General features: G+C 42.4%; 5 protein-coding genes across 8 annotated transcripts in view; 3 read left to right on the plus strand and 2 right to left on the minus strand.

Annotated features, from left to right (window-relative positions):
- ifi44g (interferon induced protein 44g) overlaps positions 1-2958 on the plus strand; it is a 5833-nt gene extending 2875 nt beyond the window's left edge. For both annotated transcript variants that reach the window (XM_070554228.1, XM_070554229.1), the window contains exons 6-8: positions 2163-2334; positions 2542-2642; positions 2725-2958. In XM_070554228.1, coding sequence (XP_070410329.1) covers positions 2163-2334; positions 2542-2642; positions 2725-2919 — 468 coding nt within the window. In that variant the 3' untranslated portion in view covers positions 2920-2958. The remainder of the gene's footprint in view (positions 1-2162; positions 2335-2541; positions 2643-2724) is intronic.
- A 7438-nt stretch (positions 2959-10396) lies between these two features.
- Positions 10397-23559, minus strand: LOC107392839 (interferon-induced protein 44-like). 2 transcript variants are annotated; one of them, XM_054752188.2, is made up of 9 exons: positions 23419-23559; positions 14334-14386; positions 13128-13625; positions 12997-13045; positions 12060-12255; positions 11810-11962; positions 11554-11725; positions 11209-11309; positions 10397-11135 (listed from the first exon to the last, which is right to left on the minus strand). In XM_054752188.2, exons 3-9 carry the CDS (start codon positions 13600-13602, stop codon positions 10941-10943), a joined length of 1341 nt encoding a protein of 446 aa, XP_054608163.1. In that variant the 5' UTR covers positions 13603-13625; positions 14334-14386; positions 23419-23559; the 3' UTR covers positions 10397-10940. The 2 variants fall into 2 exon arrangements, with proteins under 2 accessions (XP_054608163.1, XP_070410326.1); XM_070554225.1 differs by lacking the exon at positions 23419-23559 and adding an exon at positions 14456-14474.
- Positions 23560-25067: 1508 nt separating this feature from the next.
- On the plus strand, positions 25068-27216 carry ifi44f4 (interferon induced protein 44f4). Its single transcript, XM_015970529.3, is given in 6 exon segments — positions 25068-25441; positions 25522-25674; positions 26011-26032; positions 26035-26169; positions 26630-26730; positions 26863-27216. Coding segments are annotated over 6 exon segments (861 nt in total). The 5' UTR covers positions 25068-25180; the 3' UTR covers positions 27052-27216.
- Positions 27217-31195: 3979 nt separating this feature from the next.
- Positions 31196-53635, minus strand: nek7 (NIMA-related kinase 7). Of its 2 annotated transcripts, XM_015970874.3 has the most exons (10): positions 53413-53635; positions 46924-47005; positions 43517-43657; positions 41022-41084; positions 40616-40726; positions 38979-39087; positions 36516-36623; positions 33277-33371; positions 32651-32764; positions 31196-32043 (listed from the first exon to the last, which is right to left on the minus strand). In XM_015970874.3, the coding sequence occupies exons 2-10, from the start codon at positions 46975-46977 to the stop codon at positions 31933-31935; spliced, it is 906 nt and encodes a 301-aa protein (XP_015826360.1). In that variant the 5' UTR covers positions 46978-47005; positions 53413-53635; the 3' UTR covers positions 31196-31932. The 2 variants fall into 2 exon arrangements, with proteins under 2 accessions (XP_015826360.1, XP_070410331.1); XM_070554230.1 differs by lacking the exons at positions 46924-47005; positions 53413-53635 and adding an exon at positions 43818-43935.
- An 8434-nt stretch (positions 53636-62069) lies between these two features.
- Positions 62070-69917, plus strand: LOC107392842 (interferon-induced protein 44-like). Its single transcript, XM_015970877.3, has 8 exons — positions 62070-62186; positions 62371-62872; positions 66477-66525; positions 68244-68439; positions 68540-68692; positions 68771-68942; positions 69026-69126; positions 69199-69917. The coding sequence occupies exons 2-8, from the start codon at positions 62401-62403 to the stop codon at positions 69391-69393; spliced, it is 1338 nt and encodes a 445-aa protein (XP_015826363.3). The 5' UTR covers positions 62070-62186; positions 62371-62400; the 3' UTR covers positions 69394-69917.
- Positions 69918-70773: the final 856 nt, after the last annotated feature.

A 70773-nucleotide genomic window follows, 5' to 3' on the forward strand; every position in this document is an offset into this window, starting at 1 on the left:
CAAAACGGTTAAATGGCAGGTTACAGATATTTCCATTTGACTGTTTATTTTGACGGATAAACTCAAGGATTTTTTTTTAAGAATTACCCCGACGCACACTGATGCACACACAGATGAGCTGCTTTAATCGTTAACACACATCGCGGAGGTAACTAAATCAATCAAGAAAAGTTTCCCATCAGAACATCAGAGCTTTATACTGGACACTGTGCTCAGCGCGGATTGGAGCGCACACGGTGGACAGTGGGTTGAAGATCCGTAGAGGGTTTCGCAGCGCAGAACCACAGCGGTGCGGTAAGATTTCCTCCCACTGAAGCGGTCTGGAAACCTGGTCTCTCTGAGGGATGTGTCACTTGGAAAAATGATCGCTGATTATGAAACTTTGGCTGAACAGCGCTTGTTCCCGTCTCTAATATGGAGACGCATGACGCATCCAGTCTGAGGTAGAATAGCCTCTTCAGCTCAGAAAGATCCTGTAGAGACATTTGATCACGCACAAAGTTTATGTGGAGCAGAAGCGGTCGGGCCACGGCAGGGGAAATGTTCATAGCCTACATGAAGTGAAACTGTTTAATTGCAACATTAATATGTTACTGGACACGCTGGTCTGGTTGGTTAGACCAGTGTTTGAACTGGAAAACACACACACACACACGCAAACACAAACGCTAACACAAACGCTCACACACCAATTTAAAATAGTGCTGATGGCGTGGACTAGAAGACAGGTGATGGTTTATGTATTTAAATGATGATCAGGCTGATGTAAAATGTAATCTCCATCCACATCCAGACAGAATTATCTTCTATTCTGTCTCTATTTTCTCTGCTCTTGTCTGGGCTGACGTAGCTGATGGTGCGGTACCCTTATGAACGGTGAGAGGTACCTATAAGAAGTGCAGGTAGTTAGAAAAATCCACAGGGCCACAAACACATTAGGGAAGATGGACTGTAGACTATTTTTTAGCCCATAAACTATCATGGTTCTATTTATATTACATTATTCATGTGGACTCTGCTGGGATTATTTAGAGCTGAGAGGCGCAGAGCTCTGATGGTTGACGCGCTCCAGACAGATGCGTCCTGAGCACGGCTACAGTAACATTCTCAAAGTGTCGCCACCTCAAAACCAAATTTACCCACGCGATCGTTTGTGTCGGCTCATATCCTTTTATGTTTTCTGTCTTTTATTTGTGCCTGATGCGTTTTACTGCTGCGGAGCGCATAACCTGTTTTGTGCTCCGGTGATTTCACCTCACCAGTGCGGCCGGCGAGCAGCGCGCACTCTACTATTTTTGCGGTCGGTAGATCTTTTTTAACTGCAGTTCAAAGGTAACTCATGAGGTGAATATATATATGAACCATGTAACAGTTTTTCTTTAGGACTGAGAGGAGAGGCAGGAAGATGATGAACAGACAGGACAGAAGTAAAAAGTTTGTTTTTGTACCTGGTGGTTGCAACAGACACCGCTGAAGGTAATCAGAAGTGAGGAACAGAAAATTAAATGATTCTTTCAATATTTAGAGCAGCATGAACTCTGAGAGGCTGCAGGCGCATGGAGGAGTTTGTGGTGGCTGTGCAGGGGGAGAGGGCTGAAGCAAGAACAGTAAAGATGCAAAAACTACAGTTGTCAAAAGAAATGTGTATTAACTTAGAAAATGTGGGCGCAATTGTAATCACTTCTCAACATTTTTCTCCAACGTTAAGACTGCTGCACAAAAAAATAAAAAGACTGCTGCTTGCGTGGGCCCCCTTGTGGCTGTGGGCCCCTGGGCCTGTGCCCAGTTTGCCTATATTATAATCCGGCCTTGAAAACAAGCTACTGGTGTGAAACTGAAACCTAAAATCAGGGGCTAGATCAGGTTGGGAATCTGTCGAACTACAAAAAGCTGCAGAAGTATCTCATTGTGGGTTTATTGCTCAGTTTGTCCTGCAAGATGGATTTCGACTGGTTTCTGAATGGTTCTTCTTGGTTTCCACCTGATATTTTATATAGTCTATAATCTAATCTAATATTCACATCTTTAATGATCACTGTCCTTCATGTTTTATATGTTTCCATGTTCCAAGTTAAATACGTTGAGTTCTGCAGAGGCCAGAAAAGTCATTTTTACCAACACTCCAAATCAGCCACACCCATCTCTGCATTCCTCCTTCTCAGTTTAGCCCAGGTCAGCCTGTGGTCTCAGAAACTGATGGTTATGTGAAGAGTCCCAGCCTCAAGGAGAAAATCCACTGTGTGGCTTTTGTGGTGGACGCCTCCAGAATCACATCCTACTCCAAAGGGCTCGGCTCCACCTTCAAACAGCTCAGGGAGCACATCAGTGACCTCTGTGAGTAAACACAAACACATTCAGACAGGTCTGTGGTAACCAGAACCCTGTTTTGCAATTAGATTTAACTAACAAACACTCAGTGCTCCATTTTTAACTCTACAAGCTAAACCTGACTGGACCTGCTCTGTTTAGCAGCCTCGTTTGTAGATTTGATTTTTCCGTGTTTCCTTTTCTTACAACAAAAGAATAATTTTGCTCTTTCAGGTGTTCACCAGGTGGCTCTGCTGACCCACGTCGACAAAGTTTGTCCAAAAACGGCCAGAGATGTGAGTGAGGTCTACAGAAGTCTGAGCATTAAAGAGACGGTGGGTTGAAACGGGACACGTGTAGTTCTGTTCCTGAAACTTCTAACAGTTTTCTAAGAGACGCTCAGTTCTGTGTTTGCAGATGAGTAAAGCCGGAGCTCTGCTGGGAATGTCCACCTCCTACATCGTTCCAGTGAAGAACTACTCCTCAGAACTGGACCTGGATGTGAACACTGATGTTCTGCTGCTCAGTGCCGTCGACCACATCCTAAACTATGCTGACCTGTTTTTCCAGGATCACATGCCACAAAACACAGGACAGAAGTTTAAGCTGTAGGAATGTCTTCCTGGAAAATATTAAAAGTTTTCATTCAAACGTTCAGGGATTTCATCATTTCCGTGACACCAGTTGAAAAACGAGTACATTTACCATCTACTTTACCGTGATTGACTTTTATTAATTGGACTTTATTTTAGTGGCAGCAAATGTGGACAACTTTGCAGCTCTGTGGTCATGAGCTTTGGGTAATGATGAAAAACAAGATCGATGCAAGTGGCCAAAAACATTTTCCTTCATGTGGTGGCTGGGTTTAGCTTTAGAGATGGTGACTTGGAGTAGAGAAGAAGAAGAAAATATAATTTCTATAGCGCCTCTCAAGATAAAAATCACGAGGAGCAGCTGCTCCTGCACATCCAGTTGCAGTGGTTTGGGCATTTGGTCAGAATTCTTCCTGAAACAAGGTTTTTCAGGAATCCTTTGCCAGCAGGATGCCCCAGGGTTGATCCCTTGGGGTCCTACTAATCTGGTGGAGGTTTCTGGGGAGAGGATGGTTTGGGCCTTTCCACTGGAACTGCTACCATGGCAACCTGCATAAACAAATAAAGCAAAAATAATTCACTATATGATTGTTAGCTTTCAGTTTGTGACTGCAAGGTTCCGAATTCTGTGCAAACTTGATGGGAAAATGTGCACAACTTTAAGCATACTTGATCCTTGTGTAAGCACATTTTGAGGAAGGGAAACTTAAGCACAATAAGTGAGATTGTAACGTGGTGAATTTAAGCTACATTTACAGACTTGTAGACCCACACACACACGCACCTACGTCAATCACAAGCACCATGACTTCAGTCTCAGTGAAATTGCCTTTTCTAGATCTCTCAGTTGCCTTGGTTACCCATGACGTGCCACAGGTCAGTCGGGCTATTTAAATGCTGAATACTCATAAGGTGCTTTGCAATGACCATTAATGGCAGAAAGTGGGTGTGTAGGAGATGGGATGTGATCCAAAAACACCTGCATACTTTTCCACGAAGAGTGATTTATAAAGCAGGAATTGCGTTCAGCTGTACTTACACAATAGGTCAGAAAATGATTTGACATTGTTAATTATTTGAGCTTAAGTTGAGTTTTAGTTTAGTTGGGCCCCTGTTCTTTATGTGGACACTCGTCTTAGCAGGGGACCATTTATACACATTTTATTTTGAAGCTCTGGAGTTAAACAGTTTCTCTTTTGCCAGTCTGATTTCTGCTCATCATTCCTGAGTCTGCAAAGAGCAGAGAGAAGGTAAAACCACTTTGATAAGGAAGAATTATTTAAAGGTCATGTTTGCAGCTCTGTTAAAGCTTCTTTCCAGAGCATTTCTCTTATTCGATGGCACCATCTAGTGGCTGACGAGCATATCACACAAAAACTTTGTTGCTTTGTTCAAAGGGCATTATGGAAGTTTGACAGCCAAAACATGTATAGAAATAATAAATTTCTTCTTAATACATTCTCCTGAAATGCCCTGGTCCTGTAGAATGAGCCCTGGCATTTTTATTGTGATTGCCCATTTTTCTGTAAAATCACAGAAAAAGAGCTGCTCGGGTCGAGCGGGCTGCTTCATGCGCATTCACGCTCAGGCAAAGCCCTCCGAGCCGTTCTTTGAACGTTGTTTCAGCTGTGATCAAGGTTATAAATGTTACAGATACAGAAGACGTTGTTTTAGAGTTTCTTTTTTACATTAATGATATATTTTTTACAGTAAGATGCCCAAATTTTTATTTGAGACTCACCCAATGGCATTCAATTCACAGATAAAAAAGATGTGGGTTCAACTTTCATTTTGGAACAATTTTTTTAAGCAAGGGAAGGGAATTATCTGAGCATGCAGGAGAACTGACCCATCTTAAACCTTTGTCAGCTGTGCTGAAGAGAAAGGTACAGAACCAAATTACTGTCCTGTCCTCTGTCCTCCAGGCCACACACACAAACACAAGGAACTGTCAGCTTCACAGAGCTTCGTCTCAGCTGTTATTTTCGTTAAGGAGTGTGCACGTACAGCATGCGCGCCTTGTGCACGAGCCTCCTAATGAAGCTGCCGTTACGCTTTTGGCCTGAGGGGGCAATCGCGAACATAAAAATTCAAAACTCCGTAAAGTCCCTTTAAGATGGCAGCTACTGAAGTAGTTCAAGCCTTTTATTGTTTCTAATATTGATGATTTTGGCATACAGCTCATGAAAATCCAAAATTCTTATCTCAAAAAATTTGCATATTTCATCCGACCAATAAATGAAAAGTCTTTTTAATACAAAAAAGTCAACCTTCAAATAATTATGTTCAGTTATGCATTCGATACTTGGTCAGGAATCCTTTTGCAGAAATGATTGCTTCAGTGCGGCGTGGCATGGAGGCAATCAGCCTGTGGCACTGCTGAGGTGTTATGGAGGCCCAAGATGCTTCGATAGCGGCCTTAAGCTCATCCAGAGTGTTGGGTCTTGCTTCTCTCAACTTTCTCTTCACAATATCCCACAGATTCTCTCTGGGGTTCAGGTCAGGAGAGTTGGCAGGACAGTTGAGCACAGTAATACCATGGTCAGTGAACCATTTACCAGTGGTTTTGGCACTGTGAGCAGGTGCCAGGTCGTGCTGAAAAATGAAATCTTCATCTCCATAAAGCTTTTCAGCAGATGGAAGCATGAAGTGCTCCAAAATCTCCTGATAACTAGCTGCATTGACCCTGCCCTTGATAAAACATGGTGGACCAACACCAGCAGCTGACATGGCACCCCAGACCATCACTGACTGTGGGTATTTGACACTGGACTTCAGGCATTTTGGCATTTCCCTCTGCCCAGTCTTCCTCCAGACTCTGGCACCTTCATTTCCGAATGACATGCAACATTTGCTTTCATCCGAAAAAAGTACTTTGGACCACTGAGCAACAGTCCAGTGCTGCTCCTCTGTAGTTCAGGTCAGGCGCTTCTGCCGCTGTTTCTGGTTCAAAAGTGGCTTGACCTGGGGAATGTGGCACCTGTAGCCCATTTCCTGCACACGCCTGTACACGGTGGCTCTGGATGTCTCTGCTCCAGACTCGGTCCGCTGCTTCCGCAGGTCCCCCAAGGTCTGGAATCTGTCCTTCTCCACAATGTTCCTCGGGGTCCGGTCACCTCTTGTCGTTGTGCAGCGTTTTCTGCCACACTTTTTCCTTCCCACAGACTTCCCACTGAGGTGCCTTGATACAGCACTCTGGGAACAGCCTATTCGTTCAGAAATTTCTTTCTGTGTCTTACCCTCTTGCTTGAGGGTGTCAATGAAGGCCTTGTGGACAGCAGTCAGGTCGGCAGTCTTACCCATGATTGCGTTTTCGAGCAATGAACCAAGCTGGGAGTTTTTAAAAGCCTCAGGAATCTTTTGCAGGTGTTTAGAGTGAATTAGTTGATTCAAATGATTAGGCTAATAGCTCGTTTAGAGAACCATTTCATGATATGCAAATTTTTTGAGATAGGAATTTTGGGTTTTCATGAGCTGTATGCCAAAATCATCAATATTAGAAACAATAAATGGCTTGAACTACTTCAGCTGAGTGTAATGAATCTAATGTATATGAAAGTCTGATGTTTATTAGTACATTACAGACAATACTGAACTTTATAACAATATGCTAATTTTTTGAGAAGGACCTGTATAAAAATAAAATAAAATTAATTTTTATAAACTATATCCTTGACTCTTGTCTGAATTAATATGAAGTGTGTGTTCTCTGAATAGTCAAAGAATTTAAGGTGATATTAAATCGAATATTCAAAGACCAATCAGATTGATAATTCATATTTATATGGAATATCAAATCTTATTGATCATTTAATTTAATATGTAGCCACATTCAAAACGCTACACCGGGTTGCCTGGTGTTCATTTGAACCGTGATCTTATGTGCCTCGTCTCACTTATTAGGGCTTCATACCCAATCTCTGGATGGGGAAATTATGTTAAAGAGCATCTTTAATGTTCTCTAATATGGTAGAAAAACATAATCTAAGATCAGTACGTTACTTTGGTTGGAGTCATGAGACTCAGTCATTACAAACCTCAAGGAAAACTTAGAGGAAGATGTTCTTCTTTCTGATTATTTTTAGTTGCTGAGATCACACCGATTGAACTGGTTTAACAATAGTTAATGGGCTTGACACACGGGAGGCGACAAACAGCTGCAATCAGCAAAAATGTTTGCTGTTTCCTTGATAATCTGACAAACGTGAGGCGGCATGTGGCAGCAGCCAGCGGCAAAAGCCAGTGACGTTAGTTGTGCAATCCTCATTGAAAATGAATGGAGGTGGAGACAGTGACCTGTTCAGTAATTCAGTGGTTTTTCCTCCATCTAGTGTTGAAAAACAGTAACTACTACCTCGATTTTCAAGAAACTCCTGAAGACCCTGCTCTTCAGAGAGCATCTTCTAAACTAGCACCCTCCCTCCATCTGTCCCCCTCTCTACTGTCCACTCCTTGTTCCCTCCTCTCCAAGGGCGTCAGTTTGTTTTCAGAATTGCTGGGGACAATAACCATACACTTGAGTGGGGTTTAAAAATTGCTGGGGACAATAAAGTAGGCTAGCAAAGGGGTCGGCGGCTCTGGAGCCGCATGCGGCTCCAGAGCCGCATGCGGCTCTTCCATCCATCTGATGCAGCTCTCTGTGCTTGTAAAATAATGAATGGATGTTTAAATAAAAAGCTTTATATTTTACTGCATTAATTTTACATCTGTATGCCAATTCTAAATGTAAAGATTGTCTGCGTAAACCTGAACAGGTCCAACCCGGTCTTACTGTGAGACCGTGTTGACGCGTCACGCTTGTGCGTAATCATATCGGCGCATTCTGAGCTGGAGGATGTCAGATTCTGGGCTTCTCCTCAGACAGGTTCCTGGATGCGTCGCCACATTGGAGACAGGAACAAGCGCTATTCAGCCAAAGTTTCATAATCAGGTGTGGCAGTGTGAGTGTCCTGTCACAGTGTCCCGATAGATAATGCGCCCTGGCTACTTGGCCAAAGGGATGTCCCTTTGGCTGACTGGTTAGAGCGTATGACTCTCACCCGGGAATCTGGGGATCGAATCCCGCCCGGGCCCTCGTTTCTCCACCTTGCCACATATTGACGGATAAATGCGATAAGATTTCCTCCCACTGAAGCGTTCTGAAAACCCGGTCTCTCTGAGGGATGTGTCACTTGGAAAAATGTTCTTTTTATGAAATTATGAAACTTTGGCTGAACAGCGCTTGTTCCCGTCTCTAATATGGAGACGCATGACGCGTAGACATTTGATCACGCACAAAGTTTATGTGGAGCAGAAGCGGTCGGGCCACGGCAGGTGGAACGTTCCTAGCCTACATGAAGTGAAACTGTTTAACTGTAACATTAATGTGTTACTGGACACGCTAGTCTGGTTGGTTAGACCAGTGTTTGAAGTGGAAAACACACACACACACACCAATTAAAATAATGCTGATAGCGTGGACTAGAAGACAGGTGATGGTTTACGTATTTAAATGATGATCAGGCTTCTGTAAAATGTAATCTCCATCCACATCCAGACAGAATCATCCTCTATTCTTTCTCTAGTTGCTCTGCTCTTGTCTGGGCTGATGTAGCTGATGGTGCGCGCGGCGCGCCTAACTAGCGGCTGATGCACATTTTACGCATTTGGAGAGGTGGGCTGGATTCTTTGCGTTTACTGGAAGATGGTCCACTTAACGCACGGGTGTAGACTACATATTAATGACAAATGAATTAAAATTAAATTGTGAGTTTTTACTTCATATTTTATAAATAAAAATGATGGGGGAACACATTTATGATGCCTTTTTAAACTAAATTTTCTAGCTCGACCTGCCTGCTTCACTAAGTCACTGCTTATTAAGGTCCGTCCAGAATTACTGTGGGAAACGGGTAATAATGGCTCTTTGATGGGAACAGGTTGCCGACCCCTGTATAAGATCTGAGCTGGTAAAACAAAAATCCTCATCAGCAGGCTTTTTTGAAAGTGGGGAGGACACAGCTGCCAATCACAAATTTTGCCGGGGACATGTCCCCGGCGTCCCCGGTTAAAATGACACCTATGCTCCTCTCCATGATTCATCATGCTGCCTCACCGCCATCTACGACTGACCGGAAATTGTTTGTTGTTGTTATTGTTGTTAGCCTCAAGGGCAACATGCCGATTATCTTGTAAGTCGCTTTGGACAAAAGCGCCTGCTAAATACATAAACCTAAGTTAAAATGGCTCTCACGTACGATGTCGCCACCCGTGTGTCAAGCCCATTATGTTTGTGTATGATGGGGTTGTACAAACTCCTGTTTGGACATCGTGTTGATCGAGTTCCACAGCAGAAAATGAACATGAGAAGAATGGAGATCAGATCATATGAAGAACATATGCTGGTGTAACCGCAGGTCGCCATGTTGGAGGGGTCACCAGTCGCCCCCAGTGCATTCACTGGGCTAGAAAAGTCAATGGTATCTCACATAAACTGTTTTCACTAGTACGCCGGTTTTTTGAACCATTAACTGCACAAAAACAGGTATAGTTGTTCACTAAGTGTTGACTGACTCCAAATAGGTTTTGAAGAGTGAGGGACCCATCCAATATGGCAGCGAAGTGGTAACACTCCAGCGCTCAATATCACCTTTACATATTTTGTTTTTGTTTCATCTCGCTCCCACCTCTTGTGGCCACTAGTAGCTGTTTGTTTCATAAAAATAGTACATTCGTGCTGATTTCAAAATTAACTTTCATATGGCTGTGCATCTTCAGTATTTAACATAAATATATATTTGTATTCACAATCTGGAACTTTATGCTGCTTGAAATCCTTTTGTTGGAGTTGAGTCAGGAACATTTTCCTTGAGCGACGACACTTCCGGTTTCCAGCAAGAGGCGCGGTTTTAGAGCTAGGAGAGCCTAGTTGGAACAGTAATAGCACTTTTTTTTCTCTCAAATATCTTTTTTTTTTATAAAGAAAACACAAAAGTTTAGAGACCTGTTACAATATAAGGCCTTCAACATGTGTTTAACATGGAAGATGCCCTTCAAGTTGTGATAGTTTCCATTTATGGATGTTGGAGCAGGGCTGCGCAGTGGTTGGCATACGTGATAAAATCATTGACTCAAGTAGATTCATTTGATGTATTTAAGATCCAAAATAATGAATTTGAACAATAAAAAGCTGTTTTGATATATTACTGTCAAGCAATCAAGTCTTATTAAATTAACTTTAGATAAAACATTCATGGTTCTTTGTAATTAATCTGTAAAGGGAGAAAATAGAATAGAAAGAATAAGATTCTTTATTAAGATCAAGAGCACTGTCTTCTGAAGGAAGCATCTTGTGACTTGCAGCAGAGAGATAATGTAGCAGCAGAGGCATTTTGTTATGGCGGTTCCTCCAGATGGCACTAGAATGCAGGAAATAACATTATTTTCTAGGGGAGAATCCCCATTCTCTATACATGCTGATTAACAAACGGATGGACCAAGAACCAGAGAACACAGGATCAGTTTCACCGAAGAATAGTTTATTATACCATCCCAAAAGCCCAGTAACCATGAGAAAGCTATATAGTAACTGTAAACACCACAAAAAGAGGAAACCTCTACACAAACATCCACAGAAGACAACTATGATCAACCCCACTCCCTCGTGTGATGTCACAGTCCATGGTCCACTTCCTGCCAGGATCCAAGACTGCTTCACCCTCTTCCTCCTCTCTGATAAATGTGTCTATGTGTTGTGCTCAATTACACTGTGATATGTAAACCACTTTAAACAAATATGTTCAAAAAAATACATGAATTGATTAGAAAGTTAAAAATATGACAGAAAAGTCAAACGTGTCTTTGAGACACTTGTAACACATGTAATAACAGGTCTGGCTGAATAATCCAACAAAATATGTAAACTTACTAAAAATGTAAAAGTGAATAAATGGCCCATTTTATAATGTAAACTTTGTAATAACTTGAAAAAAACTGTATAATAGGAACCCATCAGCAATTAGAAAAGAACAGTGGTTTATTAGTTGGATCTACCCTTGAAACTCATTCTTTGGTTTGAAGGTTTCCCAGTTTGTCACTGATGTCATCAAAGTAGTTATCAGCAAAGCGAAGCATCTGGTTGACGGCGCTGAGCAGCAGGATGTCACAGTTCAAGTCCAGCTCCCACTCTTCGGTGTAGTTCTTCACCGGAGCAACGCAGGACAGCGGCACACCGAGCTGAGAGCAGATTTTCTGCATCTGGATTACAGAGAGCAAAGTGTTTAATAAACAAAATAAAACCAACGGTAATTTTTCGTAGTAAATTCCTAACCGTTTCCTTAATGTAGATGCTCCTATAAATGTTCATCAAATCCTCTTCCACCAGGGGGCAGGCTTCATCTATTTTAGTGAGTAAAATCAGCTGAGGGATTCCTGGAGACACAAGCATAAATCATCTTGTAATAAAAGCAGATGTGTGATGTTCAGCTGCTGGATACCCCACAGGATCACCACTGAGCCATAAATAATGTTAAGGGCTGCCAAAACTCAATCACGAGGGCTTTTCTGCAAATAATTGAAAATAAATAAAACATACTGGGTCTGCACCATTGTATTTTCCACATAATAGACATGTTTCTAGACTGTGATATCATTACATTGCAGCTGTTCTACTGACCCAGCAGGTTGGCCTTGTTGCGGATAGCTTTCAGCTTCTCTTCCATCTTTGTGGGTAAAATGGAGATCTTACAGGCATCAAGGACATAAACCACACAGTGGATCTTGTCTTTGAGCTCTGGAGACTTGCGATAGCCATGGGCTTCTGAATCCAGAGGAGCAGCTGAGTTGAACTGTATCAAAGTTTGAGAGAAAGAAGGTTTGATTGACACGAACCTGGTGAAACTCTTGTTCCATCCTGAAATAAAATATCATACCTGGTGACGGTCAGGCATGTGACCTTTGAGGATGCTGCTGATGTCGTCTACATTAAGCCCCGCCCCATTTCCTTCTTCCAGTCCCATGGTGTCACACAAGATGATTGGCAGAGGTTTGCCTTCTCGTCCAGCCTTCAGAGTGTAGGTTCGAAACTGTAGAAAAAGATGCAGTAACATGAAGATGGTGGTGAAGGTTGGTATTTTTGGGTTGAACGTTCTAACCTGAAGTAGTAGTGAGGCAGAGACAGACCTGTGTGGTGAGGCTGGTGGAGGCACAGCCAGATATGGCCTGGTTGGTGACGTGGCCTCTGAATACAGAGTTGATGGAGTTAAAGAAGCTGGACTTTCCAGCTCCGACCGGTCCGATCATCAGAACCCGAGCCTGGGGCACAGAACTGACTGTGGGTTTGTAGGTTTTAATGCTCTCCATCAGCTCCTTCTTAGTCCTGTATAGAAGAAAAGTTTTAATTAGTAAAACAAGTTTTTGGGGAGGAGGGTGGGGGTGTTGAGAAGGAAGGTTCAGTAAAATGCATAAAAGCCTTTAAGAAGTAGCCATGATAGTCAGTCAAAAATGGAAGAAAATTATGGTTTTTCCTTCATTATCTGAGCATCCTTCACATTATAAATGACACTTTTACTCCCACCTATCCTTCTGGCCAGATGTTCAACCAAGTCATTTCCACTTGTTCTTGTTTCTTTTGTGTCAAAAGCAACCAATGATAATCTAAGGCCCGGTTCACACAGCAGGATTTTTACATTGGAAATTTTTCCAAAGTAAGAGACCACACATGTGGCAATGAAAAAAATCATGGATTTACCAGATTGTTGTAGCGTTAAGGAGTGGCTACATTTGTAACAAATGATCAACAAGATGTGGAATTGTAGTCATTTTCAGACAGTTCAAATGTCAAATTATAACATATTGCACCTTTAAAAGCCAATAATGGACAATGAAGGGAATTCTACTGGCCCATCAGCCCCACCCATGTTCTTTTTAACCAGCATACCAAAATAGTTTTGAAATATTTAATGGATTCAATGCTGTGGCCTCATGACTGTGGTACTGACAATGCTGACCTCATATTTACACTATTGATACAATTATTATTTTTTTTAAATTTTCCAACAGTACAGAGTTAATTTCTCAGCAGTTGTTAATATATATTAGCAGGTTTGGGTCGTCTTACTGTGGTTGCCAGGTCATCATTCTCCATGGCTTCTCAAATAGTGTAGCATCTGTGGATGAGAAAATATCATTAGCACACAAAATGCAAACATTTATATATCAGAAACCTTCAACTATTCACAGATAACATACCCTCCACCTGGTAGACCTCACACTCAATCAGATTAAGGTCATTTCCATGCATTTCTGCAGCATTAAAGTTGTAATGTTGTCCTGGATTAGTGTGAACCACTGGTTGGTTTCCATTGAGAAGAATCAGTGCTCCATTTCCAAAATGAGGACCACAGTTATTGACCATTTTCACTGCTTGTGCAGCATTTGTGACTGGATATTTAATTAGTTTTTCTCCACTGAAGGTGAACAGAAAGGCCTTGTTATCATTCACAAACTGTCCACTCTGAGTGAAAGGTTGTTGGGTGAATCCTCCAAACACAAAGCCAGAAGCGTTGTAGCCCACAGACACGGTGGGGGAGTGGCTGCTACACCGCTGCAAGAAGGCCGGACCAGTGAAACCATAGACAGTAGCTTTAAACAGCAGCTTGAGTTTAACAGTTCCCAGCTGGGAGCAGATGGTTTTCTGCTGGTTGCTGGTTAGTCTGGAGTTCATGTTGGGTATCTTGACTTTTCTTCCTGTAGGAAATGGAAATAGTTTCACTTTCAGTACCAAACAGGGAATTTTCAGCATTTCTACACTCGTGAAAATACTAAAGGGATTTTCATTGAAGACCTTTGTACCGAATAGCTTTTAACGGTCATGGAAAACAGTCAGGATGAGACTTTACTTAGGTTGTTACTGCTCAAACATTAACCACATTAGCTGCTCTTTCAGTTTCACTCAGTTGGCAGGATGAAGGTTCGCTCTTGATGTTGTGAATGAACATTTTGAGGTTTCTGGCTTGGCAGCCAAAAATTATCTGATTAGTTCTTCCATAACAAATGGATTTTGGGTATAACAAACATTACTGTATTGATTTGTTTTTAAAATCTCAATTAATGCCACATCCATCAGTTTACAGGCTAAACATTATTTACAACAGGCTAAACCATAATTTTACGATAGATCAGCCCATGAACAATGTTCTAGTCTTAGAAGGAAAATAACTTAAAAATATATAAAAGTAAAGTAAAAAGAAATCTAATTACACTATTATATATGATAAAAAAGAAACCAATTTAAATGATGTCGTGTTTCAAACAGAACATATCAGTTAAGTCCACATGGTCCTGTGGTCATTTTTCATATTTATTACAATTTGGCTGTAATTCAGGTTTATTGTTATTTTTTATATGTTCTTAAACAGATTGAATCTTGAGCAGTTTGTCCAGTTATAGTCTTACCTTGCTACTTGCAGACAGCTCAGGAATAATGAGAGGAAATCAGATGATGGTCACTAGGCAAATAAAGAGAAAAAGGAAAATGTCTCCAGAGCTTTCAAAATAAAATGTGTATAAATGGTCACCTGCTCAGGGTGAGGAGTTACTCCAAGTGTCTGATACAGAACTGACAGTAGACCAAGGCTGGGGAAACCGTTATCTCTAACAGAAAGGGGAATTTGATACCCACCCTCCAAGTCAAAACGAAACTGAAAGCAAGCAGTTGTGAGTCAGCTTTCCATTCCAGAAAGAGCCTCTGAGCCTTTCATCATGGTTAGGGTTTGGTCTATTGTGATTAATAAATGAGCACTTCACTGTTAAAAGCTCATTTTAAATTCAAGCATGTTTAAATATTTATGGACAAGAACAAAAACATGAAATATATAAACTGAGATTTATTTAATTACCGTATTTTCCGGATTATAAGTCGCACATTTTTTTTCATTGTCTGGCTGGTCCTGCGACTTATATACCAAAGTGACTTATATACCAAATTATGTATACCGCGCAACTGCGGGCTGGCTCCGGACCAGGAATGAGCTACCTTGCCCAGCCATCACCTGCTGGAGACCATTGCACGCTGCTGCGGGCCGGCTCCGGTAGGGCTGTCACGGTTGAGGAATTCCCCCTGCGGTGATTCAGGGTGGCTTAATATTGCGGTGTGCGATATTATTGCAGCATTTTCTTTTTATTGCAGTACTATCTAAATATAATGTTTACACATTTAAAAAAGGTTAAAAATTGCCGTGCCTTCTTTTATAACACTTTACTGAATGCAGATCAAAGGGCAGTAACAACACAGATCGCAGTAACGTTTGTTTCTCCGACAGTCGGAGTCCGACTGAACTTAAAAACAACAAAGTTCAGGAGAAGGTTAAACTTTTAAATGCAAATTTGGCTGCAGCATCTAACAAATAAGAAACAAGTCCCCATTGTGTTTAGTTGTTTAAAATCAAGCATAAAAAATTACATGTGCTGGGCGCGGGGCACTATCATTTCACTTTCACACACACGAATGACGGTGCTTTATAGCTCGGTCACATCTTTGTTACCCACAAGGAAAACCAGCATGTTACCATATACGGTTTGAGAGAGGATCTGAGAGGAAACATTTGCAGCAACACTGAAAACCCTCTCGGATGGTGCGCTCGTTGCACTAAAAGCTGCGAGTTGTGAAGCTCGTTCCATCCGCGAGCCGCATCACCGAGCGGAAAGTGAATGCGTCAAGCATAAACCAAGCTTAAATCAGGCTTTACACACACGTACTTGCGTGCGACTGGCGAGCAAAGGGAATCTCTCCCGGTTGTTGCTCCACCATGACAGGGGGGTTTCTTTGGGTGGATGCATTCCTCCTGCAGGTAGCGAGTGAGCTCCAGCTCGGCTCAAACTCTCTTCGGGACGGTTGCAGAAGCAGTGCTTGTCCGGGACTTCAGCAGGTCTCCGAGCGTTTATTTATTTTTGCCGCTGCAGCTCTTTCTCGGCCAAGGACTCTGGCTGCGCTGCAGCTGACGTACTGAAAACCAAAGTGCTCCCAAAGGAGCGAAGTAACGTTTCGTTTTGATACCAGTGCAGCCATCCTTCTCAACATGCATCTTTGAGTTGAATCAAGTTCAGTAATCGCGGTGGCCCATGATGCAGCGCGGTGGGTTTCTTCATATTGCGATATTTCATTTTTGCGGTTACCGTGACAGCCCTAGGCTCCGGTCCAGGTTTCAGATCCTCTGCCCCGCTAGGAGGGTTTCCAACACTGCCAGCACCTGCTGCAGCCTGTGGCGGGGTGCTGCGGGCGCTCTCCCCGCCCGCTGGGAGGGTTTGAAACACTGCCATCCTCTGTTGGAGACCGTGGCGAGCTGCTGCGCCCTGGTTGTTTATTCGGTTATTGTTACTGGTACTTGGTCTCAGACTTTGTAAGAAAAATAATAAATTCCCCCCCCAAATGCAACTTATGGGCCATTCCCACCTGTACCGGGTCGGCCCGGGCCGGGTAGCCCCAGTCGGCCCCAGCCTGGCCCGGTTGATTCCACACTTCCTTGTCTTAAGCCCATGTGGGCTGATTCTACCCACCAATCAGAGGCTTGCTCTAATGGAAGGTGTGAATTTGCTGTCAGCAGTGGGTGTGTTGGCCCTGGTTGGCCTGAAGCAGACCCCCTCCAGAAGAGGGCTGAGAATGAGCCTCGGTTGGCCCGGAAAAACACCAGGCCACCCAGATATGTAAACAACCTACGCTACCCGGCCCGGGCCGACCCGGTACAGATGGGAATGGCCCATTATAGTTCAGTGCAACTTATGTTTTTTTCTTCTTCATTATACATTTTATGGCTGGTGCGACTTATACTCCGAAAAATACGGTAATATGTAATTGCAAAACAATAAGCTAAAAGAAATCACAAATCAAGTCTATCAGCTGGTTTAACCACTCTGCCTCGCCTGGTCACGTACTGCACTGCAACCTTGGTTTGACTGGTACCCTCTTGTGACAAAGAGACAGACTCAAGGGGTGTTGTACGATAATCCAACACTGCTAGATGCTTGTCCGGAGCTTTGTTCCATAATCTTTTTACTATCTGCACACCAAGTTCAGCCTCTCCGTTGGAGTGAGGAGTGTGAGGTGATGATGTGCAGTGTGAAATACCATAACTCTCACAAAAACCTTTAAACTCCTCTGCTGTGTACTGTGAGCCATTGTCAGTCCGAAGGATGGATGGAATACCATGTCTGCTAAGTTGAGCTTTCAGCGTCTCAGTGACAGTTTGACTGAGCAGCTCTTTGAGTTCATCCACTTCAATGAATTTGGAGCAGTAATCCACTAGCACCAAATATTGTTTTGACTCAGACTCAAATATGTCTGAACCTACTTGCTCAAAAGGAAGATCTGGAGTTTCTGTTGGACTGAGTGGAAGTCTTGTAGCTTGTCAAAGGCCTTTTGTTGAGCTGGTTGCCAAACAAACTCCACGTCAATCTTTAACAGTTGACGCAGAGGTGCATCAACTATGCGCTGAAATATTTCTGGTGCGCACGCTAGTCCAAATGGTAGCCTATGGTTGTGATGAATGAAGACTGCTCATCCAGTTCTATCTGAAGGAATTCAGATTTTGCATCCAAAACTGAGAAAATCTTTGCACCAGGTATGGCAGATACTACCTCAACAGTGTGCATGGGGTAATGTTCTCTTTTGATGACTTTGTTCAAATCACTGGGGTCAATACAGATACTCACTTTGCCCCCCCAGGTGACTGCCACCATTGAACTGACCCAGTCTGTGGGCTGTTCGACCTTGGTTATATGGCCATTCACCTCCAGCTCACTCAGTTTCTGTACTATTTTGTCTTTTGGTGCAGCAGGTTGTCTTCGTGCTGGGTGTACACCTTGCGCCCCAGGGACAAGTTTGATTGTGTACTTGCCTGGTAGCGTGCATCAGTTCTGGATAATCCTTTAAGCATGGCGGTATGGATTGAAAAAATGTGTTAATACCATTAGTAGGGTTGGGCATCGAGCATCGATTGGAACCGGTTCCAACTGTTCATTTTTCCCGGAATCGTTCAAAGTTTTATTTTCGATTCCTTGAATGCAGACGGAAGAGGAATCCATGGCCGATCTCCATGAAAAATAAACGTGATCTGCAAACTGTGATCAACGCCTTTCAGAGCTGATCACACCACCTGTCTGTGTGCAGATTAATCCTGGTGGCTGCCTGGTGGGATTTGGGTTCCTGGGCTATGCTGGGTCCCCGGCGGGGGTGGTCGCCCCTGGGTCGCTAGGTTTCGGGCTCGGCTGACTAGGGGGTGGGAGGCTGCGGGCGGGCCTGTGGGCTTGCCGCTGATATCTCCCGGTACTCTGCGGGCTGCTGGTTGTGGTCCCCCATGGCAATCCTCTGTGTCTCTCAAGGGGGGCAGGGGCTTATCTGGTCGCAGTCTCCCTGGGGTCCCTGTGCTCTGGGACAGCTCCTGGATCTCTGGGACTTGGAGCTCCCTCCATCTCCTACAAATCTTTGGGGGGCAAATCTGTGGCAGACCAAGAAACCTTACATATACAAGCGCATGTACACACACAGGTGCTCACATGGTGCTCTCATAAATATGGACTTGGGCATGCTCAACACATGTCTTAAGGCTGTGGTTGGCACTTAATGCACTGTGATTTATTATCGTGTGATTGTTCAGTAAAACAATGTTATTTTATATTTCTTCACCAAGTTGACGCAGTGATAGCTTGCCCCTGTTGTATTGTTGTGTGTCCCTTTTCTGCAGGTCTAGAAGCAGACCCCTGGTCATCATTGGCTGTGTCTCAATTCAGGGTCTGCATCCTACGTCGGCCGGATTCGTCGGCCGGTTACGTCACAGCGCCGCGACTAGGCCTGTCCCAATTCGAAGACTCTTTCAAATGCGGTCGACGAATGCGGCCATCTTTTCGCCTGAATGAAGGATGGGTCCGGTGTATCCATCAACAGGTAGCATTTCCCAAGATGCCTTGCGGGCCGGCCAGCAGAAAAACTAAAAACAATGGCGGACAGTGAAGCGGGAGCTGTCGGAGAGGATTGTGCATATAAATGTCAGTATAAACTTGAAAACTGTTAGGTTAAGGACTTTTTGTGATACATGAACGTTATTTTGGTTAGAAATGTTACAGTAAAAGTGCTTGTATTGCGGTCTCGGCTCGTATGTTCGGCCGCGCTCGGTGTCGTATTTCTCCCGCTACGTTTTCCCCCTGATTTTAATAGAAGTTTGTATTTTAGGAACAAAAGAGAAAACCAGGGAATTTATTAAGCTTAGGGTGGAGATGGACCACATGATCACTGGAGCAAAGTATTCGGCGGCTGTGGCATGGAGGTACAATAACATCTCATATTTTAAAAACTCGTTTGAGTTTATTTTTTCTGCAAAAACATGAAAGGAATAACCCGTTGTCCTCTTTTCTCTTCCTGTTTCTTTTCTTACATGTTTGTTAAGACTATTCTGGAGAAAATGGGCATCCAGGGGAAGGTGACAGCGATGACCAGCTTCTGGATCTGATCAGGGAGGACATGAGGCTGCAGAGGAAGGCAGAGCAGCAGAGGGCCCAGGAGAGAAGGAAGAACTTTGACAGCTCCCTTTTCTGCAGGTCTAGAAGCAGACCCCTGGTCATCATTGGCTGTGTCTCAATTTTTGCTAGAAAAAATGGTTAATAAAGATTAAACATGTACATATAAAAGAAATATCTAAATAAAATCAGTTCTGCATTAAACTCTTGAATTTTATTTTTGTTTACAAATGAGAATTGTTCAATATTACAGGGTATCTGCTGGGTCTTAAAGTCTTAAAAGGTGATAAATCGGTTTTGGTCAAATTAAGACCCTTAGAAAGTATTAAAAACTATTATCACATCTTTGCTCAGGCTCAGCTTGTCTAAAGTATTTTCTCTGAATTAGCTCTCCAACAGTCAAGGAAATGATTAACCCCCAGAGACCCACGGTTGTAACATTACAACATCAGATTTAAGTCTACAAGAATAAACCTTCCCCATTTTTTTCTTTTTAAAACTACATTTACATTGCTAATAGGTCCTATTGTTCAGTTCTGCAACACTATTGACTGTTAAAATGTGTAAATAGGCCCGTTTATCTGGCCTAGAACAACATGTGAAAGGTTAAAAAAGATTTTGCAGTTGTTTTCTAAATTTGGGTCTCTGGGGGTTAAAAAGCTAAATAAAACGTCGAGCTCCATCGTTTAAAGTTCCTTCTCCCTTCTGCCCAGCGGTTCCACGGTTGCTAGGCGACGGAACGTTCGCGGAGGGAGTTCATGAAGGCTAGGCCTGTCCAAATTCACAGCCATTAACATCCGGTCTACCCGGCCGACGGAGGACGCAGCCCACGTCGGCCGAATGGGCTGGGTCCTTCGAAGGATGCAGACCCTGAATTGAGACACAGCCATTGATTGTTTATTTTTGTGGATTAAGTTGGAACTGCAGCACTGATCACAGCACAGACCAGTCTCCTGCAGCATCCTTACCACAAGGACCATCTATCGCGCCACAAATAACCATCCCAAGGTGCTACACCCCTGCAAACATGGATGACCCCCAAGTGACCCATGAGGTATATATATTCTTGGATGCATCAGAGAGAGCATAAGGGTCTGTAGCTTACCTCCGCTCTGTGAGACCCGATGGATATTTTAACATTTCATTCTTACTAGCAAGATCCTGTGTGGCACCACGGAAGCAGCAATCCATACCCAGACTGGAGCTGTGAGCTGCCCTACAAACTACTACAGTCCTCCACTGGTTACGTTCTGAGTCCTGCCATTTCAAGGTGTTTGTCGGCACACAGGTGGCCGAGAATCAGGAACTGACCAAGGCGGAGGCACGGCGGTATGTAGGATCACAACAGAATCCTGCAGATGACCTAACTCGAGGCCAGAAGTTGAAAGACCTATTTGGACCAAACCATTGGTTCCAGGGACCTCCTTTCCTGCTGCAGCCCAGCAGAGAATGGCCTTTGAACCCATGTGCACCTGTGCCTCATGATGACAATAAACGAAAGAAGGAATGAATGAAAGAAGGACTGGACTGCTTTGGCCCCCTCACCATCAAGATTGGGTGTCATATTGAGAAACGATGGGGCTTGATATTCAAGTGCCTCACCACTAGAGCCATTCACTTGGAGGTGCTCACGTCCATTGACAGTGATGCATTCCTTTTGGACTTAAGAAAGTTTATTGCCCGCCGTGGCACTCCACTCGAACTGTATTCGGACCATGGCACCAACTTCCACGGGGGACAGAAGGAACTGGAGAACAGCTTTAACCAGCTCAACCCACAGCTGCAAGACATTCTAGCTAAAAAGCAGATCCACTTTAACTACAATCCCCCTGCTGCCCCGCATTTCGGAGGAGTATGGGAAAGGGAGATCCAATCCGTTAAGGTAGCACTATGCGCTAACCTGGAAGCAGAGACCATTACGGAAGAGGTTATGACTACTGTCATAGTCGAAATAGAAGCCATCTTAAACTCCAAACCCCTCGGATATGTTTCATCAGACCAGTCAGATCTTGACCCGGTGACCCCAAATTGCCTCTTGATGGGGCGGCCAGACACCTCCCTTCCCCATGTTGTTTACCCCACATCTGAGCTCTTAAGCAAAAGATGATGGCGACATGTGCAGGTACTGGCTGAGCGATTCTGGTCATTCTTTACAAAATACTACCTGCTCGGCCAACAGACCCGAGGGAAGTGGCAGGGTTTGGCACCAAACATCAAAGCAGGGACCGTTGTCATGATAGTGGACATCCAGCTTCCCCGATCTGCCTGGCAAATTGGAAGTGTCCAAGGTTTTCCACGGCGCCGATGGTAAAGTAAGCAACGCCGAAGTACAGATCCAAGACCGTACCTACACAAGACCCATCGCCCGCCTAGTTGTGCTACCTGAGGTTCCGGATTAAAGATTGACTCCTAGACTAACCCACTGCTGTATGTTGGCCTTTCCAGGGGCAAATTAACTCGAAATTTGGGGGCGGCTGTGTTGGAAAGGCCACCAAGTGGCACACTCGCGGACTCACACTCTCACCCTCTCAGAGCAGAGCTGACGACAGTGCAGAGGAGACCACCGAGCAGAGCAGGTGGAGAAGCACATAAGACGGCAGAATGGAGGAAAGTTTTACTTAGCTAGTTCCCAGGTTAAATCAGCTTTGAATGACTGCTAAGTAAGTAATCCTTTGTTTACTGGACCTGCTTACATAATGTGTTAGGAATAAGTGTTTGCCTCGTGGTGTTCTGGCATATTCCCATGTCATAGTTATGCTTGATAGTTCTGTCATTAATCTGCACTGCCTTATTGTATGAGTGTAGGTCCCTGTTGCCCATTTTGTGCATGTGTGTAGGTTACAGTTTTGGATGTGAGGCGGTTTATAGCTGTAAAAGTGGGTAATTTGGTCTAGAATCTCAGAATATTTGAGCATTGGTAAATCCCTGAAATGGCCACAAGATTTCCTCCTTGTAGCATGTCTACCCTGGCAGTTTACCTAGAGGGGTTTTAGCTGGTGTGGCCATGTAGACTGGGTTGTCCAGACCACAGTGATCTGATTAGGGTTTTTTCTCCTACTATGTTGTTGTGTTAGTTTGAACAACTGCGGCAGAATATATTTTATGTTAATCTGTTCTTCCTGTATTATTCTTTCTTTGCCTTTTGACCACACACACATTTATCCACATCCCAGTTAACTCAGGGAAATTCTTAGTGGGCCGAATACTCATTGCTCAGCCCTGCATCATTGTTCTCTGTGCCCTGTGCATTGCTGTATTGCTACTACTGTTCACCTGAGAATGAAGAGGTCAAGTTGAAATGAAGCCTAAACTTGTGTTCTTACCAACACCCCAGGAAGACACCCTTTAACTCCCTCCCTGATACAGTCCGTCTACCTACTAACAACAGGCAGTCTTACAAATATGTTACTGGACATGCTGGTCTGGTTGGTTAGACCAGTGTTTGGAGCGGAAAACACACACACACACACACACACACACACACACACACACACACACACACACACACACACCAATTAAAAATAATGCTGATAGCGTGGACTAGAAGACAGGTGATGGTTTATGTATTTAAATGATGATCTGGCTGCTGTAAGGGTTAACCCTAACACACTTAACACAAGGGTGTAAATATTAATGAAAAATCAATGACAATTAAATTTTTTATTTTTACTTTATATTTTAGGGAAAAAATGATGGGGACATCTTTTTAAAACGAAATTTTCTAGCGCGACCTGCCTGCTTCACTTACGTCACTGCCAGTCCAAAATTGCCGTGGCCCACCCAAAAATGAAAACCTGGCGCCGCGCCTGCCATGCCGTTTCCTTTGTTTGAAGCGATGACAAGCGATCCTCTTGTTTTTTTTCAGCAAACTTATCAAGTACCTTAGTATGGTCCTCTTTTTCCCCCTTCACCCCGGTCTATCTTGTAGATTTATCTGCCTTGAAGCAGATAAACCTCTCAAACATGCTTGATAATAGCTCTCTAAGGCCATGGAGTCGAGCACTGCCTAATGCTATGGCTAACGGCTACCTACCAAAGCTGGTTCTGTTGGGTCGGCTCCGGTGGTTTCAGGCAACTCACAAGCTCAAAACAATTAGGCTCAGGTCCGCTTGTCTCCTCCAAATAGGCCCCTTTCTTCTCGATTGTCTGGGTAAGGAAGGGGAGAGAAGTCCTCTAATCACTGGCAGCTCAGAGTGAAAAAAAGCTAGCTTCGACGCATCTGTCTTCCTCATTGCCGCAGCTCCGCCCTCTAGGTCCGCCAGGCAACACCTACTAAAAGGGCTCGACACACGGGAGTCGACATCGCCTCTCCTCCATTCATTTTCAATGAGACATGCGCGACAAAGCGATAATCGCGGGTCTCCCTCCTACCAAGCGAAAGGCGAAAAACGTGCGTGTGAAAGTTTGCACTCGTGCACGTGCGACCCAGCGACGCGATCCCAGAAAGTTGAAACATTCAACTTTTCATCGCTGTCGCTCGGACGAGGACCAATCAACGGAGGTTTCATTCACTGACCAATGATCGGACATTATGCTCCGCACATCTCCGAGCAAACATGAAGGAGAAGTTGATTATTATTATGTTGTATATAGTAAAATCAGAAGTAAGATTTCACATACTCTAGCAGCACCTTGTGAAACATCATATCTACCACTTTATTAACTCTGAACCGCTTAAATAACCTTAATTCCCTCCAACGTGACACAGCCAAACAAAACAACGGAAGTTTCGATTTCGCCATGGAACAGAACGCGTAGACGGCTTTGCCGCTGGCCGCTGCCGCGGATCGCCTCCCGTGTGACAGGTAATAAAAGTGACAGCGACAAATTTCGCTGATCGCGGTCGTTTGTCGCCTCCCGTGTGTCGAGCCCATAATGTTGCAACTTGCATTTGGTATACGAGTGGAGAAGGACTCTGGGGCTGCTTCACGAGCTGTACTGTTCTCTAAAAGGGTGAGTTAGTGACTCAGCTCAGCTCTCATTTCGTTAATATCTGAATTTTTCCTGAGTTCATTTGTGTTGGAGAAAATGAACCTAAGGTTGGCAGCCATCTTGAACTGGATTTACTCCAAAAAGAACCAGCTGTGGAAATAAATCCCCGTAAAGCTGGGCGGACACTGCGACTTTTTCACTCGTAGCATTCAGCTTCAGCTCAAACTGTACGACTTCCTCGCAGGGCAGATCTCACGAGTCATGCGCTCACACTGCATGACCCAGTTCTCGGATGCGACCCGACTGCTCACACTGTACGTCTGGTAGCAACACGTCGGACCTAAACGTATGCTAAAAATAGCAGTTTTTACAAAACACGTCGGACTTTTTTGTCTTGTTTTGCCAGTTGTTGGAGTGCTGCAGGAGGACACACAGGGATTTATGGGGGTTGGATGAGGAAAACGAAATAAAGAAAATAAATCTGTGTTTTGTGATCAGTTTAATTTGACATTAACTCGCTTTCTTGACAATCTTTGTGAGTAAAAAAAAAAAAACGTGTAGAAATAAATATGAACAACGGTTCTGGTATATGGTCGCAGTTTTACCTTCTTTTTAGCATACTTCCAAATAAATCTGCAGCAAAAACTGGAACAGTGTGAAATCATTTTTGGTATAGGGACGATGATGTCCCTGAAAATTAGCAAAATAAATCTACAGAGGGGGCTGTATAGAGCTATGCTGAGGGAGAAAATGAAAACTTTCTTAGGATTTTAAAATAAAACACTTCTCGTGGCTGCCACTTTTGTTCTAAGAGGTCATTTGTCAATTTGGAGTTTTCTGAAATATAAAATAGAGAACAATACATGCTTGTAGCAGATCAAAGTCTAAACATCCAACAAAATGAAACTAAAAGTCGTTTTCTCTTTTCTGCAGGGAGAATGGAGATGGAGCGCATCAGAACCTACAAACCCACAGTCAGTTCTGTGTCTCAGGCTCGAGTTCTGATGATCGGACCGCTCGGAGCTGGAAAGTCCAGCTTCTTTAACTCCATCAACTCTGTATTCAGAGGCCACATCACCAACCAGGCCATGTCTAGCAGTTCCTCCACCAGCCTCACCACACAGGTCTGTCTCTGCCTCACTTCTTCTGCTTCAGGTTCTCAACAATAAAATCCCTTCCACCATCTCTGTGTCTCTTTCTGCAGTTTAGAGCCTACTCTCTAAAAGATGGACGAGAAGGCAAACTTCTGCCAATCGCCTTGTGTGACACCATGGGACTGGATGAGAGCAAAGGGGCGGGGCTTAATGTAGATGACATCAGCAGCATCCTTCAGAGTCACCTGCCCGACTCTTACCAGGTATTTAACTACATCCTGGATGTTGCATCAAACAGGAATGTGTCTGGTGTTAAAAGGAGCCTTTGTAGTTTTGGATGGTTTTTAGCACCACCTAGTGTCCAGGTAGTAAATCCAAATATGAAACACTTGCTCTGCATTTGTCCTTTTAACACCTTAATCTAACTGCTCCTGTGTCTACAGCAGTAGTCCATCACGAAATCAAACAAATTAATTCAATTCAGTTTATTTATACAAGGACGCGTGGGGTTGGCTGACCAGCCTATCAAGAAAATGATTTAATAATGAAAAGTTGCAAAGTATCTCTTGAAATCTCTTTCTCCTCACACGTTGTTGCAGTTCAACCCTGCTGCTCCTCTGCTTTCAGAAGGTCACGGCTAGAGCTCAAGGACAAGATCCACTGTGTGGTTTATGTCTTCGACACCTGTAAGGTCTCCATTATGTCCAATAAGCTGGAGGAGAAGCTGGAAGCTATCCGCAGCAAGGTTAACCTGCAGGGTCAGTACAACAGAGGTCTGCTGTTTTGTAAAGCTGATTGCTGCATTTTTGTGAAGCATCACTGAAAGTAAAATTTCTCTTAAAGAAGAAACAAACACAGACGGGACCCATGGACCGGACGTAGATCGTGTGACTTGGACTAGCTGTTTTCATAGTCCTGGAGGGCCACTGTCCAGCATGTTTTAGTCATTTCCTTTTTCCATCACACCTGATTATTATCAGGTGAGGTTCCTGCAAAGCATGATGACTTGCTGAACAGGTGATTTAACTATTTAATCAAATGTGTTTGAGCAGGGAAACAACTACAACATGCTGGATAGTGGTCCTCCACGACCATGATTGGGCACCCCTGCCCTGTTTTAACTTTAAAGGCCATAAACATTAAGTTAATGTTCCTTTAGGGCTGCGTTTCTGAAAATCTACAGGATACTTAAAAATGTAATTGTGTTCATGTCTCCAGGGATTCCTCGTATGGTTTTACTCACTTAAGTAGATGAGGCCTGCCCGTTGGTGGAAGACGATCTAAGAAACGTTTATAGAAGTGAATACATTGAAGAAAAGGTGAGATTTTTACACACACACACACACACACACACACACACACACACACACACACACACACACACACACACACACACACACACACACACACAATTAGACTTGGTTTTTAAATGACAATGTTTTCTACTCCAGATGGAGGTGGTTAGCACCAAACTGGGCGTGCCCCTCTCTTGCATCGTTCCAGTAAAGAACTACACCAGAGATCTGGAGCTGGACCTGAACTGTGACGTCCTGCTGCTCAGCGCCGTCATCCAGATGCTGCACTTTGCTGATAACTACTTTGATGAAGTCAGCGACAGAGTGAGCAAGATTCAAATTTAAGGAGAATCGAAATGTTCAGCAGGACAGATGCAGCAGCTGGATCGTCTATAGGTTAAAAATGTTGCTATTGGTTCTCTCACCTGCATTTCATCATAAAGGGCATTTAGGGGTGTTTGTGGAATTAGAGATTTGTTATAAACATGGTCATGTTACTGTGACCAGTTATAATTTGCATGTTGGAAACAGCAGATTAACTAAATATGTTTTGATCACAAAAATTTAAAATGCTCTTTATTCTGTAATTGTTTCAAGTTTGATGCATTAGGAGACGTGCTGCTAAATGATGGATTTGACCTTTTGTGTTATAAAAACACTTTCATTGGAACTAGAGCAACAAAGTATATTTTGTAATTTTGACATAAGAAGAGGAAGAAGAAAATATTTCTATAGCGTCTCTCAAGATAAAAATCACGAGGTGCTTCACAAAAAACAAAAAATGTAAAAACACAAAAAAATTTTTTGAAAATGGTTAAAAATATATTTAAAATGAGCAAAAAATAGACAATTGTGATAAAAAATGTTAAGAAAGAGAGAGTGAATAGGAAAGAGGAAAATCAGTGGATCCTGAGGAGGGTGGAATAGGTAGGGAGGGCAGAATAAAGAGAGAGTGGTTGAAGAAGGTCATACAAAAGCCATCTTGAACAAGTGAGTCTTCAGCTGCTTTTTAAAGGAGAGCACTGAGTCCACTGATCTCAGGCTCTGGGGGAGAGAGTTCCAGAGTCTGGGGGCCACAGCAGCAGATTATCTGTCACCTTTGGTCTTTAGCCTGGTGCTGCACAACCAGTAGGCTTTGATCACTGGACCTCAGGGACCTGCTGGGGGTGTAGGGACTAAGAAGATCACCAATGTAAGATGGTGCTTGTCCATGTAAGGCCCTATAGACCAGAACCAGGATCTTGAAATGAACCCTGAAGTTGACAGGCAGCCAGTGAAGCTGGAGGAGAAGCGGGGTGATGTGAGTGTGTTTGGAGGACTTGGTCAGAAGCCGAGCACAGGTGTTCTGAACCACCTGTAGACGGTTCAGGGAGGTTCTGCTCAGACACGTGAAAAGAGAGTTACAGTAGTCTAAGCGTGAGGAGATGAAGGTGTGGATAACTGTCTCAAGTTCAGAGTGAGACAGAATGGGACTCAGCAACGTTCCTGAGATGGAAGAAGGAAGAGCGAACAAGAGAACTGACATGAGAATCCAGGGTGAGAGCTGGGTCAAAGGTCACACCAAGATTCCTAACAGAAGGTTTGGTGTGAGAAGCAAGCTGACCAAGAGAATCTCTGACTTTGGGAACCAGCTTGTCTGGGGCACAGATGAGGATCTCAGTCTCATCTTCATTCAGCTGTAGAAAGCTCCCAGCCATCCAGGTTTTGATAGAGTCTAAGCAGGTGTGTAACAGCTGCAGCTTAGACATCTCGTGGGGCTTAAAGGAGATGTACAGTTGGATGTCATCTGCATAAAGATTGTAGGAGATTACTTTGAAGGAGCTCAGGATGTGCTGAAGAGGAAGCAGATAGAGGAGGAAGAGCAGAAGCCAAAGCACAGAACCTTGTGGGACACCATGGGTAAGAGAGGTGGTGGAGGACCTAAACTTGGAGACGGCCACAGAAAAGGAGCACTCAGAAAGATAAGAGGAGAACCACTCCAGAGCAGTTCCTGATAAGCCTACCCAGTCTCTCAGCCTCTCCAGTAGCAGGTGATGGTCAAGTGTCAAAGGCTGCAGTCAGGTCCAACAGGACCAGAACAGAACAGTCCCCTGCATCACTGTGAGTCAGAAGGTCATTAGAGACCCTAAGAAGAGCTGTCACGAAAACCTGACTCGAAGCTATCATAGATGTTATGTTCATCAAGAGCAGCTGTGAGTTGTTAAGCTACAACCTTTTCCAAGATCTTGGAGATGAACGGAAGTTTAGAGATGGGTCTGAAGCTGCTAGAGAGAGGGGTCGAGACTCGGTTTTTTAAGAAGCGGGTGGATTACAGCATTCTTAAAGTAAGCAGGGACCTGACCAGAGACCAGAGAAGCATTAATTATAGAGAGCACGCTGGGACCGATGGACTGAAAAGCACTTTTAAACAAAGATGAGGGTAAGATGTCGACGGGGCATACAGAGATCTTCATAGAGTTAACTCGTTTGGTTAACTCAGGCAAAGAAACAGGAGCAAAGCTATCTAGGATGATGGGCCTGGTTGGAGTCGGGAGAGGCAGCGATAAGGCTGAAGGAGAGATGCTAGATCTAACCTTATTGACTTTGTCCACAAAGAAAGACCTGTCTGTAACAGAGTGGATGGAGGCTGTAGGAGAGACGATGCTGCTGATGGTGTTAAACAGCACCTTGGGGTTCCCTTTGCTCTGGGACACCAGGTTGGAAAAATAGGAAAGCGTAGCGTCTCTGACTGCAGAGCTCAAGGGTGTCAAAAGATCCTTCAGGTGCAGCAGATGGACGTGGAGATGGGTTTTCATCCACAAACGCTCAATTTTTCTGCATTGGCGCTTTAGGCTGTCAGTAAACCAGGGAGTAGGGTTCACTGCAGGAACTGATCTGGTTCTGACAGGACAGATGTTGTCCAGAATGGAGAGGCAGTGCTCATCTGCTATGCAAGCTCTGTAATCTGCTATGACTGCTTGTCATAGCAGACTTTTTTTTTGTATTACTATGAATGTCAGATTTGTAATTTGCTGAGCCAAATAAAAGCACGAGTACAGAAACCCACATCTGATGGTGAGGGATGAGGTGGATCCAGAGCACAGTCTGGGTTGGAGGAAGAAAATAATCAAGTCACTCTAGAACTCAGGTGTGAATCCAACTGATGTCTGGATAAACCTTCAGTCAGTCCAATATACAAAAAGACGTTTTTAAAGCTTTAATAAATTCACTTTACATACAAGGCGTTTGTAATACAGGCATTTCAATGTTGAAAGAGCAACTAAAACTACCAAGACAATAAATATTGTCAATATTTTATCGTTTCTGGACAGTTTCACACAAACATCAGTGGACATGCAGAAGTAAACTCGGTACGTCAGACACATGCAGACACAAATCAAACAAGAAAAAGCCTAAATCATTAAAGTGACTGAGCTCTGTGTGAAACGCCCCCTTTGGAAGGAGGAAAAATACATTTTAGTACATAAACAACTATTTCAGCACAAATGGTTTTTGATATGATTTTCTTTGGTTTATTTAAAAAACAAAGTAAATTCACTTTCTGGGTGACTAAACGAAACAGTAAATTTGATGAAAGAAAACTAGTAAAGTCTGTTTCCGGAAGCCTTTTGGAGCATCTGCTTTAGTTTAGACTGCTGCACCAGTTTGGAAAATCTACCAAAATCTGTAAAAAGTGCTTTAAAAGCAACGGCGTTTCAACAAATAAAACCGAATACTGAAATGTTTTGGTGTGATCCAGATGTTCTCCTTTCAAGAACATGAATGAAACTGAAGAAGAAAGGTGATGCTTAAAGAATTAAAACATGAAAGGAGCAAAATCCTGAGAAATGTCTAAACTTAAGAGAAAACAGTTTTTGCTGAAAATGTCTTTAAATCTACAACAATAAACGTGTTTTCAAAATATTTTTGGCCATAAAAGGTTAGTTTTTAGTCCTATATATTTATAATTGCTTTTATAATACAGGTGCACATTGTTAGACGTTAACAGAAAAACATTTCAAAACCATTCTGTAGTTTTAATGAAGGTCACCAGGTTGTTTGATAACGTGAAGATGAAACATTAACTCTGATCGTTTGCCTTCACCGTGTCTCGCTATAAAACGGTGCCAGTCGGCGCTGCTCGTTCAGAAACTTGCTGCAAACCTTTATTACTGTAAAAAAACATGTTTACAGGAATAAGTTCATCCTGGCGGGATTCTTTTCCTTGTCTTTGCCATTTACAGTAGAACAAACTCATCCCACTGATGCTTTATTTTCTATATTCTGATCAAAATAAACAGTACTTTTACATATGTACTGCTGAATGTGAGTAACTTTCCTCTTAGCCCCTCGGTGGATCACTCCCAACATGCACAGCTGGACAAGTAAATGTTTCATTACCTTTCGTTTTGCATGAAAGAAAATCTGCAACACTTAACACTCAACCCACTTCTGTGGGGGTTTATATGCATCCACTGGATGAAATATGAAGTGATTTTGTTTTATGCTCGTCTTCTTCGCGACTCCACAAAACCTTAGAATATTTACTTTAAATGTAAACGCTTATGCACGTTCCCCTTGAGCACGTCTCCAGTCTATCATTTAAATGTTTTCTGTTCTGACATAACCTTACCAGCCTTCCAGTACCAGTATAACATGTGCAACACAACATTTCAACCATCAATAACTCTGTTTTGTCTCAGATGTGCTGTTGATGAAGATAAAATGCAAGATAAAACTTTATTCTCAATAAAGTTTGGGTTTCCTTTAGGATTCGTCTAGACGGTAAAATTGTATTCATGACTATTAGTGAAAGTTCAAATACCAAATAGTGCCAGGGCAGTGGTGTAGGGTGTAACTGCTATAGTACTGTTGAAAGCTCAAAAAGATGGGATTTTATTTTTTAAATGTCTGAAGGCCACTGACTGAGGTAAACCGAACAAGTGTGATGTTCACAGCCGTGGGTGAGACGGACATCACCTACCGAAGCTGAAACTCCCAAACTGTTCTAAAAGATTTATATTTTAAATGTTAAAAGTGAAAAATAAAAATATCTGGAAGGCTGCATCCTGGCTTCAGACTGAACATAAACTGTAAATTTCTGTTTATTGTACCAGTTTTCACAAGGAGCTAAATTAAGGAGAAGGTTTTGTGTAAGAAGGGACATCTGTATTCTGAGTCCAGCAGGAGAAGCAGGAGTGGATGTGAGCAGGAGTTCCGCAGGGCTTAGTGTGAGGAGCTCTGGGTTTAACAGCCCAGCGTCACGTTCTGCATGTGTTTGGCGATGCCGTAAACGTAGGCGATGTCCGGCCTCTTCTCTGGGTCGGGGTTGATGCACATATCTACCAGGTTCCTCAGCTGGTGAGAGGGACAGGGGTGGGGGTGGGATGATTAAGAGCGAGAAACAGAAGTCATTTAGTTAATAGGTCCGTTTGTGTGTGATTTTACACCTTCGCATGCTTCCCAGTATACGCGTGTATACGTTTCATCGAGCCATTCCAAAAGGACCGTTTTCCAGGTCACTTCAGGGACCAACAGAGATATTGAACTGGGATATGCACTTCTAAATGGCTCGGTAGAGTCGGTGGGTGGGACTTGTGGCACTGATCAGTGACATCACCCAGTGCCGAAATGGCGGTGATATGCTGACATCTTAGCAAAGTTGTGAAAGGGATGATTCTGTATAGACACAATGGCTGCGAGGACCGAGTCATCATGTTTTCCCTGTCCCCCCTCTGTGGTAACACGGCTAAACACACCGTTAAACCATACTTTAGTGATTTTAAATAGCAAATTCTCATAAACAAACACACCATAAACGATGCTTGTTAGGACCTTTGAAAGTTAGTAGAAGAGGCTAAAGTTAAAATTACAACTGACTCACAGCCCTTTAGTGAACTCAGGTCCGAGTCAACATGCAATGTGTGGCAAAATAAATAAAAAGACAACAGATGACGAAACTTGCCTCTTCTGAGTAGTGATCCGAGGGAAGAGGGGGGTAGTCGCACTGTTCTATCTTCTTGCAGAGGGAGTAGAGGTTCATCTTGTCCCCGTAGAAGGGACTCTGTAAGGCGGCCATCTGAAGACGTGAAGAAACAAAGACAAGACGACACGGTGAGAGACTAAATGTTAAAGTCCCACACTGGTGAAATTACATCTCCACATCTGACCCATCTCCACGTAGAGCGGTGAGCTGCAGCTGTGGCCGCGCTCGGGGAACTATTTGGTGGTTTAACCCCCAATCCAACCGCTTAAAGCTGAGTGTTGAGCAGGGAGGCGTTGGGTCCCATTTACAGTATAAAGTCTTTGCTATGACCCGACCGGGATTTGAACCCTGATCTCCCAGTCCCAGAGCTGACACTCTACCACTAGGTCACTGAACTGGTAGTGTAACATTAAAATACTGTATTCTGTGTTTGTTAATCCAAACATTATTTTCTGGACATGTCAGAGCAGTCTAACAACAATACGGTACACAAATGCATCCGAGACGTAATGACACAACTCCAAAGAGTATTTATGTATTTCAGATAAGCATCACAAGCTTTACTCAGCGTTAAAAGCCATGAATAACCGAGGACAGCAACTGACCTCATAGAGAAGGCATCCTAGCGACCAGATGTCCGATTTGAAGTTGTAGCCGTTTTCATGTATCCTCTCTGGTGACATGTAGTAAGGAGTACCCACTGGAACACCGGGATGAGGAGGGAAACAAGAGGAAAAATAGAAACATTTCAATATTTCTTTTCTTTTTAGAGTCTTATAAAAACGATACACATGAAGCGCTTTTATTAGTGCAGCTTCGTAATGATCTGAAACAATAGTCAAGAGAATAAGCCCAGTGAGCATTTCTGATTCGGTCTGCCACGGCGAATGAGAAATTGAGAAGTCAGAATGGTTAATGGTAATAACAGTTTCTCATAAAGATGGTGATGAGAACAGCTTTGCTTATATTTGCCTGCAGATTGTTTTCTTAAATTTCTAATCTATGTAATGTCCAGAAATGGTCAGTTTTCAAGTGCAGTTTGACCCTTCAATGTCTGGTCGACATGGAGACAGGAGTCTGCACGTGTTTCCTTTAATCTGTCGGATTCTGCATCCCATCAGCTGGAGTTCAGAGCCTCTCTGAAGCTCTGAACACATGATAACGTATTGTCAACAATCATGTTCCCTCCTCAAAGCCTCAAGCTTCTCTCATCGTTCTACAGGACTCTGAATAAAGTGAACACTCTCAGCTCGGATGAGTTGCTTAATCAAAGAATGAACTCTTAAATATAATGTGAACATTTAAAACTTACAGGTTAATTAATCATTAAAGAATAATTTGGTTGATGAACAAATGTTATATGAACACTAAATGGAAGGTTTTGATTAATCTATGAAATGAAGTATTACATTGATTTATATATGGATCAGTAATGTTTGATATGACAAGGCCATCATCATCTACACTCACACAAGGTTCATAAGGACAAATTAAAGTTAAGTCAAACGCGTGACACGTAGATATTTCTTTACCCCCAGATCGGAGCATCCGGTATCTGAGAAAGCGTGTTTTCTGAGGCTGTCTTGGTAATATTCCTCAACATGTCAACCTCCAATTGGCCATACAAATCATAACATGAGAATATTAAAACAGAATCACTCTGGTGATTCAGCAGTCAGAGTCGCATTCCAGCTCTCATCGTTCAGTTCGAGTTCTAGAGGAAGCTACGGAAACGGCCGTCCGTAATGAAGTCCAGAAGCAACCTTTGACACGCCGTCAAGGTTTTTGCAAAGCTGACACAGCAAACGGCTCCTGCAGAACAAAGCTGATATTGTTCTGACTCCTTAAAAGTCCATCTGACGCACGGTTCCATCCATCTGTCGTGACCCGAGACATCTCTGGATTGAAGAGTCGGTGCTATGGGTACTCTACAGCCCTCGGTGCCAGAGGTCATCCGACCTCTCTGACCTTCGGATGCACGAAGAGGGTCTCCGAGAACGGGTGAAGTAGACACACAGATAGCGTCTGATGTTTTTGATAATCAACTTCATATCTTAATGCAAACCGAATTCTTTCCCTTTTACACCCAGAACTCAGCCTTCCTAGATACAGAAGTTCTGATAACATCATATTCACACATAGGCACCATGTACTACATCTCCTCCATATAGATCCACCTATCACAGTGAATATTAGTTAACTTGTCATGTTTTAATTGCTTGGAAAATAAATTCTTACTTTTACAAACCTGACTATCTTGAATCAAGACGAATTGTTTACAATCCCTGCATAAACAATGAATCCTAGAATCTTCTGATTAAACCCCAAGACCAAGCAGGTTGATATTCTATATTTAGATAGAGTATCACAGCTTATTGGTCATAAGAAGTAATATATTACGATCTTAAAGCACTCAATTTACCACTTCTACATATATAACATTTAGCTGAACAGCCTTTGCAACCACAGACGGTCATCCAGAGTATTAGTTACTGCTATTATGGCTGTTCCCTTTTTTCTCTGTGCAGCCAATTTTTGTTTTGTTTTTTAACACAGCATTCAGCATCAGTTGGCTCTGTGTTTCTGTCCGAGTTGCTGCAGTGAACTCTAAGCAGGGTGTTTGTTTTTATCTGTATCATGAAAATTTACATCTACAGGCATATTGTGCATTTACAGGCACAATACATGAGACAATATTAACACTGGCACTTTAGTGATGCCATTTTTTTCCAAAATAGATGTTATTTTTGTGGGCCATTACTTCAACCCTGAAAGACGCTTAGATTCGATGAAACACAAGTCTCCAACCGGAGACTGCAGACTCATGCTTGCTTTAGATTCACGTGGGCGTTTACCATTCAGCCATTGCCACCTTGAGGGTGTTTTAAAAAGGAAATAACCACAAAACACAGTTAAAAGCTCCAAAAAGGGGATTTTGATCAGCTCTTGTGTAGCGCCCTTTCAGAGTCAGAACTCCAAAGCGCTTTACAGTACGGTGCATCAGGTGCATCATTCACCCATTCACACACACATTCACACACTGATGATGATGAACTACGGTGTAGCCACAGCTGCCCTGGGGCGCACTGACAGAGGTGCCACCGGTCCCTCCGACCACCACCAGCAGGTAAGGCAGGTAAAGTGTCTTGCCCAAGGACACAACAGCAGCATTCTCTGTCCGAAGTCGGGATCGAACCTGCAACCTTCCGATTACTGGACAACCTGCTCAACCTCTTGAGCTACTGCTGCCCTGTGTGATATAGTCTCTTTTTAGTGGCAGACTAGGTCTAAATGGAGACAGCTCTGGTGACTTCTGAAGGGAAAAGCCGAGTTTGTTTTTAAGGCTTCGTATCACGCAGCTCTGTCTTTTCCCACCATGTGAAATACCCAGTATGCACACATTTCAAGTTTGTTGCTCTGGCTTCGCTGTCCGGTTTAAAATACATCCAAACTGCAGACATTTTTGCTCTTGAGTCAGCACATTAGCTCTGCTTTAGCGTACTAGCTAAGAGCTCAATGTTATGGTATCTGAATTTCCTGCCTGCCACTGATTGAAGTTATGTTGTCGTCATCCAAGAAACAAAACAATACTGATGTAGTGTAGGGTCTCTGCAGGTTTAAGGGAGCCCAATTTAAGGTTTTTAAGGACCTGCGGGTACCCTGTGTAGTGGAACTTGTTAAATTCACAACCAAGTTACATTAGAAATATTAGCATGAACTGCTTGTTGTTTTATATGGTTTTATCCTGTCTTTTCCACCTGATTACGATCTTTTGAAAACCATTTGATTGGGGTTGATTTTCTATCATATGAATTAAACAGAATTGAATATTTTTGTAAAATACCTAAAGAGTGAGCAGCGGTTGTTTTGGAGCTGAAAAATCTTCCCAATCCCAAGTCTCCCAGTTTCACTACTCCAGTAGCTGTGATGAATACATTTGCAGGCTTTATATCTGAGGAAAGGAAAGAAGGAAAGAAAACAGGGAAAACAGAAAAGATGTCACAGTTTGCAGACTTTTTTCCTAATTGATCTGGCAAAAGTTCTGTTTAAAGCCAGCAAACAAAATATTATCTGGATTACAGACGCCAAAATATAATTCAGCTAATGTGGGCGTTAGCAAGCTGTTTTCTAAAGTACCGTATTTTCCGGACTATAAGCCGCTACTTTTTTTCCCACGCTTTGAACAATGTGGCTTATTGCGGCTTTAGTCAACCAGAAAGGATGGATGCTGGAAAGTCTAATGAAGGAATGGTTAAAGGAGCGCTACGGAAAGCGCCCAGGAGGATTTTTTTCACAGTGAAACGGCGCTGCTTGTTTTCCCAGTTTCACCGTGGGATGATGACAGCAACACGGAGAGCGACACTGACATCGCCACAGAAAAGGTATGTGACGAAGCTCTGCTGAGGCTGTTCAACTCTGACACTGAAGATGACTTCAGTGGTTTCAGTGCGCAGGAGGACGATGAATAAACTAATCAATAACTTCTGTTTTGTTTTGATACTGATCAGTTCAGTTACGTTGAGTTAAACTACGTTTTCAATTCAGTAGATATCTGCGGCTTTTAGCCTGGTGCGGCTTATATTGAGGTGCGCTCTATAGTCCGGAAATTACGGTAATGCTAATGTGACCCGTGTAGTAATTATTTCACATTTACAGCTATAAAGTTATATAGCGACTCTCGAATAAGGGCTTCCTGCTACGTGGATGTTAAAGCTCAGGGTTCATCAGTGTCCCTGTATCCTAATAAAAGAACATCAGCTGTAACAAAGTGAGTCTGAATGAACAGAAGTTTGTTCTAATAAACCAGGACTAATCAACAAGGCTCCATTACATTCTAGACTTTAGTAGTTTCTTCTGTCAAAAATAAAAACTACCTGGGAAAGTTTACTCCAGGGCAGGAGTTCTGAACCCTGGTCCTGGAGGGCCAGTATCCAACATGTTTTAGTGGGTTACCCTTCAACACACCTGATATTAATCAGCAGGTGATTAACAGGCTTCTGCAGAGCCTGATGATCTGCTGAACAGGAAAATCAACCACTGAATTAAGTGTGTTGGAGCAGAGAAACAACTAAGACATGCTGGATACTGGCCCTCCAGATGAAGAACCAGGACCAGGACTGAGAACCCCTACTCTAGGGTCTTGGAAAGGAGGTTCTGACTGTCCAGGTTTGGATCAAAGAGGACCCGTGGAGCAGCTCTTTAACCCTGCAGAGTTGGTGAGTTTGTCATGGGAGTTTCAGTGTCCATTCCACATGTGTTTTGTGGACCTGGACAAGGCTCAACACCGTCCCCTCAGTTACTCTGTGGGGGTGTTCTGAATGAGTAAGATGCAGAAGCAGCTTGTAAGGACCATCCTGTTCCTGTACGACCAAAGCAAGAGCAGAGACGTATTCTTGGCACTAGGAGAACACTTGCTCCCCGTGAGGGTTGACCTCCGCCAGGGCTGCCCTTGGTCCTAGATCCTGATTGTAGTTTAGGAACCTCAGGAGGTCATATTTGCTTTTTGCAGATGGTTTTGTTGCCGTCTTCAAGCCTGGAACTTCCATGTGCATTGGGATGATTTGCAGTCACACTGATGTAGTCCGTCAGCGATGCTGATGGGATGAGACGGTCAATCTAAGGCTAAGTCCTTGGATGGAAAATGGTGGGATGTTCCTTTCATCCTCAGTAAGGAGGGCTTTGAGCCAGTCTCATTTGGTGAACATTCCAACCCTCGCCTACGGTCAAGAGATGTGGATCATGATAACAAAAGAAATCCTGGATACAAGCAGCTGAAATGAGCACAGATAAGGTGAGGAGATCATCCACTGCTGCACTGGAGTTAATTGAAGTGGCTCGAGCATCTGATTAAGATGCCACCTTCCTCTAGGGGGTTTCCAGGGATGTTCTACTGGGAGGAGACCCTAAGCAAGACCCAGAGCTCACTGGAGAACTGATATATCCTCTCCTGCCTTGGAATGCTTTGAGATCTCTGAGACGGTGCAGGGGAATGTTGCTGGGTCGATGGACGCCTGGGCTTCCCTCTTGAACCGGTTACCCAAACTCAGATATGAGGAAAAAAATAAATGGATGAATGGATGACCTTTAGTTTACTAAAGGGTTTTTGAGCTATTTCTGTTTTCTTTATTTTGAAGTTAACAGAATGAACCATATTAAAACATCTCCTCCATAAAATACAACTTCATCAGACGAAGAGACAATCCATTGGCTTAAGAGTACTGATTACATTTTTAGCACAAATGATGAAATCCTTAACGGTTTACTCATATTTATTGACATTGAGCATGTGTGTGTACCACAACATTACCTCGGTGCATGACTCGTCGGGAGTGCATATGTTCAAGTGCACTGCAGAGCTGGACAAAATACTTCCACACGGTTCTCTCTGGGATGAGCCTCCTCTGCTTCTTAAAGTGCTGTAGCAAGTAAATACAGGAGCACAAACACACACACACGCACGCACACACACACACCAAATTATAGAATCAGGGTTAACATCTCATGCAGCAGAAAGACAGCACTTTAAGAGAAATAGGAAAAAAAAAGTTTAAAAATAAATCAGTTTTAAAGTTTATACTGTGTGTTTATAACCTCCCATCTGGCAGACAGGACTCCAGTTACGCACATGTTACAGTGGCACAGAGGTTAGGGTTAGGACTGTGGTCCTTCACCAAAAAGCCACGAGCGATGGCAGACTCAGTTTAGGACTAAAAGCTTATTGATCAACACTGAGAATCAGTAGCCGGTAGTGATGGGTTCAGCAACACTGACACACCGGTGCACATATCTGGCTCATTAGAGCGACACCCGTGTCGGTGTGCGCATCGTTTAGGAAGTAGTCATGTGACCGATACAGCTGCTGTTTCGCTCGTCAGCGAAGCGTTGAACTGTGTTTACATACAGGAGCGTCTCCTTCTGTCAGCGGGATGAGTTTCTGCCACCACAAGTACATCTTTTGAAGCAGAATTATTCCACTGTTAGATCGGGGGGGGGGGGGATCATGGGAAATAGAGTCTCAGTCCTCAGTCAATGAAAACAGTGCACTTAACATTAAAAACATTCTAAATCAGCTCAAAAGGAGAGAGACTTCTACACTGCAAACATCAAGCTAAAAAAGGCTATCATAAAGCAAGGCAATGACGTATATACAAATACAGCAGTATATGCTTTCGTTAAAGAAACACAGACATCTCAAAATCCTCATTTAAACCTAGTGGTTGAAGTGTTTTCAACATGTAGATCCAGAACAGTTCCCTTTGGCAGAGTTTTTTTTTCTACATCACCTCCTCTATGTAATGAAATATGTTCAATCCCCTGGAATCTGAGTGAAGACACAGGGTGTGAAAAGTCATTCAAATGGCGTGCTACTGGATAGGTCAAGTCTTTTCTCCTAATTGAACTCTCATGTTCCCCGATCCTCTGTTTGAGCGGCCTTGTTGTTTTTCCAATAGAGACTTTATCACGTGTTTTTTTCATGTTTTTAATGTGAAGTGCACTGTTTTCATTGACTGAGACTCTATTTCCCATGATGCTCAGCTGTATTCAGCCACACAGGTGTCTGACATCAACTGTCCTGTTTAACTAAGGACTGTTTTGTGTGAACCTTCACAACTCCTGATGAAGGTCTTTGACCGAAAGCTCGACTAATAAAGGTCTCACATCGCAGATTGAAGTGTGCCGATTCCTATCTTGTTCATTATATTTTCATTTTTTAAAATACAACAACGTAATTCTAGCAGGAAGATTACGGCCATAAATAATCACGTGATTTAAAATCATGTTTGGAGCTCAGGTTTGTTTAGAAGTTGATTTTTATTTTCTATTTAAAAAAGTTTTTTTTTAAGTAGCAGATTTACTTGAAAACGTGGACCAAGTGAAGTACATAAATAAGAAAAACTAAACACCAAACCCGACCACATTTATCAAACGCTAGAAGTTTCTGACCTTGATCATACGAGAGAGGTCCCCAGCATCCGCTAACTCTAGGACTATGTTGAGCTCGTTGTCCTCGATAAAAGACGCGTGGTACTTTATCACGTTGGGGTGGTTCAGTTGCTGTTGGAATGAAAACAGATCCCAGAAGAGTCAAAACTAATGAGGAAACAGATGAACAGGCATCTGTTGAATGGCAACGACTGAGTATGGCTGCATGTAAGAATACGTGTGTGTGATCCCAGATGACTATCAACTATTGACAAAATTATAAATGTCAAAAAGTTACACAAATAAACCAAGATCAATAGATAAGAACAGAATAGGAGTTGCTGTTTTCCTGTGGTGGTGGTGGGTCTCAGCTTAAGAGAACAGAGCACAGCGTACGCGGCCGTCTCCCTCCTCTCTGCTTCTTTACCTTAAGGAGATCTATCTCTTTGATGCAATCTTGCCGAGCTTTGGCATCCATCAAGTCGAATATCTATCAAGAGATCAAAAGAGCAGAAAGTAAGGGAGGACACTGAGAGATCCTTAAACCCAGTGGTTTTTCTCATGGGCATATGGAGATGTTCATATTGTGTGGCTTTTTAAATGTAAACAACACATTAGTGTTGTGACAGCAGCCAGCCGGATGCACCTGATTAGTTGTTACATAACTGTTTTAAGCCAGTACTGATTAACTGAATTAGCCATCAGTCAGTGTTTCTCATCTCAAGTAAACAAATCATCACTGCTGCATTTGCAGCAAAGGCTCATGGGAAATATTCTAGCCAAAGACAGCCAACAAAACCATTATTTTAGCAACTGGCAGCTTTTAAAATAAGTGAAAACTCTTCACTTATATTGTTGTACATGATGATACTTCAGTAGCTACATCAGCCTTTCTAGGACAACCTAATGGAGGCAAATGTAATGACTGAATATTGACTAAACAGATGCAGACCTGCCAACCTTGTGAACAGTTTTTGAGTACCACAGGTTTTTGCAACTCCATTGCTTTCCATACTGTAATGTCCCCATTCACTGGCTGGAAACTTCTTGAATAGTCCAAAGTATCGTGTATTTTAATATTAAACAGTAAAACCCAACAGTTGCACTTGTCTTCCTTATATAATGTGTGTTTATAAAAGCTGATTGCCACAAGTTACTTGCCTTGAATTATTTTAATACCTAATTAATCAAAAACAATAAAAACAATTTAATAAGTATTTACTGGTAAGGATTTATTTAGTATATTGCAATAGATGTTTCTGTTTTTAAGAATGTAATATTAAATTGGCTTAAAGCACAAATGCACACACCATCGAGGCTAATTTATACATAACCCTGGTGGCTTATGTCCACATCGTAATTGCAGATTGTGCAAAATGCACGGTGAGGTAGTTTGGAGGGTCGCAAGCATGGCCACAGTTTTTAAATTAGATTATTTTTTCTCAATTATTTGGCTAAAATGTAATTATTCATTCTTCCCATTATATTTTATTTATTTATTGTTGTTTGTTTTGTACAAAGCTGAATTGGTTCCCTTTTTAGTTTCTAATGTGGAAAGGTTACTTCCAACTAAGTTTTCCACTTTCTGCATCTTTAATCTACTCTAATTGTAAAAGGTTTTATTTCGTGGGTGACTAATATAAACTCTTGAAATAAACGTAGCCTACTGTTAATAAACCTGTCGTACTGAAAAACATGTTGCGAACAGGATAATCCAAACTCACAACACATAAGTGAAGAAAGCTGCCGTCTTTGGACGTTCACTAATCTACTAAAGGTTTCCCATTTTACCAACTCGTTTAGAGATTTGCTGTTATTGTAGAATAATCTAGTCCAGTTTGTAGTTATGAGCTGGACCAAATCTAAGGCAGACCAGATGAAACGTGTGTATTTTTTTCTACTGTAACAAACCAAATAAAGGTTTAAAAAAATCACAAACTATGTTTTAAGGACTCGCTATTAGTTTTAAACCATCTAGTTAAGGTTTGAAGAGTCCAGGTAGATTTTGAGCTCAGCCAGTTCTAATGGACAAGCCGTCTCTGAGGTGATCCATTAGCAGGGTTGGTACACGTGACTTCAACAAATGAATTAGCTCCAGTATCAAAAGTTGCTTAGCACAAACCGGATGTTTTAATGCACGGAGGTTGCGGTTCTGCCGTGTGTGTGTGCAGAGCGCACCGCAGGAGCGAGCGCGTTTTTGCCGCTTGCTCTGTGAGTGTGGAGCGGTAGGAGAAACGGGTTTCAACAAAAGAACCAACCAGAATACTGACGTAACATTGGTGCAAAAATGTGCGGGTTTTGATTGGCAGCAGGAGAGGGAGGGAGAGCGGGCAAACGCAGCGAGAAACATGGAGGGAGCAGACTGATGGTAACGTTTTTGATCGTAAAGAGTCGACGTTTTTAACCTCCTCATTAGAAAAGATGTGGGTGCTAAAACATTTACATCCGCCATGGGTGCGGCGCCCATGCCGGGTCTGCTCCACTGACTGACAGACAGACAGGCAGGCAGACAGTTTACCTTTTTAAATGCCAGAGCAGCAGCGAGTGGGAACCGGAGGATGCAAAGACAGGCAGTGGGCAGTACGTAGGATGGAGCAGAGAGGCGGGGGTGTTACGCTATAGGTTAGGCAGAACTGTGTCTACAATGATTGGCTTAAACGTCTTCCCACGCTGCTGAGTCGTGTTGTCAGACATGAGTACCACACGTGCATATTTGCTACAGAAGTCACGTGTCCGCAGCTTTTTGCGTAGTTTAGAGGGGTGAGTCGTACCAGCGTAATTAGATGCAGAATGCGTACAGGTCAGCAGGTCTGCAGATGCTCTACTGACCAAATTCTCACAAATACTGTTGACATAAATCTGAACTTTGGATAAATCTTTTAACCGTGCCTGATACTGAAACTTGTATTTACAGCACCTCACCTGGACTTTCTTCAAGGCCACTGGTGTGTTGTCCAGCAGGTACCTGGCTCGGTACACCTCACTGAACTGACCACGTCCGATCTTCTTCTCAATCATGAAGTTAGCCAACAAATTATAACCCATATCAGGCTGCAGTGGTTTCTGAAAGACAGAAAAGAACAACTCCTAACACCTACAGGCTCAAACATGCAGCTTTACAGTCGGAAAATACACAAACACACATCCTAACTTTACACAGCAGGATCAAATGTTTACACACAGGTGTGGAACAAACCAGATATAGGTGTTTAAGTGCAGCTACCTCCACATCTCTGAGGAAATGATGAGGGCTAGAGGATATGGGTGAGGCCTGGTTTCTCTGGTTTGTTTTGCCGAGAGGCTGCTGCTTATCAGACTGTCATTAGGCTGATGTGTCACATTCCTGTGACACATCAGTCTAACAGTGAAGCCCAGTTGAATTGCTTAAAACCAGCTCACAACCAACAGCTAGAAGGTGGAGCTATAAACTCACAAGCAACCAGTCGATAGGGCTAATCTAACTTTGTACAGGTGGAAGTAAATGATCAATCTGAGCGTGCAAACAAAAGATGACAGATCTCAGAATGCCACTGGTCACCTCTGCCACAGCTGTGGGAGGAACTTTGTGCGTGCGTGTGTGTGTGTGTATGTATATATGTGTGTGTGTAAATGAACATGTGTGTGGGTATACATGTTCTTATGTGTTTTTAGGTATTTTTATTCTTCATTTATTATGGTTGTTGTATGTTTTAGAGAGCGAACATCTACCGAAGACAAATTCCTTGTAAATGTAATTTTACTTGGCCAATAAATCTGAAATCTGAACTCAGGTTTAAAGAAACTTGGGAGTAAGGGACGGAGGATGAGGAGGGAGGATGCAGTATCTCAAGAGGTAGAGCGGGTTGTCCAGTAATCAAAAGGTTGCAGGTTCGATCCTGGCTCTGACCAAAAGAATGCTGCTGTTGTGTCCTTGGGCAAGACACTAAACGCGCCTTGACTGCTGGTGGTGGTCAGAGGGACCGCTGGTGCCAGTGTTCATCAGGCCTTGCCTCTGTCAGTGTGCCCCAGGGCAGCTGTGGCTACATCGTAGCTCATCATCAGCGTGTGAATGGATGAATGACTGACTGCGTTGTGAAGCACCTTGGGGGGTTGTAGAACCCTATGAAGACGCTAAACAAACAAACCATTTGTCCATGAATCTATTTAAGAAAACAAGAAGAGCGTCCTCACGTTTGCTCTCTTCACTGGTGTTCTGCAATTTGACAAAAACTAATTCTGATTCGGTTTAGACCAATTTATTATATTTTTTCTTGATAAATCAGTTATTTAATATTTCTTTCAGGACTTGTGGTAAACTACAGGATAATTGTTCATTAAGTACTAAGACAGATGAACTCTCAGCACATGTAGGGTTAGGTGGTGTGTTTTCCATCACGACGCCACCATCATCTGAAGCTGAGTAACCCCGGCTTTCCACCAGATGCGTAATGTAACAGACGTTGTTTCAACGTGACCTCAGCAGCATGTTCCCTCCTACTGGGAGCGTTTTCGATGCGCAGCAGCTTTGAATTTCACACAGCTGGTCTCGCAAGATCACAAATTCAAGGTGGAATTACAAGATCACGTCATGCCCCTGCTCCAGCCAAGCCCCGTTTCCCCAGCAAACACTACCAACTCACCATCAACCTCATCCAAACCACCTGTCTCACATAACTCCTCATCAGCTCCACCTGCAACGCTCTCTGGACCAACACCAAGCCAGCGCCAGATTATTGAACGCCTAAAGCAAGTAAATTCTCCAGCATTTCTATATTGCCTGAACCACGTATCCTGACCTTGTTTTGTCTCACATACCTTCCACCTTGCCTCGCCCCTGTTTGGATCCTGTTGCTTTGATTACAGGCCTGCCTGGTATAAGGACCTTGGATCTGATTCTCGACCTCGCCGCCTGTCTGCTCCCTGTCTGCGACTCTCCTCTCAGTCTACCTGGTTTACCGAACGCTGACCTGTCTCTGGATTTTGCCTCTCGCCTTTCCCCTTGGATTTATTACGGATCTCTCTGGCTCCGACCCACGCCTCCTCCCCACCCTGCCTCAGCCTAAGCCCCATCGGTCTCTGGTAATGCTATATCTCTGTAAATAAAAGACTAAAAGCGCTTACTGTGTCCAGTTGTCCTCACGGGTCTCCAAGTCCGATCATAACAGATCACGTGTGATTTGGTCAGTCCAGGTGATAACAAGTGAAGAAAAAGCAGGTAGTGTGTATCCTAAAGGTCTGGTTTAGTTTCTGTTCTTTTTACCTCAAAGGAGGTTTCACAAGTAATGACATTTATTTTTATAGTTAAGCAATGGAAAATCAGAAAATATCTTATTTTGAAATTTGCTGGATGCTTTACGCTGCTCTTGTGTAGATTTCCTGTCTGGCCCAATCTGGAAGCATAGTGCATAAAAAAAATAGACCCAAAGCATACATTTTGCCAAGCATTACGACACTACGCATCTGAGACGCATCACTCCACGCCAGGTGGAAATAAACTCATAGACTAAAATGGCAGCCATTAGTGGTGTATTACCCTTCCCAGCTGCTTAAGAGTCAGGTGGAAAGCCAGAGCAGTAGGGGTAGAGGTTATGCCCCCACATGAGCCTCATAAAAGCTTGAGCAGCCTCAGTGACCCCCTCCCCCACACACACCTCAGAGTGATTCTTGGACTACAGACGTTTAACTAAACAGAAGTCCTGTTTCCTGATACTTGTAAGGATCCGTTTTAGAGACGGGAAAATGAACAAGGCAAAGCCGGCAGCCATTAAATAGATATATCTGGTTGAACCATCAATACACCTGGCGATATTATCATGAGGCAGACAAGCAATCAACTCTCTATTCATCTGCCATTAAGGAAAAAATGAGCCATTGCATTTTAATGAGATTTTTCTGCTACTACATGTTTAAGTTCATCAGCAAATCTAGAATTTGAGAATTTAAGTTGATGTCAGATTTTAAACGGACATATTTGTACAAATGTAGGAGTTTTTTCCTCCAGCTGGCTCTACAGCTTTCTGCCATGTTTTTAATCACTAGTTTCAGGTCTGCTTCTCTTCAGTTGCCTTTTTGCACTCAGCTGTGTGTGTGTGTGTGTGCGTGCGTGCGTGTGTGTGTGTGTGTGTGTGTGAACAACCAGCATCAGTAACATTTTTTTACAAATGTGCAGAAATAGCTTTTCTAACTTGACTCAACAGTAGTGCTTCTCCTGCACTGGCGCGTGGCAGAACTACCAACAATAACCACAGTGGTCTACGACTGAAACTAACGGATTTTAAAATGTTACTCCCTGTATCGTATTACTGTACTTCCACAATACTTATAAGTTTAGCAGGTGTTGGTGTGGTTACCTGGAATACTGGCACGGCTGCTTGCGGTCCTTGTGGATGCATGTCCATATTCATGGTGTTGGGAGTCGGATCCTGTACACCTCTGGGAATCAATCAGACAAACAAAAACTTGATTTAAAATGACAAATTTACACAAATACAAGCCAGCATTGACTGTTCTGCGTCAAGCTCATCAGAGACTGCTCCTAAGGTCTCTAGTTTCAGCAGCACCAGGATTCGGGTCGTGCCCGTGGACCTGACACCCTTTTGTCTAAATCCCTCTCAGGTTGCAGCAGCAGCAGCAATGTAACCTGAAAATGCTTCACTGCATTTTGGCAGCCTACTTCTAAGGAAGCTTCCTAGGAAATCACTGGTCACACCTGTTACTGACTGAAGTGGTTCCATTTAGATTTCTGTTATCTGAGAAATGCAGGTAGCGGAGAGGTGAGCGAGTGTCAGATGGGTGCATGCTGAGCAGGGCTTAATTTGAGCCGGATCTTGCCAGGACAAGATTCGGGAACTGTCTATTTTGAAAGGACAGTTCCGGCAACTGTCTGCTAGGATCCGGCAACTCACGCGACCAATTTGTGCTATACGCAGGGTTCGAATTATGGGTGAGCTGAAGGGAATCCGGCTCACCCCAAAGGACGACAGGCTCCCCTGGAAGCCCTCAGCTTACACACCCAGGGGGAGCCAGAAAAAGATCCTGGTTCTACTTATATTACATTATTCATGTGGACTCTCCAGGGATTATTTTGAGCTGAGAGGTGCAGAGCTCTGATCGTTGACGCGCTCCAGACATCTGCGTCCTGAGCACGGCCACAGTAACATTTTCAAATTAGGTGTCACCACCTCAAAAACAAATTTAACACGCGATCGTTTATGTCGGTTCATTTCCTTTTATGTATTCTGTCTTTTATTTGGGCCTGGACATGCATGTTAATGAAATGCATTATATTTTACTGGTTATTTTGACTAAGATGAGTGTTATTAATACAAACCTAAATTGTTACTGAAATGTAGGTCAAATATTTAAAAATATTTTAACTATAAATATCAGATGGGAAAAAGGGAACTAAACACCAATCTAATGCATATTATTGAGCCTTTTATAATATTTTTGCCTTTAAAAAAGTGAGGCAGTTGAATGCACAGAGTATGCATGTGCTAGCGCATGGTCAGGATGGTACCACCTCTGCCTCAATTTGAGCCAGGAAAAACCCTGAACATGTGACATCATGTAATGATCTTTTTAGACATCTGCACAGTTTTCAAGTATTTAATTTAATGTCACCTGCTCACTGTTTCCATGCTGCTCAAATAAGAACGTTTACTGCATGATAACTGATTAAGATGCTAGTTACATGATTCTCTATTGTCGGGAAAAAGATTAAAAACTTGTGGTGGAAAAGATTTTTCCCTGCCTTGTTATGAAATGATTTACCGTATAACTACATTCAGTTGGGGGAAAAAACAGTGTATGACAATGAAAAACGTACAGGGCACAGTGGGAATGGTGATGGACAGAGGGCAACAGATGGACAACCTAGAGAAGAGGGAAAGGGGTTCGCCCGTAGCCCTGATGTGTTTGTGATCCTGAGAGACGGTGTGGTGCTGTGAACCAGACTTTGGCACTGGCTTTAGTTCCTCTTTAATCCCCATTTCCTGCCTTCTGCTAAATTCATTTATAATAGTAAAAAAAAAATAAATAAATAAAAAAAAAATCAAAAAAGCTTCCAGGGAATCTTCAACATTTACATAAAGTTCTCTTAAACTTATTGATTTAATTTAATTTTCTATAGCTACCATTTCAAAAACAATAGATTGCTTGTTTCATGCACAAAGACGTTTGAAAAAGTCAGTAAAACTAGTGAGATTAACAGATTGTTGTTTGGTCAGTAATTTTGAGTTTTTCTCAGACAACCAAACCCAGATTTCCACACCACAGCATGATGAAGATTCTGGCTTTAGGTTGCACAAGAGCTCTGTGGCAAGAGCTGACAGTCTTTCACAAAGCAGCTCTGCAAAGCACCAACAGTGCTCTGTTTGTTAGCCGTGTCACCGACTGACCGCCACATTGGTTTCCTCTGGCACCAGGATGTTTGTTCTGCACCACAGGGCTGTGGCTCTGCTTATCTGCAAGACCAGGGGACTGATATTTAAAAAATACATATTTAAGAATGAAATCAGGACAAATAAGAGAATGCATCACAACATGCACACACACGTGCACACCTCAGGTACTACAGAATGGTTACCTACTGAGGAAAAAGTAAAACTGAAATTAACAACATTCACGTGACATAAGGAGCTACGAGGCTTCCTCTGAGGATATTTAAATACTTGAAACATCAGTGACCCTTCATATAATAAAGCAGAAGGAGATATGAAAAATATTGACAGGCTGGCAGTTTGAGAGGAGCGTAGAAAGCTGCGGAGACAACCCACACTCATTGCCAACGACCTGACTCTAAACTTGAACCAGAGTACTGAAAGGAAGACTCAATTTAAAAATCTTCTGATCCATTTATCTTCCATCTTCTGTCTTTTTTATGTACATCTTTTAATTTTTACATGTATTCATGGACATGTTTGCTTCAAATGTAGCAAATAACTACAAAGTATAAATATTAACATCGTATGAATATTAATCTAGCCGACGCGGTGATGTTCTACAGCCGTTTCTGTACGATGCTTGGTCAAGGTCTTTCACATCATGAAACACAGTTCAGTGTAGCTAAAAAAGCCTCAGGAAGCATCTTCCTTCAAATATGCTCGGTGAAAGAAAAAAGGAGCAAACATTTTTTTTTTGTTCTCCGTGGAAAACCCAACGGCAAGATGATTGTTAAAGTGGTCTGATGACAAATGTCTCATCTGATCTTTAATCCAGTGGAGGGGGCCAGCTTCAGGGCTAAAACAGGAAACTCTCACCGGACTGAATAGTTTGGTCAATTCCTCTGTGTTAAATCATGGCTGCAACTGCAGATTTCACAACTTTAAAACATTCAGCATTATTTTCCCACTCATTTGGGTTATAAAAACTTTTGAAATTGCATGCTGTTTAGCAATCAACTAAAATATCATCCAATGTTATATAAATCATAAATTTAGTAACATTACCTAATGTTTTTGAACTGGTTAGGAAATCTAATTTAGTGTTTCATTTAGAGGCCAACTGATATATCGGCCGGTCAATATAGCAAATATATGATGATAAAAAATTTCTACATTGGCCAAAATTATTTTTAAAAGCCGATAAGAAAATAAATAAAATCAGGCACCTGTGTGGCCAACTGTCGCCACTACTAGACTGAAGAAAGGACCCGAAGGACCCCAAAACACCTTTTTTTTTAATGTTTGGAGTTTGTTTTATTTTTGAAGTTCAATAAATATTAAGAGATTTATTGACTTATTTATTTATATTGCACACACTGAGTGTTCAGATGTCTTTCACAATCAATTTGCTACTTATATATGTATGTATATATATATATATATATATATATATATATGTATATATATGTATATGTATATATATGTATATATATATATATATATATATATATATATATATATATATATATATATATATATATATATATATATATATATCGGCCTTAATACTCGGCTTTAGATATCAGCCATCTGCCTTAAAAAGTTTAATTTGTGTGTGTGTGTGTGTTGCCCTGCGATGGACTGGCAATCTGTCCAGGGTGTACCCCACCTTTTTGCCCAAAGACTGTTGGAGATAGGCACAGGTTCCCCACAACTCTGCATGGATTAGCAAGTATAGGAAATGGATGGGTGAATCAAAGCATGATTCTTGTACAGACTGTTCTTAAAATAGATCAGACTAAACTGTAAAGAAGAAAAACTTTATTTAAAAATGTTTTAAATAAATTTGCTTTCACTATGCTGCATTCCAGTCTGAGCTCCAATCTGCACTTTTAAAAGATACATTTTCCTTTGTAACTTGATGCTATTGTCGGTTTTGCTTCTGTTAAAATAGTTAAATACCCAATTTTTTAATCTTTCCAGACCAACTATAACTGATCCTCCCTCATCTATTTACACCTGTTTTTATCCAAACAACAGAACAAAAGTAAATAATTTAACTGAGCCAGAGCCTGTCATGAATAATCCTCCTCCCATTAACAGGAAATCAAAGGGAGACCTACTGGCAGAAATCCGTCACCACAGAGACTGATGCAAACTTTTGTTCATGTGGCCGTCATGTCTTTGATTTTCAACTTATTAGAGCCAGCCAGTGTTCATCTCAATCACCTGATGATGCTGGCAGACTCCAGCATCATCTGATGATGATCGGATGTGGCAACAGAGAGGCGAGTAATAATTGGGTCAACAAGGTTTGTCAACTCCCACTAACTTTTATGTGGATCATCCTTCTGTTATGTGTAGGTACGACGTGTAATTCAGCTGTGATGGGCAATGACAGCAACATTTTACTGGATTCAGCTTTCAACAAACAAGTAACCTCAAGACTGATTGCTATGTGATATTTGTAAACACACACAAGTTAATATTTCAATTAATAAAAGTACTAACTCTTAATTGAGCTATCATGAGGTTAGAGTTAATTGGCTCAGTCTGGTGGCAGAATCCATTCAGCACTCTTTCATTAGGCAAAAACAAGAGATGATAAATGAAAAGTGACCTGCGCTTGTAAAGCGCCTTTCAGATTCAAGGGACTTCAAAGCGTTTTTACACTACAGTATATCACTCATCCATTCACACAATGATGGTGATGAGCTACGATGTAGCTACAGCTGCCCTGGGGCACAATGACAGAGGCAAGGCTTCACAGCACAGGCGACACCGGTCCCTTCGAACACCACCAACAGGCAAAGTGGGTTAAGTGTCTTGCCCAAGGACACAACAGAGCCGGAATTGAACCTACAACCTTCCGATTACTGGACAACCTGCTCAACCTCCTGATGCCCAATATGATACGCTGCATTAGTTGTGTCAGAAACGACTATGACGTTGTCACTGATTAATTGTTCCATTAAAACTGTGAACAAAAACAAAATTCAGATACATCGAGAGCAGGACTCTAGGTTAGCTGCAGCAGAACAATAGGTTTTCCACCTTAAAAAGGACAATGTTTTTACTAGAGATCGACGGAAATTGTTTTTTCTATTGCTGATACCGATATGTAGGAGACATGGTCAGCCGATATGTACTGCCGATTTTCATGGCCTACATTCAGACATTTTCGACTGTATTTTCATGATAAATTGTCATTAATAACATCAGGTGATAAACAAAATTTCTGAAGCTGAATCAGTTTTTGAACTTTGCATTTAACCAACTGTTAAATCTTAACTTTGTACACTGCTCAGTGTTAAAGTCAGACACCTAAAGTTAATTTAGAGTATTTATTATATAGATGTTATTAGTGAACTCAAAATTTAAATCAAATTCTGCAACAGAATTGGGCTGCCTGAGAATGCACCTGACTTTAAATCAGCTTTAACAAATATTGGCTGATGCCGATATGTAAAAAACTGTTATCGGACCGATTCATCGGCCCAACTGATATATCTGTCTACCCTTAGTTTTTACTTCAAGACATTCACTTAGTTGATAATATAAAATTACTGATGGATTCATTTGATAATGACATAATAATGGAAGAACAAAAATTATCCACTTGTCTGATTAACACATTAAAAAAAATGTTCAACTTAAAATGTGTAATTTAAAAACAAAGACATTGATGTGGTATAGAATAGAAAATAGAATAGACTTTATTGGTCCCACAGTGGGGAAATGTACTTGTTCCAGCAGCACCAACACTTAGGAGGATAATTTGAAGAAAATAAATAAATAACAAACGCATATGTATATACACATAGACAGTAAGCCAGTATTGTAAGTTTCAACCACTAAAAACCACGAATAAAAAAACTTGTTCTAGAACTATGCAGCATACTTTAAGGGACACAGACATGCTATGTAATGTTTGAAAGTTTGATGATATTCTGAGTAATAGTTTGAATTTAACAGATTATCCTAATAAGGAGTAAAATAGATATGAAAGCAGAAATCTACATACCGATGTGGTTTTAAATTATTAGGTGTGACGTCCGTGAAGCATGACAGTAAGTAATCGCTGTAAAACTTCCCATCACGTGTTAGCTACACGAATCTTGTGTTCCGAAAGTCAGGTTAAGTAAATGTTCTCCAGAACACTCATAAATGTGTTTATTAACGCTGACTGTCAAAGTTGTTTGTGCCACTTATGGTAGTTCAAGTTAGCAAAGCCACATGCTAGCTGAGAACAGGGAAAGCTAGTTAGCAAGACTTCGTACAAGTTAGTTTGAGTACCAACTCAAGTTGAGCTAAAACTAGTCACAATTACTGGTTTTATGTGGCTGTTAGTTCTCCAACAAGTTAAACACAAACTATTTATAGGAAGATGGAAGAGATAAGTTAGCTACAGTTTTGTTTAAGTCCGCTGTCAGTTAGTGCTGTCTCGGTACTTACCAGGAAGTGGGAATCTGTTGCAAAGCTATTCCTCTTTCACCTTTAAAACAACTCCTCCGATGGTCAAGGCGGTGTTGTTGTTGTCTTTTATTTTCTTTCCAAGGTCGCGACAAAAAGTGGACTGAACAGGCCTCCTTACTGCGTGGCGCTTTGCCTGTACACTACGAAGTTTTTTCTCGGAGAGCGCCTGTGCTGTGGAGTCAGTAGAGAAGTGTTTTCAGACAGACTCCAGCAGAAGGCCCCCCTCTCAGCACACTGCTGATCCAATAATGTAAACACCACAGCACTCCCGCGGGAACTCCTCAAGTACCGCGAGTTTTATCGAGATGAGCCAGTTCATCGAATGCCGACTGCAGATGCTTGTACTGTTTTTGAGACAGCGCCTTCTAAAGGACAAACGTGAAACTGCAACTGCAGATTCAAGACTAACTGCAGATTCAAGGCTGCAGACTTGGACACCGCAGATTCAAGCTTCTACAGTTTAACAGTTCTACATGAAAATGTGAAGTGAAATGTGAATAGTTTATTCGTTGTTAAAGCTTCAGTGAAGTAGCTCTCAGAATACAAATTTGATTACTCCTGAGTAACTTTTAATAAAAGCTTTTATCATATTTATTTAATTGAAGTTGTTTGAAGAAACAAAAACAAATTAAAAAAAACCTTTGTCCAACATTCCTGGTTCTGGACATCCTTAGATCAACCACCTCGTAACACCTTGATGGACCAAAACACATATGGCTCATGAATTCAATGCAGAATGCTGTGGAACTTTGCAATGATGAATTTAATACATTTTATTAAAGTAAAACTTTACGACATATCTCGGTCAACGAAGGACCCGGTGTCTAGTACCAACAGCTCTCTATTGACCAGAATCCTTCAATTGATGGAGCCCATAAATTTGGATACAGTGTTGCTGGGCTGGCTAATTGCAACGAGGCTGAAGTTAGCTTCCAATTCCAGCTTCCGATTTGGCAAACGGCTAAGGGGCCATTACACCCAATTTTTCTCTACTCTGACCATCTTTAATCTGCTCTAGCTCAAAAACTGCAACACCCACACTGTTCAAACCTGTTCTAGATTATTCTACTGTAGCGGAATATAGTTGGTATATTCTTACACTTTTATTAAGGTCCAGAGATTAATCTTACCTTAGAATCAGAAGAGGTTGTTTTTACCACAGGGAATTTTATTCAAACACTTTGCATTGACTTAGAGACAAGAAAAGAGAAATACAGTAATCCCTCGCTACTTCGCGGTTCGTTTATTGCGGATTCACCACTTCGCGGATTTTTTCTTTGGATCCTTATTCAAGGGAAATTCGCCGATTCGCGGTATTTTCACCGATTCGCGGTATTTTTCTGTCATGTTTTGGGGTAAATGTCTAACCCAAGACATACAGAATCAGACTCGAGTCGAGGTAAAAGATAAACAATTTTATTTCTTTAATGATGAGGAGAACTGAGGGCGCACTGGTGATCCAGCGGAGGGTAAACCAGGAAGCGGCAAAATGCGGAAGTTCAGGGTGAATGTGGAGGGGAGTTGAGCCGGGGTGATATCCAGAAGCGAATTGTAGATCTCCAGGTGGCAGGGTAGACGGATGAGGAGGACGAGGTAACGGAGAGGGAGCGTGAGCACGGTGGAGAGCGGGACGGCAGAGCGGAGTTGGTATCCAGGCAGCGAACCGGTGAGTATCCAGAAGTCTCCAAGACGGGAGCGAATCCGGAGGAGAAGCGAGTCAAGCAGTAGTTAATCATCCGGCGTCGTATCATCTTCTTCTTCTGGGGTTTAAATGGCAGTTGGCCGGCGTTGTATCTGGATAACCGTCCTCCTTTTAAAGCCGTCCCGCTGATCAGGCTGATGAGGATCAGCTGCGCTCCCTCTCCTGTTAAATAAATACTGTAAATATGGTGTCCCTACTTCGCGGATTTTCACCTATCGCGGCCAGGTCTGGATCGCATCTACCGCGATAAACGAGGGATCACTGTATGGGACGTTTAAGAATATTTATTCGGAACAATCATCCAGGACTAACTCTCTAATGATGAGTGGAGATGGATGTGAGGCTGAAGTGGTGGTGGTGTGTGTGTCAGTTCAGAATCTCCATCTGATGCAGACGAGTCTGGGTGTAAGATGTTGTTTTGACTATCTAACACGAGGGACTTCAGGAGCACGGACATGAGACGCCATCTGTGCCGGATCTACGTACCGTTTTGGAGACTCCCGTGTTAGATCAGGAATGCCAGGTCCTCGGACCCTCCTTGGTGCTGGAACTGATGGCACAGAGTCTGCAGCACGACAAACCAGTCTACGGATCGACTCCCGGTAGCAACGGCAGATGTCACGTCACGTAAAGAGTTCAGCTTTTATTCTGAAGGAACCGTCGTCTTGTTGATAAAACAACAGAATTTTCCAGCTTGACAGTTCTCAGCTTAAAAGTAGAAAATACAGCTGGCCAGTCTGTACTTCCCTTAGCGATGATGGATTTGAGAGCTGGTCGAGTACTTGGTTGGAACAGCGTTAACCAAGTTGAACTACGTTGAAGAGCTTAGTTGGAACTGACCTTAAAATGGCGTTGTTCTGTTTGATTAACTTAGTTGTTAATAATTCTTAGCAAATCGGAGTGGACAGATTAACTAAACACCACAGAACTCTGCCCCGCAACAGAACGGAAGTTCTGATTGGATGAGTGAACAGTGTGTCATGCGTTTACCTTATATGGATCAGGATGTCTGGCTCAGTTAGTCCTGTGATTCATTAAACACATAAATCATAACATTGTGATTTCACAGATCGGTCACCTGATTATTATTGACCAACAGTTGTTTTGATTAGCTTTATTAAAAATAAAGTTCTTTGATTAACTAATGAAAAGCGTTCTTTGTCCTTCTTCTGTCTTCTTTTCTGGAATGTAAACATCAAAACAAGCGCACGACCTTGGCAATTTATGCACACTGTCACTGTGTCAAAGGCAGCTGTTAAGGGCAGAAAATAGCATATTCATAACGCTACACACACCCCTTTTCAAGGTCAAGGTGGTCCACCAAGAGACCACTTGGTCGTTGAACAAACCAGAGTTATGAAGGATCTTGACAACCGAGCAGGGTGCGATCCCACTGGAACAGCCAACCGTGGTGAGGTACGAACCCCACGCCGAAGAACAGTCTTGCATACTCCTCGGGAAGCACACAAGTCAGCAGGTTATTAAATATTCCCCATGGAAGCCATAATTGAAGCAACAGCAACTTTATATATCCACAGGCAATAATGTCAAGCAGGAGCAAAGCTTGTACGTATCCACGAGCAGGGAAATATTCCAAATAGTAAATTGATCTTTGTAACAGCACTTATCGTAATCCAGCAAAAGGGAAGAGCAGTAGGCAGTAATCCCAGCGAGCAAGGTGTCCCAGCAGCCATGTCGGGACCACGGACGTCCGGGGCCAACGAGCCGGAGCACCACCCAGGAGTAGTCGTATTCGATGACGAGTCACGGGTCCACCCCCAGGAAGCAGGATCCTCACGAACTCAGCAGAGGAGAGAGAGCACAGTGCAGGCACTTCAATGTAGACACGACAAGATTGCGTTTCATGTCCTCAAACAAAAATAAAAACCTAACTCTATGAGTACCTGTTGTACTATGTGTAAGTTTTACGTGAATTACCCTTTAAGTGAAGAAATGGATGCAGCCCTCTCTATGTGAGATGCAAAAAGGATGATGCGAAAAGCAGAAAATGAAAGAACCCAGTCTGGTATCAGTGAATCATCACACGAAATACACGCTGACAGGATAGAGGCAACATTGGTTATAGCCCTGTAAGGCAAATAGATGTGGAAAATCATAACGTTCACGTTTCAATCATCCTGTCAAAGACACTATAAAAAAACAGAAATGTAAATCAATACTAAAATGTAAATCAGTAGAGTTAGTAATCACTTTCATGTTAATGTACCCATAAGGAATTTAGATTAGTGGAGATAAAAAAAAATTTTTTTGGATAACAGTACTATGTGGCCTAACCCACTCACTGTTACCTGGCCGTTTACCTAACTCCAGGAGCCCACAGCATGTCCATCTCAACACACCCTAAGTCTGCACGTGATGTATAACATGAAAGACAACCATTTACACACACAAACATACAAACTTGTGTAACCTGAGATAGAAATCGTGGAACCAACGAGGCGTATTTATCACCCCCCTTTCGAAGTCGATAAATTGTCGTTGTTGGCATCGACCATATCTGTGGAACCCTTGTGCAGTTTGATATGGTCCCTGTGGACCCATTTGTAGACGGGCGCCTTGTTTTTGCAGGTAATCTTGATCTGATACACGACCGGAGAGAGCTTATCTGTTATCAGGTATGGACCCGACCATTTGGGCAAAAGTTTCTTAGCCAGCTTCCCCGAGTTCGCCTTATTCTTACCCGTATTGGGAGCGAAAATGTAGTACCAGACCTCATCACCTATGTCGAGTTCGGAATGTGAGGCCTTCTTATCGTAATAAGATTTCCTGCCTTCAGCCGACTTCTCCAGAGTTGCCTGTGCAAACGAGAATGCTGCAGGCAGGTGGGTTTTCAGGTCCTGCAAGTATTGTTCGCTCGTATAAGCCGGGACTGTTTTGGCTGCCAGCTGTCCTGGTGCGTACTGACAGATGCGGGTGTGGTGGTGGGGTGGGGTGTGGGGGGGGGGGGGGGTAAGTGTCTTGCCCAAGGACACAATGACAGCGACAATCTGAGCGGGACTTGAACATGCAACCTTTTGATTACGGGGCAAGCACTTAACTCCTGTGCCACTGTCACCCAGTTGATGTTGGGAGCCATTTGTTCCTTACTCACTCATACCTTCTCACCTGTTCATTGTTATGCTTTCTTTCTCTGTTTTTTTTAGCCTGGAACCAACATGGTGGAATACCTCCATGAGGCCAAAGCATCAAGACCATTCCCCTACGTCCTGACATTGGGAAATGATAAACAGCATGTGCCTCAGGCCTTTGTCATCATTGCTGGTCAGGCTGTGGATCATGACACACTGCTTCAGGCTGTCGATGCCTGCTTCAGGGCTTTTTTTATTTTGGACACTGAATACCCCAGGCAGTGTGAACACGTGTGGAAATTCCTGCAAAGCACCATCTATGAAATCCCAGGAGGGGAGTCAAAACTAGTAAAGTTTCTTCAAAGTAGAATACTTGCTAGCAAAAGGAGCAAATAGGCATTTGTAAAATGTACACTTGACCATTTAAATGTTGTTGTTTAGCACTGAATTACATGTATTTCAGTGTACATTGTTGCAGTTCTTGACCTCAAGTAATCTGAACTTTTATATTGTTTACATTTACATGAATAAATTTCAAAGCAGTGCCTTGTAAAAATTTCAGTATCGTTGAAGTTTTATTGTATTGTATATGCTTTACGTGACCAAATCTAGCATGTACGTTTTGATAGTTGAGTATGGATAGGTGCAATATTCTGTCTTCTAAAATGCACTGTAATGTGTTCAGGGGGGCTGCCAGAGATTTTGGGCCCCATGAAAAAATATCAAGTTGGGCCCCCTGGGGGCTCGTCCATAGCTGGAGCTCGGGTTCCACCCTCCCAGATTCGAAGGGAGAGAAAAAAAAAATATATATATATATACTTTATATTAGTGTTTCAGTTTTGCTTAATTATTTAGGTCTACATGCATTCTTACTTATTTACATATCATTTTCACCAACTGTCTCTCATTAAACAGTGAATTTCCTTCAACAGAATTAGCAATATCACTGCTGGAAAAAGCAGAAAATGCACATGCTGAAAGGTGTTAATCTCCTTTTCCCTATTACTCCCTTAAAATGTGTTTATTTATTCTAAAATTTTATTTGATGATAAAATTTAAATTTGGATATCTAATTAAATTTCCATGTTGTGTCAAAGCTTTACATAACTTCATTTTCAGCTGTCTTTCCTCTTGAAATCAAGTATTTCTGTATGACTGACAAAAATTAAGGATTCACTGCTGACAAGGTGACTTCTTTATTAAGTCTACATGGCTTCATCATAGACACAAAATGAATAAGCACACAGTTCAAACCGGAGTCAGTTAGGGTTACACAAAATTTTAAAGTTGGACAACTTTGCATGAATACGTTTAGAAGTCTCTAGAAACCCATTTTTCTCAACAACAAAAAAACCTGCAAAAAATATATTCAGCCATGATTGTACACAGCAAGATTTATAATTTACAGCGATATAATTAATAATGCTCGATAACGATCAATACTAGATTTCATATTTTATTGTGTTCAATGTTATATTAAGTTTATTTATTACAATTATTAACTTTTGTTTCAGTTTTGCTCTCTGATGAATTATTTGGAAATGATTGATTTTTGGTTTGTGTTCTAAAAGCTACATAAACAAATTACATCTTGTAAAACCTCCCATAATTCAGTCAGATTCAAAACATTTCATTTCAAGGTGTTCAGTATATGAAGAGGTTTTTTTTTCTTGTATGGTGCCTTCAAAAAGGTGCTTCACAGTAATAATCTCACAGTAATTTATGTTACATTAACAGACTAAATAACAATGCTTCAACCTGCCCAGCATCCAAAACAATCTATACATTTTTACTGATTAATATATATAATTATCATTATGTGGAAAAACAATGTGTTTCACCAAAAATGGCCTTTTTATATTCCTTTGTAATAGTACCATTAGAGAAGAGAGCCTTAAGTGATTCCCACAGACCCCCTTAAATGAGGCTGCTAGCTAACATGCTACATTGCTCACCTTCTTGAGGTTCATTGGGTTGTGAGGGGACACCTGCTGACATATCATCAGCTGCTGATTCTGATAGGGACAAGGACGACAACCCATTTACCATAATTAGATGAAACATAGTTCCTCTCATTGTGGATATCAGAGCTAGCAAACAGGTTGAATTTAACCACTCACTAAACCCACCTTTCTTTGAGAAAAACTGTGTGACATACTGACGCCGTGTCTTCTGCCTGTCCTCTTTCTCCTTTCTTTCTTTCCTTTTCTGTGACCCAGACTTCGTTTTTGCAGACATGCAGCCTTGGCGCACTCTGCTGTCTGACTGCTGCGTGACTAGCCTCGCCTGCTATTCGAGTTGGGTTGAAATGGAGGAACCCATCTTGTTGGGTTAAATTAATTACTGCTGGGCTGGTGCAATATTGCTCCAGCGGCTGGGTTAACAAAACAGCCCAAATTGGGTCATTTTTAACCCAACTGTTTTTAGTGAGTACTAAGGTGAAAACGTAACTTTTGAAGTCAATGCGAACGTACGATTTTTATGAAGCAAAGAGCAAGTTGTCGCATGAGGGATGAAACAAAAATGGGTGCTGTTGTCATGGTCCGTGGTGAGCTGCCTGTCAGTAATCTATCCTCTGAGCCTTGTCTGCAGGTGGGCGTGTCTGAGAGCAACCAGCTGCAGCTGATCCTGTCATCAAGGCCCAGGGGATTTAAGGAGCAGTGTGACACCACACCACGCCGGATGATTACTCTGTTTGGGTAGCTCTAGCCACTAACATGCCTTGAACTTGTGTATCTTGTTAGAAAACCTGCTGCCTGAATAATCCAAGACGACTCTTCCCTGCTCTCCTCCAGGTTTCCACTCCATGTTCCCTCATCTCCATAACCAGCCCGGACTCCCGCACTCCAGATCACACTGCCGTTCCCCTGGCCGCCCGCTCTCAGCCGCTCACCTGCCCTCATCAACATCCGCTCCAACCTCGCCTCTGGATATACCATTTGTCGCCTTGTGGATCTCTCAGCTCCCCCAGACCTGACCAAGCCCCATCCCCCCCCCCCCCCCCCCACCTTCTCCTACCATTACTGGAAAACAGTAAGCTCTCGTCTAAAGTCAATATGTCCATAAAGCCCACTGGATTCTCACTCTGTCTCCCTCCTCAGAACCTCACCCTGGAATCCTGCTACCAGTATGCAGCATCTTCAGTTCCCATTGCTCAGTTCCCATTGCTCCTCTTTTTAAATAAATCCTTTTTACGCTTGTCTGTTTCCCGTGTGACTCTGCATGTCATGGGTCAAGAAACTGCCACCCAACATGACAGCTATGGGGTTCACCTGACGGCCTGTTTCGGCCAAGTTTTTTTAAACTTAATTTTTGGTGATTTTTGAGCTTTGGCTGAAAATTTTTGGTAGCCAAATTTATGGTGCATTCCTTTAGTTCCTCTCACTGAATTTGAGGGCAAGTTTGACAAGTAAAATACATTTATGACCTACAGCAACACAGACCATGATAAAATGAAATAAAGTGTAATCAAAATAAGGTTTTAATTTGTGACACATACTGTATTTATATAGTATTGATTTGAGAAGTAGGTTGGCATAAAGGAATTCCACTTATAAAACTCGATGGCCAACAAATGTGTGCAGTAGCTCAAACTTTTTACACATTTTCTTTAATATGTAACATATTTTGTATTTCAAATTGATAGCTCATTCAAACAAATCGTTTATTGTATTGTGCCACTTTTGGCTCTCCATACCTAAGGGAAAATAGTTTGAAATTAAATTAAAGATTTTCAATTCATGAAAAACGTCACAAATAATACATTTAATAAATAGTCATGTTTCTGTTCAAGATTTCAATTAATTGTTGACACAGTAATGCGTGTCTTTTGTTTAATATCATTTGGCACCACTGGCTCTCCGTAGACAGTTTTCCAGTACAGCTCATCAGGAAAACGAAACTTACTGCAACAAGGAACCCTGGGCACGAACCAAGAAACGCGCAACTGATCTTGTTCAAAGGTAAAATAAGCGCATCTGTTCAATAAAATTAAACATTTTAATCTAATGTTTACCGCAACTGTCAGGGGTCTAACTCGAGGAGTAAACGTGATGTTCGGGTCCAAATGTTCATTTAACAATAATTACCGAGGTGAATGTGATGTTTTTGTTAAGCTAAACCTCTATTTCTCGCTTTTACCCTCAGACTCCAACTTTAGTTTACGTTCAGTCCAGAATGAACTCCAAACTAACCAGAAACCAGCAGAAAACCGTCTGCTCCCATCTGGGGACCGTTAAACTCAAGCTGCTGTTTAAAGCTACTCTTCATGGTTTTACTGCTGCTGCCTTCCACCAGCGATGTGACAGCCTCTCTCCCACGGTGTCTGTGGGCTACAACGCCTCTGGGTTTGTGTTTGGAGGATTCACCAAACAACCCTTTAGTCGGAGTGGACAGTATGCGAACGATGAGCAGGCCTTTCTGTTCACCTTCAGAGGAAGAAAGTTAATGAAATATCCAGTGTTAAATTACCCGTATGCAGTTTACATGGTTGCCAACTCAGGGCCTTATTTTGGAAATGCACTGGCGTTCTTCAATGGAGACAAACCAGTGACTTACAGCAATCCAGGAGGTTATTACAACTTCACAGCTGAAGAGATGCACGGGAATGACCTGAACCTGACTGAGTGTGAGGTCTACCAGGTGGAGGGTAAGTTCTCTGAATATCTTTTTAATGAGTTCGTATATTTCTAGACATTTCTCACAATGTTCCGCAGTGGTGGCTGGTGACAAATATTCTTGGTGGACCTGTGCTATGTTTTTTTAAACAAACTTGTGCTTTCTGAGCATTGTGCACAACTCCACTATTTCCTGAACTAAGCACAGCTCTTTTATTTCCTGTCTTACATCATTGGACAAACTAATTAATCCAGGTGTGTCTGACTATTGGCACGCTGCCTTGCGGACCAACGTTGAAAAATACTGCATTAAATTGCACATAAAATAACATGACCATAAATGGTAAATAGGCAATGCAAGAGGCAAGTAACAAAAACATTTTGTTTAATTTCAACATTTGAGTGAACAAGAAAAATTATGAGCAGGTCACTGTTACAGTAATGGTAGTAAACACTACTTAGACAAAATGCCAGAAATTTACACTGTTAAATATTTCTGGAGTGCTGTGCTAAAATCAACTTTATACAAAGATCAAGAGGATGCATTTGTGTGTGTGATAACCTCATTTGTACAGGAATTTTGCCCTTCTGTCCTTCTGAGTGGCAAAGCTCTCGATGACCCTTTTATTGAAGTCAGGAATGTTTGTGACAAGCTTTTTTTTCCATGGAGAGCATGGCAAGAGCATTCAGCCGTTCCTGTGTCATGGTGTTCCTCAGGAAAGTCTTAATCCTCTTTAAAGTAGAAAGCATTGACATTAATATATGGACAATGGGTTTCCATAGGCTCCAATAACAAGTTTTTCTGCTAAAATGGGAGGTGGCCACCATCACCATTTTGACTGTGTCACAGGTTCCGTCAAGCCCAGACAATTCCATAAAAGGGAAGAGAGGAAGAGCTAAGGGTGGGGCTGTAAGGCTGGGATCAACTGACGACACCCGGTTGAACTAGCTACAAGCTAACCTGAAGCTAACCCAAAGCTAATGCGGAGGTGGGAGCTAAGCTAACGGAGGTAGCAACCTAGCTACAACCGGAGTTAATTGTGCACAACACCAGAGCTTCTGAGTCGGAGATACACCGGGCTGACTGCTGGGTAAAACCGGGTGGAACACAGAGGTCTCCGAGACCTCCACCAGCCGGCAGCTGCACAGCACACAGAAGCAGCGATCAGACAGATGCATCAAGCTGCTGGGAGAACCAGCCGTCAGCCCGCGCATTAAACAGGAGCCGCGATCAGACAGAGATGGACCGGGCTGCGGGGAGAAACAGCCGGCATTCCGGGTGGAAAACAGAGATCTCCCGAGAGCTCCACAAGCCGATAGTCGGAACCCAGCTCCACCAACTAGTTATATTTCAACCCATTTTCTAAAGTGCAGCATTATGTTAAATGCACTGGGTTTGTCCCTATTACATTTAAATTTCATGGTTAAACAGTACATATTAAAATCTAAGCTCAGCTCGGCAGTGACCTAAAATACATAAATATATTTTTACTTACCGAAAAAAATGAAGTGGAGACTCCTTGGACGCTCTATTAGTGCAATTAATGCCACAGCAAGTCATTTTGTCCAACAATTGCACAAAAAATATCCAAAAAAGAATACACAAACACAGAGACCCAAAATCCCGGAGCAGTTTCCAAGCCAGACCGAGGCTCTACTGAGGCCCTTCCACGGAGCTAGCTCTGTGGTCACGTGGGTTTGATGCTCATTAATTATACAGAATTTTAGGCTTTTAATACACTTAAACAGAAGAGTGAGAAAAAAATTCACCCCCCTCAGAGTTGTTGTTACCAGGTACCAGGCTGTAAACATGTTTATTTCTGCTGTGAAATTAGTATTTTTAACATGGGAGTCAATGAGGCTTTGCTCGCTTCTGATACCAGCCCCCAGCGGATGAGGGTGGAACTGCAATTTTTCTTACTTCCGAGTTGGCCTCAATTTTAAAGCCGCATTGTGGGGGCCTGGTCGAAAAGCACCTCTCGGATTTGGCTATGGTCATGGGTGTGGTGACAAGAATCTTCAAAAGAGTGACAGTCTCCGTGAATGTGCTTTGAAGATTGTTCTCCATGAAAAACTGGAAGAGAGTCAGTGCACCAGTGCAAGCCCTGAACTCATGGTTCTCATAGATGAGGGATAGCTCTGTTCTGAGCTTAGTTTTGTTCAACATGGGGTAGGCCTCTGCAGTGGTTGCCTGTGCTGCATCTGGGGACTGTGCTGTGTGTTGCACAAACAAGTCACTTTGTAGCAGAGTGGCACTAACGATGTGCTTGGTAAAAGAGAATCGCTCTTTTGCATGGCTCAGATGGTGTCACATACCTGTCATATGATAAATAAAAAACAACAGATAAGTACATAGGAAACACTTTCATAGGATATAATGTCATATTTCCCAGTTTTTGGGACAATAAAACATTTCTGATTCTCAATGAGATGTTTTTACTTCAAATGTAAAAACATCTAATTGCGTTTAATAGTGCCGAACGCCAGGCCCCTGTGTGTCAACACCTGTAAGGACAGAATACTAGCTAGAGGACAGGAGAGTGGATCCAAGCCCCGTTCCTCACATAGACGTTGAAAGGGACGCTACAGTAGAAGAAGCACAAGCGTTCTGGTTTGTCCGAACCACTTCTGGTGAGAGGCCACACGTCACTAAATGTAAACGCTCTGCGGCCAGATCCATAGGTGCTGACCCAAAATCGGAGTGTGTCTGTTGGCTCTGTTTGCCTGAAGGAGCGTATCTTCTCTCTACGGCAGGCACCACAGCCATGCTGTCACCAGCAGCTGTAGCTGGAGCCGGGATGAAGAGCTATCAGGATGACTGATAGCTGTTCCTGCCTGACCTGTTCAAAAAACCAGGGATCAGTGGAACTGGGGGAAAAGCGTAAAGCAGGAACCTGGGCCATGGTTTGTGCGCAAACGCATCCACTCCCTGTGGGAGGAGGTCTCGCGGTTTCAGGAAAAACCAGAGCCTGCATTGTGCATTCTTGTTAGATGCAAACAGATCCACAGTTGCTTTCCCGGACCTGTCCCGGATCTGAGAGATGAGATCGAGGTGGAGACTCCACTCTGAGTAGCGTGGTCTTCCTCCTGGACATGATGTCCGCCCCCACGTTTAGGATTCCCGGATTATAAACAGTTCTGATTTACCCTTCCCACTTAGCCACAGCACTAGGCTGCCTGCTAAATTTCCTGACTTTAAATCAGCTCTACTAAAGAGACTCATTGGCCGATAATAATCATCCTGATTAATTGGCCGACCGATAAATCGGTCTACTCTTTTTGGACCTGCCTTTTTTTGCTGATCGAGTGCTATCTTGTTCTTTATTCATTGTAAGGCAGGAGGGACCACTTGAAAACAAGATGGTTGTTTTTATCCTCCTGAAACATAGGCCAATACATAAATATATAAATGAGATATAGTAACTGTAACTTTATATGCAAACTCAATTTTTTAAGTCTAAAAAAAACACACAAATCTGTTTTCTGAGCTAAATGAAAGACACCTATAACCAGGGGAATGATGCTAACATTTCTTTAAAAGTCTTGTGGTACAAGACATAAATGTTTATTCTATACATTTAAATGGACTAACACAATTTTATTTTCGATGGACTAACACAATTTTATTTTCAACAGAAACGACTGAACTTGAGAGGCCTTGGAGGACTGTGATCTGGGGAATGGAGTAAGTCACACATGTCAGACTCAAGGCCCGCGGGCCAGATGCGGCCCTCGGAGCATTTTTATGTGGCCCGTGAGATAAATATCAAAAATATATTAAAACTGGCCCGTTGGCCGATTTTACCGCAAAGACTTCAACTTCCATGATGCTTTGCGGCGTCAGCACGGAGCCGATGCGCCCCCTCCTTTGTGTTTTTTCCAGCGTCTTCTGCTGGTGTCTGCAGCTCCGCTGTCTCGGACAAACTGCACTCCTCTCACTCAGCGCCGAGTTTACTCAGCTGTTTTCTGACGTTGAAGCCCAGAAACGGAGATTCTAGCCGCTCAGTAATGTGTTCATGACTGAAAGAGAAAGTTTTCCAACTAACGTCCAGACAGAGCTGACAAGCCAGCGAGCAGCGACACGCTCAAACCAGCACGGCTCTGTGGCTGCTGTCGTTGTGTTTCCTCCCTGACACACAACAACGTGGTCAAGCTGCTCAGACATGTTCATCAGCACAAACCTATGTGAGCACCTGTTGTCATCTAATGTTGTCATTATTATGATGAAGATGAACAAAACAACAGGAGTCTCCTCCTCAGCTCAGATCAACCCCATGATGCAGGTATCTGGCTGGAACAGGTGAGCATCACAGTAAACCAGTGGAGCAAACTGAGCTTTAAATATGTTGGTTTTATGCTCTTTTTCTGCTCCAAAACATGAAAGTTAACAGGTGAGATGTTGCATTTTCATTTAAGATAAAATGATATTTTTATTTTGTTGTTGGCCCGTGAGAAAAGGTTTAACCTACAGTAAACAGGAAGTGGAAAGGCTGCAGATAGATGAATAGAATAGAAAATCCCTTTATTGTTCCTCAGTGGGGAAAGCTAGACATCACAGCAGCGATGACACTTATTACAGGAGAAAAAAAGGAGAATAAAAAATAAGAAAAATGAATAAACAAGAAAACATAAATCCTGAATAGATTTTAAAAATGCTGATTATACCACAAGTAATGAATACCACTGATGCCTTTTATTTAAAACTGACTTGCTCGTGTGTAATTTGGTTATTCCACATTCAGTGTTAATGCAGAAATAAGTTTGTTTCCTAATTTAAAGGTTCAAAATTGCATATATGTTGATAAAGAAAATGTGCAAATTTGCCGTCACTTTTTCAAAAAATATTAAGTTTGGCCCTCGACTCCGTCCCAGAGTTTCATTTTGGCCCCTTGTGAGTTTGAGTTTGACACCCCTGGAATAAGTGATATAAGTACATATATATATATATATATATATATATATATATATATATATATATATATATATATATATATATATACATATATATATATACATATACATATATATATATACATATACATATATATATATATATATATATATATATATACATATACATATATATATATATATATATATATATATATATATATATATATATATATATATATGTATATACACACATATATATATATATATATGTATATACACATATATATATATATATATATATATATATATATATACACACATGTAAGGTATAAGGTAGCGCGACTCGGGTTGCGAATGACCACAGTCACCAATTCTTGTTGAATTGTGTGTACTGAAACTCTTAATTTCCCTCTGGGACAAATAAAGCTTTTCTGATTTCTGATACTAATAAGTGTTAGGTCAGGTTAGCACCAGTCAAGAGAGAATTAGCTCCTGTTTTTCTTTGTTTAGGACTAAGAAGGAGCTGATGGAGAGCATTAAAACCTACAAACCCACAGTCCGTTCTGTGTCTCAGGCTCGGGTTCTGATGATCGGACAGGTCGGAGCTGGAAAGTCCAGCTTCTTTAACTCCATCAACTCTGTATTCAGAGGCCACGTCACCAGCCAGGCCATATCTGGCTGTGCCTCCACCAGCCTCACCACACAGGTCTGTCTCTGCCTCACTTCTTCTACTTCAGGTTAGAACGTTCAACCCCAAAATACCAACCTTCACCACCATCTTCATGTTACTGCATCTCTTTCTACAGTTTCGAACCTACACTCTGAAGGCTGGACGAGAAGGCAAACCTCTGCCAATCATCTTGTGCGATACCATGGGACTGGAAGAAGGCAAAGGGGCGGGGCTTGATGTAGAAGACGTCAGCAGCATCCTCAAAGGTCACATGCCTGACCGTTACCAGGTGTGATGCTTAACTGAGATGGATCAAGAGTTAGACCAGATTCATTTCAAATAATCTCTCTCTCTCTCTCCGTTGCAGTTCAACCCTGCTGTTCCTCTGAATTCAGAAGCTCAATGTTATCGCAAGTCTCCTGTTCTGAAAGACAAGATCCACTGTGTGGCTTATGTTATTGATGCCTGTAAGATCTCCATTATGTCCACAAAGCTGGAGGAGAAGCTGGAAACTATCCGCAGAAAGGTCAACCTGTTGGGTCAGTATAACATTTCTACATTTACTTTACTTCCAGGGAAAAGTTTCAAAAGTCTGGAATGTTTTGTCTCCTGGCGTCTGTAGGAATTCCTCAGCTGGTGTTGCTCACTAAAGTAGACGAAGCCTGTCCTTTGGTGAAAGAAGATGTGACGAACATCTATAAGAGTGGAGACATCAAGGACATGGTAACGATTACATTTACAATAAATGCATCTAGTCTGTCGTGTAACCAACCCAACTGACCTCCTCTGATCCAGATGCAGGAGGTCAGCGCCAGACTCGGTGTGCCGCTGTCTTGCATCGTTCCAGTGAAGAACTACAGCGAAGAGCTGGAGCTGGACATGAAATGTGACATCCTGCTGCTTAGCGCCGTCATCCAGATGCTTCGCTTTGTTGATAATTTCTTTGATGAGCTCAGTGACCGACTGAGCAGCGAAGAAACCAAGGATTAGGAGTCGGTGATAAACTGAGGAAAATGTTCAGATATTCAAACACATTTTCTTTGATTAAATCGAATTGTAGTTTCAACATTTATCAGCTACATCAGTTTTTCTGATGTGGGTTTCTATTGGAGTTCATGGTGTCCCTAGGAATGCTGGGAAGTTTTTCCAAGCTTCTTGTTTCAAAAAGTTTAGCAGATTTTGTTAAATACAAATATTTTGTAATTTGGAGTTGATCTCGATCCCCAGTGAGTCATGGTGGATGGCTGCTTGTACTGGGCACTTGTGATTTGATGTAAAATTTGGTTAAATTTTCTCAGATGAATTAGAAATCATCTGATATTTATGTTCGCGTCTGTTTCAGTCTCCACGTTAATGAAGGCTGACTAGTCACATGACATCATTAAGGCTCAAACAACTTCCTGATCTTACTTATTCACATTTAATCAGCAGGTTTGTGTGATGTTCAAATGTTCAGTAACAGAATCTGTGATCATGGGAAAATCTCCATGTTAAATAAAAACATGTTGCATGAGTTTCTGCTGTTTTAATTAGTGAGAAACAATTCAAACTTCTGCTTTTGTGCTTATGTAATTACTCAGAATGCATGAATGACCAGAACTAAGGTTTATTAAAGCAGGCTTGTTACAGTCCCTCTCAGCGTAACAGGACGGAGGTGTTACAACAAAATACACAACACCTTTAATCTGCCTCCTCAGCTGCTTCTGCATCAATGACATCAACTGAATTAGAGTGGATTATTAACTGGCAGCTGTACGTTCTGCAACAGTCATCAGCTAAAAATGAATAACTGCAACAGACACACCCTTAAATAGTGTTTAACAATGTTGGTGCACATGACAAGAGGAACGTTCTCAACATGGCCAGTTTAGACTGAACTGGTTTTACAACAACGCCCTGGAACAGGAAAACACCTGAACAATCACTGAAAATCAGCTGTTTTTTTTACTTTATAGATGGAAATAAGAACATCCAGCAAACAGTTTAAAGATGGAACAGCAGGTTTGTTGTGAGGTTGGTATGGAGAGGGAGATGGCAAAGTGTGTGTGTGTGTGTGGATGGGCTCTTATGGCACAGGTGATGCTCTCAAACAGGCAGATGGCCTTTCTCTCTTCAGCCGACCACTTCAGTCATCAACAGAAAAGGCAGCAGAGTGAAGAAGACACCATTCCCCTTCATACGTATGCATTGCAGAAACACACGACTGGTCCGTGTCCAAAGGCTGATGTTGGTGTAAACCAGAGACAACAAAACAGCAGCAAGCAGCTAAACTAAAATAAGAATGCTGCTTTTGGCTACAAAAATCCTCCTAGTCTCCTTTAGGTTCAACAAATAAAACAAGTGAAGAATTAAGTTAAAAACATTTTTCTT

The sequence above is a fragment of the Nothobranchius furzeri genome, chromosome 8 (assembly GCF_043380555.1).
Source record: "Nothobranchius furzeri strain GRZ-AD chromosome 8, NfurGRZ-RIMD1, whole genome shotgun sequence".
Lineage (NCBI taxonomy): Eukaryota > Metazoa > Chordata > Actinopteri > Cyprinodontiformes > Nothobranchiidae > Nothobranchius > Nothobranchius furzeri.

Excerpts from the sequence above, each read along its gene's own strand:
- LOC107392839 (XM_054752188.2), bottom strand. The coding sequence starts at position 13,602 with ATGAACTCCAGACTAACCAGCAACCAGCAGAAAACCATCTGCTCCCAG. Across the intron at positions 11,726-11,809 it reads ACATGCCTGACCGTCACCAG|TTCAACTCAGCTGCTCCTCT; the intron begins GTATGATATTTT and ends ACTTTGATACAG. Across the intron at positions 11,310-11,553 it reads CAACAAGGCCAACCTGCTGG|GAATCCCTCAGCTGATTTTA; the intron begins GTCAGTAGAACA and ends TTGTGTCTCCAG.
- LOC107392842 (XM_015970877.3), top strand. The coding sequence starts at position 62,401 with ATGAACTCCAAACTAACCAGAAACCAGCAGAAAACCGTCTGCTCCCAT. Across the intron at positions 68,943-69,025 it reads CAGAAAGGTCAACCTGTTGG|GAATTCCTCAGCTGGTGTTG; the intron begins GTCAGTATAACA and ends TGGCGTCTGTAG. Across the intron at positions 69,127-69,198 it reads GTGGAGACATCAAGGACATG|ATGCAGGAGGTCAGCGCCAG; the intron begins GTAACGATTACA and ends CCTCTGATCCAG.
- nek7 (XM_015970874.3), bottom strand. The coding sequence starts at position 46,977 with ATGAATATGGACATGCATCCACAAGGACCGCAAGCAGCCGTGCCAGTA. Across the intron at positions 40,727-41,021 it reads AAGAGATAGATCTCCTTAAG|CAACTGAACCACCCCAACGT; the intron begins GTAAAGAAGCAG and ends TCATTCCAACAG. Across the intron at positions 33,372-36,515 it reads AACCGCTGCTCACTCTTTAG|TGGGTACTCCTTACTACATG; the intron begins GTATTTTACAAA and ends CCGGTGTTCCAG.